The sequence below is a fragment of the Lichenostomus cassidix genome, chromosome 2 (assembly GCF_008360975.1).
Source record: "Lichenostomus cassidix isolate B80296 chromosome 2, HeHo_3.0, whole genome shotgun sequence".
NCBI classification, from domain to species: domain Eukaryota; kingdom Metazoa; phylum Chordata; class Aves; order Passeriformes; family Meliphagidae; genus Lichenostomus; species Lichenostomus cassidix.
This window is the reverse complement of record NC_139482.1, coordinates 2,015,863-2,084,611: the sequence shown is the minus strand read 5'-3', so window position 1 is coordinate 2,084,611 and position 68,749 is coordinate 2,015,863. Positions and strand designations below refer to the sequence as shown.

Genomic DNA, 68,749 nt, shown 5'->3' with positions numbered 1-68,749 from the left:
CTTCCAACCCAAATCATTCTGGGATTCTGTGACAAACACAGAAACAACCTTCACCAAAGAGCAAAACCACTGAGAACTTCCCTTCTCCAGAATCCACTGACTCCACACACTCTCCTGAAGGATGCTGGATGGAGATGGATGCTCCATCTGGGTCATAACATGCACTTAATTAAACACTTAATTTTTCAAGTGGTGGCCTTTATATGGTGTTAAAAACAATCTCTCTTCCCCAACATGGGGAATTGCCTCAAGCTTTTTAATAATTTATTATTATTCATTGATGAGGCTTAGGGAGCAGAAAGGATTAGTGAAAACTTCAACTATTCTGCTGAGCATGATGGACTCTCCATTTCATCCCACATCTGATCAGAAACATCCTCAGAGAATTGGAAACAGGCTCAGAGAGATTCTGTATTTATTTGCTTTGCAAACTGGTCTTCATTGCTGAGAATTTTGGGGTTTATTTCAGCCTCCCACACTGCATGGCCACCACCACAGGCAGTGTGAGTACACGGAGGGGATTCAAATACGGCACATCATTTAATCTGGGTAAAGCACCAAATCCCTGTCTATTTCAAGGAAATTGGCTGAGGAGAGATGTCTTCTCAGCACCCAGCCTAAGGAAAAGGCACCAAAATCAACTCCACCCACGCCCCAGGCATCAGGGAGCAGCCATCAACTGGATTAGGTAGAAGGATGCCTGGACTACCCAGGATGAAGGCAGGGATTAAGGAGCCTGGACTCCTTTTCTCCTTGGAGCTGGGTATGTGGGAGATGAGCTTGCAGCTTTCAGGTTGACTTTTCTTGCCAAACCTGTCACAGCCAGGGCCTGCAGCACATTCAGCCTTATGCTGGCAACTCCCACAAGGAAACTATCATGGAATTATGGAATGTTTTGGGTTGGAAGAAACCTTAAAGATCACCCATTTCCAAGCCCCTGCCACAGGCAGGGACACCTTCCACTATCCCAGGTTGCTCCAAGCCCTGTCCAACCTGGCCTTGGACACTTCCAGGGATCCAGGGGAAGCCACAGCTTCTCTGGGCAACCTGTGCCTCATCACCCTTACATTAAAGAATTTTTTATCTCAGAAGAAAACTTTGCCATCTCTAAAAATTCCTCAAAAAATTCTTCAAGAAACATCAAGCCTTCCTGAAAAGCAAGCAAATTTCTTTAATGCAAGTAATTAAATACATCAAGAAACATTTAACCTCCTTCCTCAGTAGGTCCTTTACTAAAGCACCATAATTTTCTCCCAATAATTATATAAGATACCTGACTCCTAATTAACATTCCAGCCTTATGTTTTATTGACCATCAGCTCCAACACCAGGGGCAAAGCTATTTTAGAACCCACCCAACTCTAACACCAGTTAGGGGTTCCATTAAATTTATCCACTCATAATCCAACACTTTTCAACAGTAGCACATAGCAGAGAGCACAGTTGTCACTTCTGATCCCAAATTCCTAGAATCCCAGGATAGTTTGGATTGGAAGGAACCTTCAAACCATCTAATTCCAGCCCCTCTGCCCTGGGCAGGGACCCCTGACCTACCTTGTCCCGTACATATTCCCAGAGAATTCCGCATGCTCGATGAATTCACCAGCATCAATTTCTTTCTGCATTTCCTCTCTAGTCACAAAGTGATAATCTGCAGAAGGGAAAATGGGAAAAAGAGACAGAAGTTAAGAGTCTTGGAGGTAAAGTTCACAGTCAAAATGACACCCATGGGTTTTTGGGAGAAAGGACATTTAAAATCTCCTTCAGACAATGCTGGCAGACTGCAGAGATTCACTTCCTACTTCCACAGCAGTTGTCCAAACACCTGCTCAAAAGATTTTAGAGTTTTCTGTGTGGCTAAAAATGCTCCTCTACCCCATTTTTCATATCCTTTCCCATTGCTGGTACAGTGGGAACCTCTCCTCCTTCCCTACAGGTGTGGGACACATGACAGCAGGGCTGGTAAGGCCTTTAATTGGAAGGCATTTATAATTAAAGACCAGAATGGGATGAGAGAGAAGGAGATAAAAGGGAACATCAAAACCAAATTAAGTAAAAAGGAATATTTCACTATCTTTTGTTGAAATTCCTCCCTTTATTTCAGAGGGGAAACTGCCATTGGAAATGAAGAACAAACCTCATTTGATTGTTTTCTAAATATGCAAATAAATGAGAAAACAGCTGGGCACAAGCTATCAATACAGCTAAAAAATCTCATTAAGCAGCTGCACTTCCCAAAGCAGTGGGCATTGCAGGTATGTCCCCAGAACTACCTGGAACTTTGGGAAATCAAATCACCAACACCCAAGTTCAGAGCAGGGTGCCTAAAGTGAGAGCTCAGCTTTGAAAACCTGAATTATTTGGAGAGTGAGACAGACCTGACTGTGTCAGGCTCACCTTTGCCATTCACTTCGCCAGGTCTGGGCTGCCTTGTAGTATCTGCAGGGAAAAAAAAAAAAATCAGCCTTGTAAATTCTGTGCATCACCAGAAGGGTGCTGTAGGATCAAAGAAATGCCAGGCTCTAAGTGGCACATGGATCTCTAGGAAAAAAATCTCTACCAAGAGAAAATAAGGTTTAGTTTGGAGTGAGATGAGAGATTCAGTTGAATCAACAGCATAGGATGACACACACAAAATTTGATAATTTAAAGATTTTTTCTTCTCCCACAACATTGAATTTTTCAACACCCAGTATTTGCTCTTTCATGGCAAGTGAATCCAGATCTCAAAGCACAAGTTTTACTTGCAGTATTGAAAGTGTTGAGACATTAAAACACATTTTAGTAATGGACTTAAGAACATCTTGCAGAGCTCCATTGAAAAATCAAATGGCTTTTGAAGCAGAAATGGGGGAATTTTGTTACTGTCAGAGTCAAGAATCACTCAGAAGAATCTTGTTTCCTCTCTGAGCTGTGTTTAGAGATGTGGGGAGCCACCAGGCCTGGAAAGATGCTACTCCAAACAAATCTTAGACTTGCCACTCAATACCAGGAGCAGAAGGTGTCCTGAATTATTTAAACATCCCCAAGAGCCCACAGACAGATTAGGACACAAGCAAGCCATGAAAACCATTATTTGGGGTATAAACAGAGCTCCAGAGTAGGCTCTGAGCTGGCACTCCTGAACTGCTCCACAGCCCATCCCTGGATACTCACGGGAGACGCTGAAGCCGAAGATGTTCTCATAATCTTTGAGCAATTTCTTTAACAAAGTGCTCTTCCCTGCACCTGATGGGCCACTCAGAACCACTGGCCTTGGTCCCTGCATGACTGGGGAGAGACAGAAAAATATGTGTCTGGTTAGAAACTGATATGGAGACACAGCTGTGGATTCCCAGGAATGCTCAGCCCCTCAAAACAGCACCAATCTTTTACCCTTGGCTACAGATTTCTGCAGGAAAATCTGAAATGATGTAAAATCACAAGTCTAGAGCTGATAAAAAGTACTGAGAGTGTAAAAACACTTTTCCTAAGAGAGTGAGGTTAAACTCTTTGATGTAACCCAACAGAAGAGGAAACTGGGCTCCAACTGCCACTAAACTGGGATAATTCAAGGCAGCTCTTTTCCATCACCATGGTTGGGTCTCACTGGGATCAAAATCCTAAGGAAAACTCTCTGTAACAGGAACAAAATGCTATTTGTGCCTGGTGGCATTTGGAATTGTGGGACAGAGGTACAGTTCCCTCTCACAGGGAAAAAGAGGCTCCAAGGAGAGTTTGCAGGATAAGATGTTGCAGCTCTCCATCACTAACCCCCAAAACCTTGCAACAGAATCTGAACTCTGATGTAATCACTGTCATGAACGCACTCTGGGCTTTATTCCCGTATTTCCTGGAGCACCAACTCCACCTGGAGGTGACTCAAGGCAAGAGAGAAATGTTCAGTTCCTGGTACAGTTGAAAAAAAAGGCAGCCTGGGGCCACACAGAACTTGCTGTAGTTGTTTCTTCAACCAGAAAGGAAAAGAACGTGTTTTCGTGTTCCTGCATCTCTGGGGAGGAAGAAAGGTTAATTATCCACATGGGAAAAAGAAGAAAATGCTGTGTAAGGGTGCAGGGGGTACCACTGGGCACCCTCATCCATCCAAATCAGAGGTGATGGTGAGAATAGGAAAAATCAAACAAGTTCTTCCTATTTAAAACAACTACTTTCAGCAAGCAGTAAAATCCTTAGAAAAGCATTTTTTTAACCCCACGGGTTGGGCGTGGCCTGGGGAGCCACCCGCCAAGAGGCAGATAACAGCTTTCCATTTTAAATTAGCTCATAGCAATGTCACCCCGACCTTAGACATCACTTTTCAAACAGCCTTAAGCCAAATGCTGTCTCACCAGAGAACCACGGGCTAATCCAGCCGGGCTCCCTGCCTGACCCCGCCTGCGTGAGCAGGACACCTCCTCAGCCCTAAATCCTTCCCTCGGGCTGCACGACAGCCGGGGAATTACACAACTTTTCCCTCTGCTCCCCGAGGATGCTTGTCTGAGCGGAGTTCATCCCAGGCTGTGCGAAAGGATGGGATATTAATACACAGAGGCTAAGGAGTGCCAACTGCAGCAATGTGGGTGGTGAAAACACCCACAGTCAATAGTCATCCATAAGGAAATTCCTTTATTCCTTCTTTTTTTTCTGTGCTAAGTGCCCTCCAGGTGCTGTAGACCCAGAGATCCAACATATCAGAAGTCCTCCAGGGATCTTGGAGGATCAGTCCCATTGTCACATTGGTGGATTAAGCTCCACCATCCCAAAAACAGATGGCTGGACAAACTCTAGGAAGTCCTTTGAGGACCTTCCTGCCGTTCCCTTACTCCTTAAACTTTCATAATTTCCAAATAACATAGGTTTTGCCTAAATATTTAATACCAGAAGAGGAAAACACCAACAAGATGCTACTCAGTGCTTGCAGCAAGGAAACAGAGCGGTGCCTGTGGAGTTATCCAAAGCATTTCTCTCCCTCCTGTCCTGCAGTTTTTCCTCTCCCACATAATTCAACAAGGTGAGCTCTAAGCATTCCCTGGAATGCTCCACACAAATTCATCACCCTTCAGACATCCCACTGTGCTTCACACCACATCTGCTCCCAAACACTGTTCCTTCATCACACACCAGCTTCCACAACCACCCAGAAAGCCCCACACATGACATTGGGATCCCAGCATGGATTTGTCCAGCTGTTTCAGATTCCTTTCCATGGAATGTTTCAGATTCCTTTCCATGACCCAGCTGTGCCAGCAAGAACTGTTCTGGATGCACAAATCCCACCCCTACATCCCAGCCAGCAGGAAAAGAGCTTTCCCCTCTCCTCCCTCAAAATCTGATTCACCCTTTAGCAAACACCGGTAGAAAAGCAGGAATTTACAGCTGCCCAAATCACTTACAATCATTTCCTCCAACCCCAGACAAACTGGGAAGGGAGGCAGAGGAATGGGCTGGGAGGAGACTCCAACACATCCTTACCTTTTCCTTGTCCTCCCTTCTAGCCAAGGAAAGCAGTCCAGCCCCTGGCAGCAGCACAGGCTCCTGGCGACTGAGCTGGGCTATTTGTGAGCTCCTAAAGCCTTAATTAATGAGCTACAATTTTCAGATGGCCAATGAGAACAAACAATCCTACTGGGCTTTAATCTCTCCTCCTGGTTCCTCCTCCGCTCCCTGCTCTCCTGGCTGGCAAAGCTGCAGCAAACACCCCAAAAAGGCTCAGGGGTGCTGGTCCTTGCTGCTCTGGGGTTATGGAAAACAGCAAAACTGTCATTGTCCCTGCAGGTGACCTCGCTGTCACCAAAGACACAAGGATTTTGTCTCTGTAGAATCCTGGAATGGTTTGTGTTGGAAGGGAACTTCCAGACCATCTAATTCCAATCCCCTGCCATGGGCAAGGACAATTTCCACTAGACCAGGCTGCTCCAAGCCCCATCCAACTTGGAACACTTCCAGGCACTTCCTTCTGCAGGCAATGCTCCTTTTCCTTTGGATTAAATCCACACAGCTGCTGCCTCCAGCCACTGCTTCACCTCCAGCCACAACCACAGAGGTGACAGGGAAACTCCTGCTGCTCACAGATCCAAACCATGTCTCACCACTTCCATCATGGGACCCTTTCCTTCACTTTACTCCCCTTTTGTCCCCTCCCAAATACTCATAACTGAGAGAAAAGACACCTGGGTTGTGATCACATCTCACTTCCTTCAAAACCAGGCTAAAAATAAACCTAACGACTAGCAGGTGCTTCCTCTTGTCTCCCTTGTGAATCCCTTCTCTTGCTGGAGATCTGCAGAGGAGAACAAGACTTAACTGAGAGGGAACAAAACCATTTCTACTCCCAGATGATGGGGCTGAGCCCTCAGAAAGACAGCAAACTGGGAATTTCATAGAATCCCAGAGAAGTTTGTTTGGAAGTGACCTTAAAGCCCATCCTGTGTCCCTCCCATGGGCAGGGTCACCTCCCACTGTCCCAGGCTGCTCCAAGCCCTGTCCAACCTGGCCTTGGATACTGCCAGGGATCTAGGGACAGCCACAGCTTCCCAGGGCAAACCCAGGATGTCCCTGCCCTCACTCCCTGCTCCCCCATCCTTGATAAACAGCTCCTCCCCCAACCCTCAGCTCTCAAAACCCACAGGTAAAGCAACAAAAGAGCCCCAAAATCCCAAATGTGGTGCATATGGGGCTTTTTCTCCCATTTCGTTCCCAGTTCAGGAATGTATCTGTGCATTCCATTTCCAAGCTGGCTGCAGCAGGAACATCACAAAGATGTATTTATGTTAGGCAGAAGCTCATTTTTCTTTCCCCTTCTGTCAGATTTTGGCATTTTCAGAGCAGCCAACCTGCAAGAATCCATCACAGTTTCAATCCAGCCTGACCCACCAAAACCACTGCAGAGTCAATCAGCAAGACAACAGCCCAACTAATTAATAACATTAATGATGTCATTAATATTTGGGGTGGTCCCACACTTGGGACTGAGGACAAACAGCCACATAAACCCCTCTGGGCTGCAGAATGATGAAGTGGTCACAGGAGGAGGCAGGAAATGTTTCTCAGTCTGCTTTTGCCTGCTAAATTCACCCTGGATTTTACCTCGTGGGTGGCAACTTAACCAGAGGAGCAAAGGACAGACATCACAAGATTTAAACAAATTAAAGCTGATTAGCAGAGAGGCTTTTCAGGGAAGGCAAAGCCCACTAATGAAGAAGAAAAGAAGATTAAAGCCCAGTTTCCCTGCAGCATTGAGAAAGGTCTCCTGGATTAGGATTATAATCTCACCCCCTATTTTTAGCAGGTTTGCTATAAAGGTGCCACCCCCACCTTTCTAAGATTTGGGACACGTTCCAAAAAAGGAGTTCCTGCCCTGACAGGGAATTATCTGCAGCACTGGAACAGGAGCAGGGAGGTTCCAACCTTCCAGCTTTACCCATCCTGTGATTCTGTGAGGAGCACAGCATCCCACAGCAGTATGGAGCTGGAACTCAGCCACATTTTTCCTGGAAATAATTACCTAAAAAGCACTAATTAACTCCTCCCCTGGCTGCACTCCTGGCTCGCAGGCAGCAGTGATCATGCAGAGGGAACATAAACCACTTCCTCAAGGTCACTGCAGCAATCACTGAGGTCCAAGCCAGTTATTCCAAGACCATGTCCTGCTGCAAACTGGACCCGTTTAACCCACCAGCAGGATGAAACCAGTCTACCCACCTGGGAAACCTCTACCGAGGTGAAGCTCACGCAGATGTGGTTTTACCATCCACTTCCCCACGTGTTTCACCACACGGGGCTTTCTTTCAGGATACCTGAGGGATGCTCATCCTTAAACCCCTCACCGTATCCCACAGTGCCCACAAACCCCACCTGTTCCACAAGCACAATCCTGTCACTTATCTAACCAGGGACAGGGAGATCTTGGAGCCACTCTGGGGCAGCTCGGTGATGGGAACCCGGTGTAGATGGAAGAAGGGTACACAGCCAGCCCGGGGACAGCCCTGCGGGGCTCAGCCCTGTCCCACCCTCCCCAGCCATCCCACACGGATAACAGCACACATGCAGGACATGATCAGGGGGGCTCAGCTTCCCTGGGGCTGGATGCCAGCCCCTCATCCAGGGGGTCCTGCGGGCGATCAGCACCCCCAGGTCGGCAGCTCAGTGTGCTGGGACCCCCCAGCCGAGGGGCTGAGACCCCCATGAGGCACTCAGCTCCCTGCAGCCAGTTGGGACTCCTCAGCTGAGGGCTCCATGAGGGGCTGAGGGCCCTCAGTCCAGGAGCCTGTGAGGGGCTGAGCATCCCGGGGCCTGCTGGACCCCTCAGCCCAAGGCTTTGTGAGGGGCTGAGCACGGCAGGGCCAGCCAGGAGCCCTCATCCCGAGACCCCCAGGAGAGCCTGAGTCCCTCAGGACCCTCACCAGAGGAACCCCGCGAAGAGCTCGGCACCCCAGGGCAGGCTGGGCCCCTCGGCCAAGAGCCCTTGTGAGAGGCTGAGACCCCACAGCCGGCAAGGACCCCTCACTGCAGGCCTCCCGTGAGGGGCTGAGCGCCCCAAGGCCCCTCAGCAGAGGAGCCCTGCGAGCGACCGAGCTCCTCGGGCTGGCCGGACCCCCGAGCCGGCGGTGCCCGTGCGGTGCCCGTGCGGTGCCCGTGCGGGGCGAGCCCCGAGCCGGCGGTGCCCGTGCGGGGCGAGCCCCGAGCCCATCCCCGCTCACCCGCCCGGGCGATCCCCGCCCCGCGCATCCGCCCGAGGATCATCCACGAGGGGGGGCGCTCCCGGCAGCCCCCGCGCGCCCGCCGCCACCGCCGCGCGCACTGACGTCACAGCGGGGGCGGGGCCGAGGGGGCGCGCCGTCACGTGAGCGCGGGGCGGCGGGACGGACCACGTGCAGCGCCGGGCGGGGGGGTGAGTGCGGCTGGGGCTGAACCATGAGGGTGGGGTGGGGAGCTGGGGGAGAACAGCGCTGGGGAAGAGCGGGAGGGACAACACGGGCTAAACCGTGGCGGGGGAGCGGAGTTGGGCCGGACCGGGACGGGTGGCGGGAGCCACGGTGGGGCTGAACCATGGCTGGACAGGGAGAGAGGAAGGAGGGCTGAACCATGGCGGCTGTGGGGGGAACAGTCATGGGACTGACCCATGAAGGGGCGGGGGGAACCCTCGTGGGGCTGAACCGTGGCGGGAATGGGGAGACATGGTTGAGCTGTACCATGGCGAGGGTGAGGGGGGACATCGGCCTGAACCATGGCGAGGGCGGGGGGGACATTGGGCTGAACCATTGCCGGCCAGGGGGAAGCAGGGCTGAACCATGGCACGAGTTGGAGGAACGTCATGGAGCCAGACTGTGGCAGGAGCTGTGACGGGGCTGATCCGCGATGGAGAGGGGATGTGCAATTTTCCTGTGACGGTGACGTGGGTCTGTCACTGCACAGCCACACCAGAGCCTCTCCTTGTCTCCAGGGTGTCCCCAGGCTGTGTCACTCGGAGCTGTCCCTGCCAGCTGGGCTGAGATGGCGGCGAGCCGGGCGTTGAGGTGAGCACGGGTGTCTGTGACCCTCCAGCACAGCGCTGGGCTCCCCATGGCCCTGCACGCCGTGGTGACACTGTCCCTGTGCCACCCTTCTCCCGCCAGAGCCCTGCGCCTCCAGGCCCTGCCCAGGCCGCCGCTCGCCGCCTCTGCCCGCAGCAACTCCAACCGCGCCGCCATCGGCCACCTGCACCGCCAGCTCTACGGCCGCCTCTACCCCGTGCTGCTGGTCAACACCGACGGCTCCACCGTCCGCCTGCGCTACAGCGAGCCCAAGAGGATCCTCATGGTACGGGGGGGAGGCTGGGAGCATTGAGGGGAGCCTGCTGCAGTGTCCCGAGGGCTCGTGGCATGTCCTGATGGGCTCACGCCGTGTCCTAGGGGTGTCACCCGGTGTCCCTGGGGTCTCACGCCCTTGTGTCCCCTGTGTCCCCAGCTGCCCCTGGACAGCAGCACGCTGCCCGAAGCCGAGCGCAAGGCTCGTCTGCGCCGTCAGTTCCCGAGCAAGCCCAGGGCCAAGGAGGAGGAAACCTTCGAGGGCATCGACCTGGACACCTACAAGAAGTTCTGGAAGAAGTGAAGCCCTGAAACGGGAAATTTATAAATACATAAATAAATGTATCTAAGGAAAGCCGCGTGTCGGCGGTGCGGTTCTGTGGGGCTCCCCCCGCGCTGGTTGGCGCGGTGGTTCCGCCCGGCTGGGCTCCCCCCGCGGTGCCGGCGGTGGTACCGGCGGGGCGGGCGCGCGCGCGGCGGCCGGAGGTGCGTGAGGGGAGCGGGGGTGGCTCTGGGGTTTGGGATTTTGGGGTTTGGGGGCTCCGGGGGTCACCCCGCGGGTCGGGCCCGCCTGGGCCTCGTACTCCCCAGCGCGGAGAGGGCGCGGGTGCAGGGAAACCCCCCGGGCTGCTCTCACACCCTTCGGGGACGGGCAGACTCGCCCCTCAGGCCCTGCAGCCTGCAGGTCCTGCAGCTTCCCCCGGCCCTGAACCCCTTCCGAGACCCCGAAACTCTCTCCAGGCACTGTCCCACCCCGGCCGTGCAGCCTCTTCTCGGGCTGTACAATCCCCTCCAGGGCTCCCCACCCAGCCTGCCCCCAGGCCATGACCCCTTCTTCTTCCAGCTCTCATCCATGCAGGCTGTGAACCTTTTCCTGGACCCTGAAACTCCCGAGGCCAAGAACCCTCCCCCTTGAAGCCCAGAACCCCCATGTGGGCTATAAACCACTCCATCAGCCCTCCTCGCAGACCCTGAACCTTCTCACTTCTAGTCCTGACCTATCCCCTCACAAGCTGTGAACTCCTACCTCACCCTGCAACCCCTTCCCAGACCCTGAAATCCCCAACCTGTGACTCTCCCACTTGTGTCCCTAAGCCCCACTCGGAGCTCAGCCCACCCAGATCATGAACCCCCACAAGGCCACCCTAAGCCCCCCTTCCTCACCCAGCAACTTTCCCCCAGCTGGAACCCTCCCCAAGCTGTGCATTCCCTTTCACCTCAGGGTTATAAACCTCCCAGCCTGCAACCCCCTTCCCCCAAAGGCTTTTGGTTACCCCACTGACCCCTGGGAGGCTAAATTTCCTTCCCTGCACCTTCAGAAGCCACCAGGGTTATCATGGAGGAGCCGAAGTGGGTAAACCCTGGTCTGATCCCTTTGCAGGTCACCAGATTCCCCCCAGATCTGCTGTGGGGTTCTGCACCATGTTCGGCTCCTCCCGGGGTGGGGTCCGGGGCGGCCAGGACCAGTTCAGCTGGGAGGATGTCAAGACGGACAAACAGCGTGAGAATTACCTGGGTAAGGGCTGATCTGCCCAAACTCCCCATCCCTCTCCTGTCCAGCACAGTTTGGGGTGTGATGATGCTGAGGGGAGGTCGTTGCTCCCCGCAGGGAACTCCCTGATGGCACCGGTGGGCAGGTGGCAGAAGGGGAAGGACCTGACGTGGTATGCCAAGGGCAAGAAGGACACAGCCCCGCCGTTATCCCGGGAGGAGGAGCTGGCTGCTGTCCGCCTGGCCGAGCAGGAGGCCATGATGGCAGCTCTGTGAGTCCACAGCCCTCCACACCCCGAAAAAGGGAGTGCAAAGCCTCCCCCACACACACAGCACCTGCTTTTGTTTCTGTAGGGGCTACAAGAACTTGAAGAGGCAACCCACGGGCCTCAGCAAGGAGGTAAGGGGGACACCATGTGTTCCCTCAGTGTCCCTGGGGATGTCCCCTCCCCTCAGCTCTAATTTTGGGGACACACACAGGACACTGTACCCCTTCTCCACAGGACCTGGCTGAGGTGTGCAAGAGGGATGGTGCTGAGCGGGACGAGAAGGACGTGGATCGGGTGGTGGGTTTGGGCAGCTCCAGGTAAGGGGAAGGGAGGATGCCACATCAATCTCAGGACAACTGGATTGTTTGATTTTAGTATTTTTACACGTTTTTGTGTGGTCTTTCTACAGTGGCAGTGCTGGCCGGGTGATGCTCTCCAAGGAGGACAAGGAGGCAGCCAAGATGGGGCTCTCTGTTTTCATGGTACATCATCCTTGGGAGGTTCAAAAATAGATGGAAAAAGGCAAAAAGCTGTGCCCCACACTGGGAATATTGTGTTTAAAAAACAATCTGGGTATCGTGGCACAGAGACTTGCAGGAGTTTGCTGTGTCCTGTTGGCATGGAGTTCAATTTATATGGGGCTTTTATATGGAAGCAGCTCTTGAGGGTATTTTAATTTTTTCTCAAACTTAATTTAAATTTTAATTAATTTTCCCCCTAAATTTAATTTTTAAAGGGAGAAAACTCCTTTTTCTTGTAATTACAAGCTATGGGCTCATGGATTCACTCCACATTTTTCTCCCTCTTCACCCCTAGCACCAGAAAGTCTCCAACAGCCCAGAGATATCTGGCTCCAAGAAGAAGCAGGAAAAGGAGGAGAAGGTGGAGGAGAAACGGTGAGGATTTTTCCCACTTTGCTGGGAAACCAGCAGAAATGGCCTGGTTTTTGTGGGTAATATTTTACAAAATGTTTCCATGGCTGTGTTTGGCCTTGGGCTTGTTCTGCATCTGTCTGAATCACCCCCAAAAGCCAATGTGGGCTTCTCCTTGGCAAAGGAGGGATGTGGTGGGATGTGCCTAGAAAAAGAGATGGGGATGAATTTTTGGAGCAAGAGGGATGCACAGTGCAGGGATTCTCATTGCTTGCTCTCTTTCCCACAGCCCAGAGAGCAGCAAAAAATCCAAAAAGGAGAAAAAGAAGGAGAAAAAGAACAAGAAAAAGAAGAAACATAAAAAGGAGAAGAAGAAGGACAAGGACAAGCATTCCAAGAAGGATGCTGTTCCATCATCCTCTGAGTCTTCCCCGGATCGGGATAAGAGGTACCTGGGTTGGGGTGGGACGCCATCAGTGGAAAACGGGATGAAGGATTCAGGAGAACCACGTGGTCATGGTTGGCATCAGGATGCCCCGTTGGCATCTCCTGGCTTTCCAAAATCCCTTTTTCACCCTCAGCTTCACCTTGTTGGCGTCCCTGCCGTCACTTCCCCCCTCTCCCCGCAGGCACCACCGCAGGAAAACGCAGCAGCACTCGGAGCCGGCGCGGCACGGCAGCCGGCGGCGGCACGACACGGAATCCTCGGGCAGCAGCGCGGGTTCCGGCCGGAGCTCCGCCCGCCGCCGCAGCCGCAGCAGGGACGGCCGGGGCCGCCACCCATCCCCGCGGCGCAGGGGCAGGAAGAGGAGCAGGAGCAGGTCACCCCCGGCCCGCGGGGTCCGGCAGCGCCACGACACCGACTCGGAGGACTGAGAGGGAACCTGGGGTTGTTTTCAGAGAGATCTTCCATAGAGTTTATATTTTTTAAGGTGGTTAAATTAAAAACGCCTCTGCTCCGCGGGCACTGGGGCAGATTGTGGCAAAGGGCATTAAGGTTGTGGTGCCAAGAACCCCTTCCCTGCCCACCCAGGGGCAGCAGCAGCAGCTGTGGGGACAGCAGGGGCCAGGCACCCTTCTCCTCACTCCCCAGGTCCATCCATCCAGGCAGGACTGAGCATGGGGTGGCAGCTGGTGCTGGGTTGGTTCTGGTTGTGGTGCTGAAAATGCTGTGGATACCTCGTGTTTATGTACAGAGACTTTGGAAGAGATTATTATTATTGTTATTATTACGTTTTTTTGTCTTCTTTCCTCGCCTTTGAGTGCTTGCCAGCACAGTGGCTGATGAATTTCTTTCCTTAAAAATTCACTAAGTTCATCAGCTGCATGGATGAGCTTAAAGCTCATCTAGTTCCAATCCCCCTGCCATGGGCAGGGATACCTTCCTGTGGCCCAGGTTGCTCCATGCCCTATCCAACCTGGCCTTGGACACTTAAATAATTCCTCAACTTATGGGGAGAAAGTGGATGGGACGAGGTGTCTTCCAGAGGCTTTTGCCCTGTCCCCGTCCTACTCCAGGGAGCAGCAAACTCCATTCCTATCCAGGACTGAAACCCTCAACATGGTTATTTATGTTCTTGGAATACTGAAAAAGGGGAATTTTACATCAGTAAATAGAAATATTGATCCAAATGGAAAGGGGTTATCCAGAGCATCGCTGGCTGTGGCGTGGCCGTGCCAAGCACCAGGGCCTCATTTGTGTAATTAATGATGCAATTGAAGACAGGGAGGGTTTGTGTGTCTTGGTGGACAAAAGCCCAGTGGGACTGTGCTCAGGAGCTGACAAAGCCCTTCTGTCCCAACGTGCTCAGCCTGGGCAGTGGGAGATGCTGCAGAGCCATCACAGCCTGCGGTGATCCCCACCCCAACACGATTTTGGGGCTTGACAACCTCTTGGCACGAGGACTGTTCCTCGTGGTCTGAGCAGCTGCAGCTGCAGCTCCATCCCAGGGATCCCCGTGGCACAGCTGGCGTGGCCCTGAGCCCATGCACTCCCTGGCCAGGGGCTCTGACCCTGCTGGTGCTCACCAGACTGAGCTCAGTGTCACCTCCAGGGGATTCTAGATCCAAACTGTGGCTGGAGCATCCCAGAGCAGGGCTGTGCATAATGGGAACTGGGAGCAACAGGCTGCAAAGGGAACCATGGGAGAGTGGAAACACCACAGCAAGCAGAGGAAAAATACCACAAATACCTGCATTGACTTCCCACCTTCACCTCCCCAGCTGTGGCAGGGCTGGGCTCTGCCAGGGTGATTTGCACCCAGAGCTCCACACGTGTCCCAGCAAAGGGAGAGGGTGCTGATCTGCCCAGCACCATGGCAGAAGCTGTGGCACTGCTGTCCCAGCTCAGTTCAGCTCTTCTGAGCTTTCTTCCTGCCCCCCATGTCACAACTTGGCCTCTCCTGCTCTCCTCACTTCGTGTTTCACACTCAAACGCAGGATCTGAGGGAATCCGTTTGAGACACATGGGAAGCCAAAACTGAGGGTGAAGGGGGGATCCCTTCTCCCAGGGCTGCTCACCCCAAACCCTCCCTGCCCAGCTGCTGCACCAGTTCCTGGGGGACAGGGCAGGATCCTTGAGCCACCTCCTGCCCAGCTGCTGGGTGGCCAAAATTCCTGGGGGCCTGGCTGAGCCTGGAACAGAGCAAAGCCTTGTGCTGCCCAGAGCAGAGGCCAGAGCAGGGCTCCCACAGCTCTGATAACACCACCACATCCCCTGATTGCCACAGCAAATTCTGTATGCAGAGCAGCAGAATCCTAACTCAGCTGGCCCTTCAAGTTCAATTCCCTCCCACAACAGGAATAAAGAGCTATCCTGCCCTTTTAGGGATGCAAATATCCCGACTCAGAACTTGAAATTCCAAGGTGAATTTCTGACTTGCAGGAGGTTTGTGATCCCAGTTTGCCCAGTGCTATCTACCCTTTACTGCAGCCTCAGCCACAGTTGGTGTTACCCACCCAGAGTCCCAGGTTTCCCCACAGGGAATTTGCTCTCTAATCTGCAGGACAGACCTTTCATCCTACAGCTTTCCAGCCTGTGCCATGGGGAATCTGCTGCAATTCCAGCCAGGAAAACAGCCAGGAGCTGGCAGGCAGCCCAAGCGTGACCGCTGGGGATAAGCTGCAGCTGATGGGGAAGGCAAGAGGATCACCCGGAGGAGGAGCTCTGTCCCGGATCCAGAGCGGACTGCAGAAAGGAAAAATACAAAACAAAGCATTTAGGAAGGTGGAATTCTATGTTTTCCCCCAAAACCCTGCTAATTCACAGATCCTGTAATCGAATGGGATCAGCAGGAAGAAGAATCCGTTGTGGGAAGTGATGGGGCTACTCAAGTAGTTCAAGCTTTGTTGCCCCAGTGCCTCCAGCAGAAACCAACAAGCATCACCCATCTTCTCCTGCAGGGTTCCAACCAGGAATGATACATTTATTGGAAAATACAGGAGATATCTTCAAATATTCATGCCAATTGTGATGTGGCAAAACGCTGCTAGGATTTGGACCCACTGCACAAAGATGATACAAACCGACACGATACCAGTGCAAGTTTCATGAAACTTTTTATTCAACAAGTATTTAATTATGATTCTGCCAAGATGATCGAATGAACAGCAAGGCATAAAAAACATGAAATAGTTAAGAGATTTTTATTCTAACAACTTTAATTACAGTGCTTGTTTGTCGAAATGAAAACTGAAAACAAGTATACAAAACAGTTGATTACTAGTTGTGTATTGAAAGCAATAAAGGTTTCCACAACACTAAATAAACCAGTTCTGATAGTTCCTCGAGTTAAAGTTTAACAGCTCCAGCTTCTTCAGTGTTTATCAAAATACAAAAGAAAAGTAAAGAGGTCTTTTTTTTATTTTTCTGATGGCAAATCTGAACCTTGCAGTATGAGGGATGCCAAGGGTTTTCACACATATACAGATATGGGATTGTTCCAAAATGGGATTGAATACTTGTAGAGTGGAATGACTCTCCAAACTCTCATGCTTTTTGTTTTTTTCCTAGACACTATACATAGATGTTTGGTGTTTTTCATGGCAATTCTTACGTTAAGTATAGTACTTTCTGCCTATAGAGCTTAGGACTAGGACAGGCTGTGCTTCCTGTGGAAAGGTTTTGCCTTCTGGAGTGGTTTACGCACAAGAAAAGTACAAAACACTTTTTGACAAATACGACAGGCTAAAAATGTCGACTTCTGGAAATGATTCAAGTTCAATGGAAACGAGAAATCTCACCTGAACCAAAAGTCAGATGTTTAGCATGAGTCTGCAAAGCTCATCTAAACCAGGCCCAGCAAATCTTTTAACGGTTGTGAACTAAGATGAGCACAGACTACGAGCTACAGAAAGAGCCAGAGATCTACTACTTATGATCTGTTCATTAAGCAGATGAAGCTAATTGGGTGTCAGTCATTGCTTCACCCTTTCAAAAGAATCAGGAGTCACCACGTCAGAGCTGGAGCAGCAGAAGCGATGTCAAACGTTTGTGTGTTTTAAGTGTTTTTACTTTTCCTTGTCTATTTAAAAAAATACAGAATTCAGGTTAAAAACCAACCACCAAAATGGATCTCACAGATCTCACAACCCAACCAAGATCGAATTCAGCTCTACTGCACAAGGACCACTGGCAACCCTTAAGTTATTAACCCACTTAAATCCCTTCCAGGTACTAAACAGTGACTCGATTCTTTACAATAGAAAAGCTGAGTAATATTGCATAGGAGTACCAGAAACTGCCTCATTGGAAACAAAAACTATTTACATTAAATAAGAAACCTAACTGTTTTCAGGCTTGTATTTGCCACATTTACAGCATGATGCAATATATACTGTGACAAAAAGAAATGAAAACAGCTTCCGGCACTCAATACCACAAAGTAGCACAGTTTGCCACATTAGAGTAAAGCGAAGGGCGAATAGGAGGAAATAAGAGGGAGGGGTGGAAAAAGAGGGAAGAGGAAGGTTTATGGTTTCATTTCTGGTTTCGGAGCTGATTGGACAACCAGTCCAGTCCTTCATAGAGACCGTCTCCACTAGTGGCACAGGTTGCCTGGATGTACCAGTTCCTGTGACGAAGAGAATGCAGTCCAAGTTTGTCTGTGATTTCTGCTGCATTCATGGCGTTCGGCAGGTCCTGAGGGAAGGAACAACAGTCATTCCCCACTCTTTTCATCATCAGCTTTAAAGGCATTACAAGGAAGTTAAGAGCTCTCAGAACTTCTCTTTCAGAAAACCCCAGTGGATTACTTTGATATTCAAGCCATTCCCCTGCACTGACAAAAGCCTCAAAGGTTTAACAACACAATCAAAAGCAACATTATGGAGTATTTCATAGGGAAGTGAGACAGCTGATGCCTGGATCCAGTCATTCCCCCAGTGCTCATAATTCCAAGTCTGTTTCATTCACTTTCCACTAAGGGCTTTTTTTCCTGTGACTGCAGTTATGATTTCAGATTAACTTTTATCACCAAGTCCTACTCTGCTGAGCACAGCTTCTTTAGAGCCCACCTTTCCTGCTCCTGGCCATGACTTATGGCATCTTCATCCTTCCCAACTGAGCCCATGCAATCAATGGAGCAGGATGTTATTCCCTCTTTACATTTCCTAGTCACATTTGAGGCCCTTGACATTTGGGTTTAGGCTGCCAAGACCTTTCCAAGCAATAAAAGGCAGAACTCTCAGCTAACTCTGAGGCCTGGAAGAGCCCAGCTCACAGGTCAACAAAAGCACATTACAAGTCAGCCCAGTGCTTCTACCAGCACCAGCAGTGCCCTCAAACACCCTAAATGAGGAATTCTGGGAGGTTCTGGCATTCTAGCATTCCTCTCCAGAGGCAGTTTGGGAAGGTGCTATAATTGAGCCACATCAACCTTAAAAATCAAACTGTTTTTTGCTAAAACTGAAAATCTTATAGCCAGGACTGTTCAGAAGGATGCTCCTTTCAGATGAGAATTTCCTCCATGGTTTCCTGCCTTCAACTTAACTGAATGGCCATTTACTATGAGTTTATTTATCATTACACTGCAAATATGAAAAATGAAGTCAAGATCTGGCACTCACAAAGATGTTGGAAGTTTTCAAGGGTTCTGACAGAAAGACACCTTTCTTGGGCATACCTGTTTGTTAGCAAACACTAATAAAACAGCATCTCTGAGCTCATCTTCTGCCAACATTCTCATAAGCTCTTCTCTGGCCTCATTCACACGTTCTCTGTCATTGCTGTCAACCACAAAAATCAGACCTAGAAATAAGCAAACAAGAATAAACATAAACTTGAAGTCTCATGTCTGAGGGAAAGTGTGTTCTTGCTGAAAGCTGGTGAAAACTGCTGTTAGTTTGCATCTGTGTTTTTGCAACTTGGGTACTCCCTCTACATATCTCCTTGGCATTTTCCAGGGAGCAGCAACTCCTGAAATGCTGTGACAGGACTCAAAGAAAAGCACATTATAAAAGCCCAGCAATGACAGAAGTGCCAAACTCTCAGTTCATGGGGCTGCAGAGCTTGCAGTAAAGACTCTGCTTTGAACTGAGGGCAGAGCTGTGATGCTGACAGAAGAAAAGCAAACTTCTGAACTCAGTCTGAGTCACAAGGACAAGGAAGACTGGTTTCTGGTATTCATCCCATCCCTCTTTGAACCTGTGGTGGCTTAAGAGAAGAGCCAGAGCAGCACACAAACACACCCTTTTATAATAATAAATATTTCCACTCCCCTCCGAGAAACTTGCAAAATTAACTTAGTGAAGACATTCAAAAAACCCTCTTAGATTGTGGAAAGCTGGGAATTAGGTGTGTGGACTCACCTTGTGTGTTCTGGAAGTAGTGGCGCCAGAGTGGTCTGATCTTGTCCTGACCGCCCACATCCCACACTGTGAAGCTGATGTTCTTGTATTCTACTGTTTCCACATTGAAACCTAAAACAGATCGTGGCACAAATCTCACTCAAACATAGCTGGCCTATTGTATTTAGCAAGTCACACTCAGAATGTCATCGCTAAAAAAAGTTCACTTAAAATTTGAATTAAACAAGCAGAATCGTGTGCTGAAGCTCTCAAAGCAGACAAACATGGCTTGTCCTGCTCCCACCACCACCCCCACTGCAACCACACTAATGAACACATCTAATTGCTACCTGAGCAGCTACAAAAAGTAAACTACTTTGCCTAAAAAAAAACCCCAAAACAAACAAACACAAAACCACACACCCCCCGGGTTTTAAGAACTGCAAATCAGGTCTCTCAGTACCCTCAAATAAAAAAAAAAGAGGGGAAAAAACCAAGATGGTGAACCCTCTGCTTCTCAGTCTGATTTACATGATGTCACAACAACCTGGGAGACAAATTGCCCTTCTGTGGCCCACAAAGGCTCATTCCACAAGAGACTGATGAGAGGGAGTGGAGTGAGAAAAGAGTCACCATCTCCTCCCACAGCAGAACATTTGGCTGTGCCACCTTCACACCACGGCTTTAGCAAGTGCTTGTTCTGACAGACAAGTCACTTAAATCAGCTGAGAAGCTCCTGCTGAGACCCAAATCTCAAAGCCATCAGTCATAGGAACGTAAAAATCTTACCTATAGTAGGAATAGTAGTTACTATTTCACCAAGTTTAAGTTTGTACAAAATAGTTGTCTTTCCTGCGGCATCCAGGCCAACCATTAGAATACGCATTTCTTTTTTGCCAAAAAGGCCTTTGAAGAGGTTAGCAAAAATATTTCCCATGGCTGAGATATGTTCTCACTGGCCAGTGAAATCTGGAGGAAAAAGATCAGAGTATCATTCATGAGTTACCGACAGTTGAATTCTGACCACGGCGCAAAAACCACAAAAAAACCAAAGTAAGAGATAATGTGAATCATTTATAGACACTCCAGCCACCACTGAACATTCTACCCTGCATTGAAGCAACACTGAGATGAACAGATGTGCCAAAATGTGGTGCTCACAAAATGACCCAGCTTTGAGTGCTTGAAATGCTTCAAATATTCTTTCAGAAATTTTAGCATTAAATGCTGTCCCCAAACTTTTGGTTGCAAAATTCACGCAGCTAACCACTTCAGGTACTTTGCCCCCCATTGTTATGGGATAATTTATCTGCAGCAACATGTCACCATTAAACAAACTTCTTTCAATTGACAGATAAGTTTTTGCTTAGCACAGCAATAGCTGGGCCTTCTTTTGGGAAGGAAACTCAGAATACAGCCTGGATTTTCTCCTCCTCAGAACAGTTTCCTTCCTCTCCAACCCAGAGGAAATGGTCTATGAACAGCACATAAACACAGAGCAGTTACCTTCATTAACTTCAGAGGGAGACCTTCTGTAGGAAGCAAATCCACATTTAATCAAACTTAACTATCGTGAATTAACAGCCCCATTGAAAGAGCAGGTTCAGAGATGAGCACTTCCTTCACAGCCAACACTCCTGCCTGGGTGATTAAAGTGATTAACGTCACCAGGAGCTTCCTGTTTAGGAACTGCAGAAGCTGCCTCTGCACTCCAGCCTCAGACACTTCCCTGTCCCCTTGGGACCTGGCCCATCCCATCACAAACCCCCCCTTTCCAAACTTACTGCTGCACAGTTTACAGCAGGATTGAAATCACCGTGAGAACTACTGCTGTGCTCACACAAGGCACGAAAAAGCAGCCTGGAAGCTTCACAGACACATTACTGGGTGACACGGACGATTCACACCCTCACTGCTGCTGGGTCTAGAAGCTCTCAGGTGTCAGTTTAAAAAGAAGAGACAGAGCCCAACTGAAAATTCAAGTTTCAAACACGAGACGCACAAACAGCCAATACATTCAAAGCACGAGTTTCCTGTAAACCAAATCACACCATTTAAAGCATTAACATGAAGTTTGAATCATCTCTGGAAATATTCTGTATTTCGCGATGAAGCTGTACTTGAAGCCGAACTCATTAGAAAGAGACTTCATAGAATACCTATTTAAGAACATTAAAGCAAAATTTGGATTGAAAAGCACACCACAACAAAAGCCTTGTCCCACTCTGATTAGTGCTGTCCTAGGGATGTCTGAAGCCTGGCTTCCCCACTCTGCGCTGGGAAAGGTTGGAGCAGTTCTGTCCTCTTCAGGAAGCTCTGCTGGGCACAATTTTAAACCCCGAAGTTAAACTGTAACATCAACCAAGTGACGTGTCTAAGCGCTGGCAGCTCCACGGGGAAGTTCAGAGTCCACTCCAGAGTTCCTGAAGGACGTCAATCCCCACATCAACTTGCTGAAGCAACTCGAATCAAAGATTCGCTTATTTTATGTGACTGAAGCTTTACAACTGAACTCTACAAACCAGACTGGGCAGCCTGTGAATTAAAACCAAATGGGAGGTTCAAACGTTTCATTATTCCACCATTTCCTTTCTAATTCTGCAGCATGACCATGGATATTCCACTCCCACTGGAATATATGAAGGCTGTATAAACAGGAAGGTTAATTAGGAAGCAGAGAAAACAGTTTTGCTGGAGTCCCCATTTCTCCACAGCAGGAAATCTCCCATCCCAGCCCACAGCAGCAGCTCTCGCTGGGCTGGAGGGCAGGGAGGCTGTAAAGCTTTCCTTTGTCTGGCTGCTCATGCCACCTCTATCTCCTGCTTCATCTGGAAAGCAGCAGTCAGGGCTGAACTGCGACCTTTTACCAGAGCTCACACAAAGTGACTGCAAGAACTTTTGCAGCAAGAGAACCTTAGAAGCCCTGACAAAGAATGCCTTCCTTTGGTTTGCACACATTTAGAAGCATAATAGGTTATAAAACGCTTGCACTGATCACAGTAATTAGGTAAAAGAGCAAAATCCTGTCATTTACATCCATGATATCTTTCCTCATCCCAAAGAAGTTGCAGGCTGCTGAACAAGTTGCTTGGACTTGGCACAAACAGCAGTGAATCCCGTTAGATCCTTGTTTTGCTGGCAGCTATTTCCAGGTCAAGCCGGCCCTTCGCCACTGAAGCTGCTTTTATACCACCCATCCTCTCTATTTTTACTTTTTGTAAAGAATAAGAAGTTGAGATCCATTTAAGCACTTGGTTTCCATTTGCCTCTTGTTCTCTTTCACATCCCTCCTATCCAAACCAATTCTGTAACTTATTTGGTACTTCAGGGTAGGTGGCATTACAAAAGTCACATTTATTTTTATAGGCAGCACAGTGTAGTTTACAGCCCACTCCTGCGAGAAAAGTGTGTTTACAAGTTGACTAAAAAGTAGTTGAATCCTTGCTGTCTAAAAGAAAAAAAAAAAACCAGAAGAAATCTATCTGCAGAACTCCCACAAACTGTTTTGGCTCCCATCAGGGTTTTGCTGGATGGGGCTGGGGCAGGGTCCCTGTCTCCCCCCTGAGTGGGGAGCAGCAGTTTCTCCTGTTCATCTACTCCCACAGGAAAGGAAATCCCCCTCCAAGGTTTGTACTCCACACTCCTCTCCTTGCACTGCCACAGAAACTGCCCTGATGGTCCTGAGCTGCTTCCCAGCCTTGGCTGCCTCTGTTAATACAGCTCAGCTGAGGGATCACGCGACTGCTCCCTCTGTATTCCAGGACTGAGCTTTAATTCCCATTTCAGCCCATTATTTGGACCATGAGAATGTACAGAGTTTCAAAAGTCTTAAATTTATTCATATCTTAAGGAAAACCCCCTGTTATTCCCAGGCATCATCACCCCTTGGAATGGATATCCTGACTCTCCAATATCTCACCTGAATTCCATACTGAAGCTTAACTTCCTCCTTCCCTCCACCCAAATGTTGTCAGTAATTGCTACACCGATCATTTTAGAAGCACAAGTTGGATAAAATTCCTGAAAACATAAAAGACTACGGCTTGTGAGCTGCTTGTAGTGCTTGAGCACATCTTCAAAAGAGGGATCCATCAGGCTAAGTGGGAAGATTTGAGTATGAAAGGGAATGATTTGAATAAACAGCGCAGACTATTTTTGCAGAGATTAGTGTGTATTTTCCCCTCAGCACAACTTCAGCGTCTAGAAACGGCAGCTCAGCACCCCTCACCAAAACATCACCCCGTACCGAAGTGTCTGACTGTTTCTCCCTGCCCATCGAAGCCCTAAAGCACTTTAACACAATCCCTTCCACCTCAGCAGCACTAAAAACCCGTCAGGCAGGTTGGGATAAGATACCATGTGCCATTGCTAAACAGCAGGGCTGACGTTCAATGGGTCAGTTGCAGTTTCGTTTCATGAAACAGAAGTATTTTCAGCAGCCCGTTTTCTAGTAAGTGATACATTCAGATAAGCAATTAGGAGAACAGGCAGCCTTTTGCAGAGAGGCTCAGAGAAAGAAGTTAAAAATGAATGAGTGCAATAGCAGCAGCCTGGTGGTTGTTAAAGTGATATGGCCCATGAGGAAGCAGCAGAATCTGCTTTTATTAATTGTAGGTGGTTAGAGTAAGAGCTCTGAGGAATCTCTCAAGGCCAAAGATCACTAAACACTTAATAATCTACAGCACTTCATATTTAAACATACATTAATGCGTTTGAATGTTATTTCATTCAGGCTGCTTATCATGAGAAGTCCAATCTGCTGCTGGACCTCCAAACTCCTTAGGTGAGCTGGTGGTTAACAAACCCCACAGATGTATATGACCAGAAGGGTGTGCAGGCCACCAAAGAGAGCACAACACACCTTGAAATCCCCACAGAACCTCAGTTTTACACCCCGAAAAAGTTCTTTTTGACCACATAAACTTCCCTGAGACAAGAATTGCAGCAAATGCCAATGTTTCATTTAGGTTACACTATTTCTTTGAACATACCAGAGCAGACAAAATCGGGGGCTAAGGCAGAGGCTGCCACTTGTATTATTTAGTCAAACTATACTGCAGTACAGAAGCACATTTATTTCACTTCTGTGTACCAGCACTTACCACACAGGGCTCCCACAGTGAAAAAAAAATGCTCAAAACCTTGCAAGGGTTAAACCCAAACTTGCTGGGCCTGCCATTTTGGCAATTTGAAAATCCCAGCAGCCATGAATGTGGCAGGGGGTTGGAACCAGATGAGCTTTAAGGTCCCTTCCAACACAAATCACTCGAGGATTTTATGGTTCTGTGGTAAGATCAGCCGAGGAAAGTTCAACCCCTCTGTCCCTGCTCAGCACAGCAGGCTGAGATGGAGGTACAGAAGGCATTTGTTGTCTCTGGGAGCTTCTATGACTCGCTGGGATGTTCATATCAAGTGTTAAATGCCTGTTTCAAGGAGAGATAAACACGGTGCCACTATCAATGACACACTGTGCCACATAGTTAGAACCAACAAAATACTAAAGCACGAGTTAAAATCCCTACAGTCACAGGTTTACCTAAAAGCTGCTTCCTGGTAGCTTCCTGCACTTTGTTCCATTTGCTTAGGCACCTGTGGCATGTAAAACTGGCCTGTTTACAAAGACAACGGATTCACTACCAAAATTCCATCTCCACTTAAAGGAAAATCTACTTGACATTGGCCTAAGAATTAGCTCCATGTCTAAAACAATAAGAAAAACCCCAAATCTATAATTTCTAACCTGGTATTAACATACTAGTTCTATCAGTCACAGGGGAACAAAAATGGATCAATTTGTTATTTACCAGAAATATTGATTTGAAATTCAGCCAGTTATCACTAGTTGGCCTGGACCATTCTTTCTAATTTACAGCATTCTAGAACGTTTTAAATTAAATTATCAAGAGAAGCAAAATATTCATACAAGAGATCACCAAACCAATGTGCAAGTAAGAGGTGAGGAAGCATTTTTTAAAAAACCCATCCAACTTCAACAGCTGTTACTGGTGTGACATACAAGAACAACTGGCAAATAATTTAAAGTGCAAATCTAACCCGACAGTTTGTTCTTAACAATATAGTGTGATTTAAAGGAGAATGTGAGAAGAGATCCAACAAGAATAGAACACTGCTAAAATTCAGGATTAATGTACAACTCCAGTGTTTCACACCCCCACTCAGCAGGGAACAGTACTGATGTGTTCTCTTGAACTTGAAATAATTTCTTTACAGATTAAAGTGTTCTGTTACAGCAAATTTTGGAAACACCTCTTTATATATAGCCAGGATGGCCCAATACACTGTTTCAGTGGAGTTACATTCAACTATTTTTAGAACCTGTTTACTGGCCTTCCACATCTCATAACCTGAGAGATGACAACTTAAATCCTTTAATTTTGGGGCCTTGACACAGAAATTTAGCTCAGATAATTCTGAGTTACTTTAGACCACATCTGTATCAGCAGGCATGGATTACATGTAAAATGTAAGAGTAGCCAACAAATAGGTCAGGCCTTTTGTTCACCAGGTGATTCATTATGCTGCACAAACACCACTGTAATAAAGGCCATGGCAACAACATCTTCCCAGAGCTCTTCATTAATATTAAGTCCTAACTCCTTTATAATTTTAACCACTAGAACCAGAGGAGTGTTAACTGTGTGGAGATCAACACTGAGCACTGCAGCCATTTCCCTTAGTTCACACCTGCCAAGCCTGGGATGGAAAAGGTGTCCTGAACAATCATAACCTGATTATTTGTCTATGAGGAAAAAGGCACCAGCATTGAAATAAAAGATACATAATTGTGCTTACATCTAAAGAGGAACAGTTGGATTTGGCCACCAAAGGCTTGCAGGGGTCAAGTAAAAAGCATCCAAGAGCACTGTGCACATTCGAGGCAGATGGAGGACAAGCCAACTAGAGGTGAGAAGCCAAGTGAAAGGAAATCTTCTGCAGCATCTTTGTTTAACCCAAGGATGTTGAACACCTTGCCATCTACACACCTTACCCAGACAGGACATTTCCCACATGCTGGAACATTCTTCTGAGAGCACTGGGCTTGGAGTGGCAGAGAACAGAAAATAGTTCCACTTACAAGATCAAAACAAGGACAAAAGAGGGACAATTTCCTTTGGGGTCATGCCTATTTCTCAGACATGAGAACAACTCACTCCTAAAATAACAACCAGAATAAAAAGAGTCACTATTAAAGAGAGAGGGTTTGCTTGACTTGATACTTAAATCCCAAATCAGAATTATTCCCTTATTCTTACCTTCAAGCAGGGAAAGCAAACTGCTGCTGTTTCACAACAAAACCTCAGACTATTTTAAGGATTTATACTCTACCATAACTCAAGAGCACACATTTTTTTCCTGTGGGTTGGTTTGTATCTGGTCTGAAAAATATTTAATTTAAAGGATAGGCTGACAGGTGAAAAGCACAGAGGGAGTTGCATCCATGTCCTCCCTGCCTCTAACTGCTCAGGAAACAACGTGGTGCCAACAATGCAGTTGTGACACTCAAGAATGACCTGTGACTTCATGCTCACCTGTTCAGCACTGGGTATGCTGGTGTGACAACTGCTCACTAGAAAGAATTTCTGTTCTGATAAGCAGTGCACAGTTGGGGTGTTTTGCTGGTTTTGGTTGTTTTTGGGTTTTTTTTTTTGTTTTGGTTTTTTTTTTTTTTTTTGTTTTTGAGACTGAATTGTTCCCGAGTTCAAAATCTTCAATTTTAAGCCAAATATCCTGTTATTCATTCCCAGGAACTGGGCACTAAGTCAACATTTACACTCCTAGTAGAAATGGCAAGAACTCACATGAGAGCTCCATCCAGCAATGAAATTGGCTTTTGGTTTGGGGGAAATGTCAAGGAAGAGCCTCTGAGTTGAGAGGTACCAGAGCAGTGTGTGAGCATGAACTGTGCTAGACATGAGTTTTATTAGAATTGAAACATCAGCAGAAGCCCCACCACAGCCCTCCAACATTTGTGCGTGTTAAAAAAACGGAATAAAATTGGATACTCTCAAGCAGAGAGGAAAAAATGCTGAATTACACAGAAAAACAGCTGCTGTAGTAGGAAGCTGATTCTGAACTTCTTTAATCATCAGTTAAAGAAAGGGAATAATGGCTGAGGATGGCGCCAGCTCCAACACAAGCTCTGTAACATTCCAGGAGCAGAACTTCCAAGAGATTTCTAAAAAAAGAATCAGAAGTATTCCTTTTCAGATAAAGTTAGCTCACGTTCACCAAATTTATCCACTGTAAAGCAAGCTGGATGTTTGGGAAGGCTGTTGAAATCCATGAGAATTCTTGCTTGAAAGCCCATCTTTGAAAATAAAAGGTTGTTTTGGAAATAAGAGCCTCTTCAACTTCACCACTGCCAGCTCAGCTGGGATCTCAGGTTGTGAGCTTTTCCTCCTTCCATCAATCCATGTCACCAATGGCTTAGCTAATAATTATCTGTACAAATGCTCCTGCTTCAAGCAGCTGGAGCACAGCACAGTTTGGTGAATTCCCAGGAGCAGAATCCAGCCCCTACTCCCACACACGCTTGGTTTGCCTTGAAAAGCTGTGACTGGTCCTCCCCCGACTTGGTCAGCATGACTAACACTCACAGGGAACTCGGTGCTCTGAGCACAGCTCCTGCCAGGCCCTTCCACATTCCAACTATTTCACAACCTAGGAAATGTTCAGAGAAACCGATCGGAGATCCTCAGACCACTTACACCGAGGTGTTTGACTTTTAACAGGATTTACATCACAAACACAGAGCTGTTTGAGGGGAGGAGAGCTCTGCTCCAGCCATTTTCATTCCTGATGCTCCACCACGGGGAAACACCAACAAACTTGGCAAAGCTGTGGAGTTTGAACTGCAGAGGTTCAATCGAGGTGAGTTTCCTCACCCTTTCACCCACTGTAATTATTCCAACAGGGAAAGCAGCCCAACAGGGCTCTCCAGCACTGCTGACATGTTTGTAGCACAAGAAGTCAGTAGCATCAAACCAACCCCAAAAACCTTCCTTTCAGAGAATTCCTTTATCTGTAACACTGTGCTTCTGTTTTATTCCAATATAAATCCCATGAATAAAAGTAAAATAGCAATCCTCCACTTCAGCTACACTTCCCTTTTTTTCCCCACACAAGTGCTCCAAATCAGCAGCAAAAATAGCAATAAAGATATTGCTGAATGACCTTGGAAAAATCCACTTTGCCTCCGTTTCTCCGCCTGCAAAATAAGGTTAATGGAATACCCTGCAAAGGGGTGCTGCGAGCCTCGCAAGACAAAGCTCACAGTATTAAATAAATACTCGGATTTTTCGTTATTGACAAAGCTACAATTTCAACACCAGACCTCTGGTCGCGACTCTAATCAACCTGTGGAATTTGCTTTGGCACAAGCAGAGCGGCAAAGCCACAAGGTCAATGTCAAGCACAACATTTGGGCAGCTTTATGCCCCGGCAGAGTTTTGGTCTCGCTCTGCTGGGGCAGAGCCGGGCTATCACCTCATCACACACAGCTTTATCAGCCCCCAAGTATCACGTTCACCGCTCACGGAGACAGGATGGAGTATTTTCAGACAGAATATAATATCCTCCCACCGGGAGCTGCTCCGCCGAGGAAAGCTGATCTCCCACACCATCAAGCCCAAGCCGATGGATGGCAAACAAGAGTTGTTTGCTCCAGGATAAAGCTCAACTCCTCAGCCCAGCAAAAAAAAAAAAAATACCAACTCAGCAGCCAAGGGCTTACAGAGAAACAACCTCTGCCCCACGAGCTTCACCCAAGCCTCGTTCCCCCCAGCAGATGAAGGTTTTCGGGGGGAGAGCAGAAGGAGGAAATGGCTCTCCTTCCTCGGAGCCGTCCACGGGCGGGGCACAGGCCGGAATGAGCGAGTTTGGGGAAGGGAGGACAAGCCTATCCCGTCTAATCCCATCGCTAGAGGGAGCGGAGCGGGGCCTTGTGCAGCTGCTGGCGAGCTGGAGCGATTCCCCCTTTCCCAGCCCTGCCTATCCCACCCCTTCCCAGCCCATCCCGCCCGCAAGCAGGCAAGGAAAGGCCCGACTCCAACCCCCCCCACCAAAGGCGCGGAGCGGGGACAAACGGGGCAGCGCCACTCCCGCAGGCCTCCGCCGCTGCGGGGGAAAACGAATGAGCAGGGATGAGACGGAGTGAGAAGGAATCAAAAGGAATGCGAAGGAGAGAGAAGGAAAGAACCGCCCGGCCGCGCTCCTCCAGCGCCCGCCGCCGCCTCCCCTCAGCGCCAAGGCCGCGGGGTGCGGGCGGGGGCGCGCCGCAGCGGGCGGGAGGGAGGGAAGACTAGAGAAGAAGGAAGAGGAAGGTGTCCGCAAACCCACCGGCGTCGTCGGGGGCCGCGGGCCGTGTGTGTGGCTGCGCTCGGAGGGTCCCGCTCGGAGCCCGCTCGCCCCGGCCGCGATCCGCCCTGGAGCACAAGATGGCGGCGCGATGCGGCCACGTCAGTGCCCGCCCCGCGCGAGGCACCACGGGCAGGCGAGGAGGGCGCCGGGGGCGGGGCCTCAGCCGGGGGGCGTGGCCTAGGCGGGCTGCCGCAGAGCGGGGATAGCGCGGGGGGCGTGGCGTAGAGACGCAGTGGGCGTGGCTAAGCGGGACTGACAGCTCTATGGGCGGGGCGGGGCTTGCGCTGAGTGGGCGTGGCCTATGCGGGGAACAGCCGCGCTGGGGGCGGGGCCTGCTGTTTGGCCACGCCCACTCCGTTCGGCGCGTGAGCGGGTCTGGGATCCCCCGGGATTGCGGGAATGGGGATCGTGAGGATCGTGGGGACCATGGGGACCGTGGGGACCATGGGGACCGTGGGGACCATGGGGAGCCTGCCTGCCCCTGCCTGCAGCGCTGCCCCTTCACTGCACCCTGACCTCCCCTCCACTGCACTGTTTCATCCCCTTGCCTTCCACCTCTCCCTCGTTCCCTGCCCTGTTCTCCTTCCCCTGCACCATTCCCCTTTTTCTACATCGTTCCCCTTTCCCTTCACCATTCCCCTTTCCCTGCACCATTCACTTCTTCCTTCATCGTACCCCTTTTCCTGCACCATTCACCTTTTCCTGCACTATTTCCCTTTCCCTGCATCATTCCCCTTTTCCTGCGCCATTCACCTTTTCCTGCAACATTCACCTTTCCCTGCACCGTTCACTTTTTCCTTCATCATTCTCCTTTTCTTGCACCATTCACTTTTCCCTGCATCATTCCCCTTTCCCTGCATCATTCACTTTTTCCTTCATCTCTCCCCTTTTCTTGCACCATTCACTTTTCCCTGCACCATTCACTTTTCCCTGCACTATTCACCTTTCCCTGCACCATTCCTCCTTCCCAGAGCTGCTGGGGATCTGCTCTGGGCTCTGCACATGTTTGCTGGAGGTTTTGCATGTGCCAGGCTGCGTTGGGATGGGTGTGTGTGTGCACCTCAGGGCCATGGGACAGGCACTGCTTTTGGGGGTGTTCTGTGTGTCAGGGGGTTTGGGGATGTGTGTGACATCCGTGCCAGGCAGCATCCACTCCATGCAGCATCCCTGCCCTGTGTGTGCTCAGGGATGTGCTCCTGAATTAAATACAAAACATGAAAAGCTGTCTGTGCACCCTGCCTGAGGGTTCCTGCATGTCCAACAGTCCCGGTGTGCTCCCACCTTCAGCAGCTGCTGGTTATCCACAGATTAAAAAAAAAATAAAAAAAAAAAAAAATATATATATATATACACACATATATATATATATATATATCCGTCAGGCTTTTTTATCCAGAATAAAGCAGGACTGCAGGGAGGGCCCCCTTTGCTGCTCTGCTGCTTCTTCTGTTCACTTCTTCTGTTCACAAAAAAAAAAAGTTTATTTTTCCTGATGCTAGAAAAGGCTGAAAGGAGAGGACCCACCCTAGGTGCTACTCCAGCCTCTCTGTGCCTCAGTTTCCCCATGCAGGGAAAACTCCTTTTGATTTCTTTCCCTCAGCAATTAATTTTCATTATTAAAATTAATTCATTTTGCTTTATACAGGATAGAGGGAACAGGTCAGCACAGCAGTATGTTAATTCCACGTGGAAAGAAAATAATTCACATGGTTCCAAAGCTCAAGAGATCCATGAAGAAACAACTGTGTCCAATAAATTTAGGCTTATCTCCTTTCTGGTTTGGGTTAACTATGAGATAAATCGAGGTCATGTGCTGTCCCAGGCTAAATACTAAATACTTCCTTTGTTAAAGACAGGAAGAGAAGTTTTGAAACACAGCAGGAAGCCACCAAAACTGCTCATTTCCAGATTTCCCCCTGATGCTCCTAGCAAATGAATACCTCTAAGGCCTCCATCCCCTGTCAGATGGGGTTGAAATCGCCCAGCAGCTGAAAACATTACCCAGAGAAGGCAGACAGGCAGATGGGCGTGAGCCCAAAAGCTTCTTTTCCTAAAAAAAAATTGGATCACACGCAAGAGAGATGGCAGCACCAGGGCTGAGAAGTGCCAGGAGGGAGCCTGGGCGGGAGGCAAGATCATCCCTGAGCTTCTTCCAGAGAGGCACCACCCCCATGCAGAGCAGGTATGAATTAGTATTGTTATTTTGCTTAAGAAAGCTCCTAAATGGCATTAAATCTCCCCAGACAGCCACTCAGCAGCAGCAGCACTGACGGTCTAAGAAAGTGATGGCAAAGGCATGCTGAGAAATCGAATTAATCCTGTTTTCCTGCGCTGTGGAGGCTGACCTGGCTGAAATGGGGGTTTCAGGAGGAGGAAAACTGTGCCAGGGGACAGATTACTGCCCTCCTCGATGTCCAGGCACGGACAGCTACCACTGGGATCACAGATGTCCCTGTCCCTTCGGTGGAGCCCTGGGTTGTGACCTGTTTGGGACACAGCATCCCCCAGGACCTGCTTGAAGAGAGACTGAGTTGAACTTCAAATTCAAAGGGGGATTTAAGGAGAATGAGGAGGATTTGTACTTGCTGAGGGCTCCTGGGGAATATGTGCCTCTGTCCCTGCTGGTCATTTTGGGTGAGCCCTGGGGCAGGAGCTGAGCTGGGAGGCTCTCTGTGCCCCTGAGAGGAGGAAGCTTCTTCCAAGTCAACAGCAAAACCTCATTAATGAATTTTTCCCCAACCCCAAACCCCCTCCAGGCCACAGCTGAGCTGAGCAGCCCTTGTTTCACAGCCCTGTCTCCATGCCCGGGCGGTGAACCAGATCAGGGCTGCTCTGAGTTAAAAATAACCCTCCCCTCCTTTTCTTTTTTCTGCTTTATTTTTAACCCAGAGCAACTCCTCGATTTAGCTCGCTCAGGGGAGAAGACACTCATCCCACCACCCCGGCAGGGTGAAAATCCAGCCGCTGGAGGTGCAGAGCAAATAATTTAATTATTTCCATCTACGCTACATCCCCGGTGATATCTGATTTTATTAGTGTCATCGGATGGAGACCCGAGAGGACACTGAGCTGGAGGTCTGTCTGATTCATCCCCGAGGCTGCTGTGATGCAACTGGAACACTTTGCCCAGTGACTCATGATATTCATGGAAAGAAGAAAGAGGCCTCAGTTTCTTTTTCAGCTGAGGGAGCAGATGAGTCCCCTGCTTTCTCTATCCTAAGAAAAACCCATGTGGGAGAAGGACAAAATGGGGAGAGATCCCTCAGGGCAGCTCAGCTTATTTTCTGGGTGCTCCCAAGGTTCCAGAAAGCCTGAGGGCTTTTTCTTCATGGCCTCTTTGGAGCTGGAGAGTTTTCCTCCCATCTGAGAGCCTCTGATGACAAATCTGCAGCTGAACTACACCCTGTTCTCACTGCCCTTTCAAAGGAAAAAAAAACAAAAAAAAAAAGTGTTTGTGCAAGGCGATTTCTGAGGTTATAAAAATATCACCCGCAGTGGCAAAGCTCTTCCCAAGCTGTGCTTCTCCTTCTGCATCTGCCCCGAGGGAAAAATACCACAGGCTGGATTTGCTCTTACTTCAGGCCCCCCTCAAAATAAGCTTTTCTCCCAAATGTGGGCAGGTTGTCTTTACTGAGAAGATTCTTGATGATCATGTTTGGTATGACGGGGTGGTGGAGACCTCTGAGCAGGTGGCAGCGATGTCCAACCATTGAATCCCTCCTGGTAGTGATGGAACAGTAATTTTGGGGTGTTTTGGGGTGGACAGCCACGTGGAAAGGGCTGAAGGACACCAGGGACCATCCCTGCTCTGTTTTCTGCTGCCCTGAAGCTCCTGGTTGCTGTCAGGTTGAGGATTTCTCACCTCTGAGTCTCTCGCCCTGAGGTGAGAATTGCAATTACTCACAGGAGCTGAGAAATTACACCACCCTGCACCCCTCCAGCAATTTGCTGTGTTGCCTAACCAAAAATAGCCATGATTCCTGGGATTTGTGGTCCTGGGGTCACCTCTAGATGGGCCTGGGCTGCTGAAATGATGACAGATCTAATCTTGCTGCTCACGAAGGAAAAGGAAGGTGGAAAGAGGAGAAAAGCAAGAAAAACTCTGCATGGTTCCCTGGATAGGCAGAAAAAAATCAAAATATTTGCAGGCAGAGCTTTTATTCTGCCATGGTTTCTCCTCTCAGAGCTGATTTAGGTGGCAGAAGGATCCACTCAGCTGGAGCACTTTGGAGATCTCCTCAGTGATGCTGAGGGCCGTAGAGCAAAGGGAGCAGATCAGCTCCTCACCCCTGACAATGACAATGACAAAATCCCAGGGATGTTGGGAAAGTTGCCACAGCTCTCCCTGCTTCCCTTTTTTCCCTTTCTTCATTTGGAAGCAGCTGCACTTGGTGGCTCAGTGACGTGCAGGGTAACCTGGCAGTGAGGAGATGTTTAACATCAGCATTGCTGGTTGCTGACACCTCTGGGTAAAGCTGCAGCTGCCCTGGGGTGATGCCTGGCTGGGCAGCCTTGGAGATGCCTTTTGGGAAGATGGATTGGGCAAGAAAAGCTGATTTTTCTGCTGTTCTAGAGTCACAGAATGGTTTGGGTGATTAAAGATCATCCATTCCCACCTCCCTGCCATGGCAGGGACACCTTCCACTATCCCAGGTTGCTCCAAGCCCTGTCCAGCCTGGCCTTGGACACTGCCAGGGATCCAGGGGCAGCTGGATTTTCCCTTGGAAATCTCTTCCAGGCTCTCCTAACCCTCAGGTGTTGATGAAGAGGAATGATCTACCCATCCTGTTCCAGATATCACCTCTGTCAGGCTCCATCCCCAAGGAAAATGACCTCACTCAGCCAGTGGGATTCCCCCTGGGAGGACAGGCATGGATTTGCCGTGCCTCTCACATCCTTTTGACACCAAACACTTAATTTACTCAGCGTTTAGCTCGGCAAACGCAGGATGTTTTGCCTGAAAAACCCTGTGAGCTCTTCAGCCTCCCCCATAACTCAAACATCTGTGGTCAAGCAGCACTTGCTGGCCACATCTTCTCCACAGAGCCCTTCAGATGTGGAGCTGTTACCGTTCTCCAGAACCACATCTGGTGGCATTTTGGGCATCTGCAGCTGTAGAAACACATCCCTGAGCACCCATCTCCTTTTTGGACATGATGGGATTCCCCATGTAACTGTTTGATGGGATCAGGTCCTTAGGGAGTTCCTGGGATCCCCAAGGCTCATGCACAAGGATATTTGCTCTGGAATCCTTGAGCTGCTGTGGGAATAAGAAATACCCTCAACTGGGGAGTCCCCTGAAGGTCCCACAGCCTCTTCTATTTGGTGGCTGTGGCTGGAGGCTGCTGTTTCCTTGATTTATGAGCTCGTGGCTTCTGCTGAGTTTTGTCTGGTCTCTGGGACTGTCTGGTCTGTGGGATGAGCAGTGCAGCAATTCCAGATGAAATTCCCTCATCTGCTCCTACTCCCAGCCCATCAGACACTGCTGGAGTTGTCTCCTGGAGGTGAGGGAAGGGGAGGAGAGGAATCTCACCTGGAGGGGAGATTCTCTCTGAGTGTGAAGACAAAAGGTGGGAGTGTTAAAACAAAAGGCAGGAGCACTAAAACATCCCATTTGGAGAGCTCTGGGCAGTTTCACAGAACTCCATCAGGGAAAGCTGTCTGACCCTGACCAGGGTACCACACTGCCATGTGGGATTCCTTGGGGCTGGAATCCTGCTGCTTTTAATGACCACTGACAGAAAATGTGGATTTTTAAAGCTCAGCTGAAATATTTCCCCACCATCAGCAGAGTGCTCTGAAACCCCAGCAAAGCTGCCACCTCAGAAACACTTCATATCATGTCCTGTCACTCAGGGCATTATTCCAGCCAGAATTCCTGGTAAAAAAAGGAGAAAAGCTCCTCCTTTCCCTATGAAGTCACTTGGCTACAGAGCTCTAGCAGAAAACATCACACCAGAGGCAGCGAAGTTATTGCCACAGCGTTTGCCTGGGTGGGAATGAAATCCCTGCCCTCCATCATCAAAACCTCATTAAGCTGTGCAGCCACTAATTGATAAGCCCCAACCTGACAAGGAGGAGACTGCAGCCGCCCTGGGACCTGCCAATCAATGTCACAGCCGTGCCAGGCCCTGGGTGAACTCTGACCGGCGGCAAGAATGACGGCGATTGTTCCGTTCGGGAGGGGAGAGATGGAGAGCAGCCTAATTATAACATCAATGTCAGGTCACAGCCCCCCACTGGACACCTGCCTGATGGAGGGGAAAAAAAAACCAAACCCAGACGGTGGTGAGCAGGGTCCTACTTCTGTTTCCAGGCTGGAAAAATGTCACCTTGAAGGGCTTTGTTTGGCCAGTGACATTTTTTTGGAAGTCTGATGTTGCAGGAGTGAGAAATGCCAGTGTGGAAGGGTTGGTTTGCAGCAAGGTTTGTGAGGCACAAGGAGTTGGATTCAGGAGACTGCTGGAGGAAGGGCTGAGGAGAAGGGCTTGGGGGTAGGAGAAAGGTGTGGTGCAGACTGGAGGTAAAAAGGTGATGAATGCCTAATTCACAGCAGGACAGGATCGTTTAATCTCGTTTTAGCAATCCCCTGCCAAGTTCATTCCCTGTGAATCACGGAAAAATGGAATGGTTTGGGATGTAAGGGACCTTTAAAAAATGTTTAGTCCAACTCTGCAGTGAGCAGGGGAACCTTCAACCAGGTCAGGCTGCTCAGATCCCCATCCAGCCTGGCCTCGAGTGTTTCCAGGGATGGAGCATCTCCAACCTCCTTGTACAGATCTCTGTGCCAGGAGAAGAAAGAGAATGACCAGAGGGATGGCAGAGGCCCTGGACAGGCTGGGAGAAGTGGGAGATCTGCCCTGGGCTGGTCATAACCTTTGTCAATATCTCCAAGTGACACCTCCAGACATCACCAATGAGGACCTTGAGAGGGCTCTGCAGTTAAGGAATCATTTTCCAGGACTTCTCCTTGCCTAAAACCACAGTGCAGAGGGGAAGAACTTGATCTATCAGCAAGGAGTGGCCAAGGGACAACCTTGTGGCCAAGATCCTGGAATGTCTTTTTTATCCATGGAAAAACCTCTGCCCATCCCGTGCTAAAATCTGCCCCCTGGGTTTCTGCCATCCTTTGGAAAAACACCCATTTTCTTTACGTTTTTAAGGCTTGTGCCACACTCATCTCTAGGGAAACAGCTGGGATTTTTCCTCGAGAAATTGATTGCAATTAACATTTAAGCCTGTGCCCGTGACGAAGCTACAAAGGCAATATAATGAATCAGGTTTTTAATAATGAGCTCTGCAAACTCACCCTGGTGGGAGCTGGGCACCCAACAGGAAATGCCATCACCCATTCCAGAGCTGCCAAAACAGCTCCACCTTTCCCTGATTGGAAAGCAATCCAAATTCAGGATTGGATCCAAATCTCGCTGGGCTCTGAGGAGCATGTGCTGGTCGCTAATTAAAATTGTTTTGAAAATGAACTTGTCTCTGCAGCCAAAAGAGAGTTGGGTTCTCTGTGTTATCCTGCAGGGATGGATGTGAGCTGAGTAGGTCCTGGTGATGTGGGATGGAGAGGCTGGAGGAGAACAACCAACTCTTCCCAGCAGAGTGGGAGAAATGGGAAAATGGGGGAAAAAATGGAGATTTGAGGCCCTGAATTGAGGAGCAGCTCTCCTCATCCAGTTACAACCAGCATGCAGCACCCCAAGCCATGGATTTCTGGAGCTGTGAAACCTGTAATTACAGAGCAGCTAAGGAAAACACATATTCCACGTGGATTTTGTGCATCCTGGGCATGGCATGAGCGTGGTGGGGACGTGTCTTTGGGATGGATCCCTTGGCTGCTGCATGGAGGTGAAGCTCAGGTGGGAACAGCTTTTCTTTTGGGGATGTTTTCCTCCTGGTTTGGTGCCTTCAGCAGCAGGGATGACATCAGTTTGGGATGTGCCACCTGGAATTTCTTTAGCTGCAAAATGCACTATCCCAACCTCTATCTCCCTGAAAGACCTTTTCACCTCGAGTGTAGACTTTTGGTGAGGAAAAGTCCCTGCTGATCATCCCAGGAGCAGCTGTTGATCCCTGAAGTCCTGAGTCAGTCACTCTGGAAGCTCCTCCACCCCTCTGGCTGCTGCTCCAGCTCAGACTCACTCCAGTTCAACACCTCCCTGGAGCAGTTTGGGCCCAAATCCTCATTTTCCGAGGAACAAACTACAGCAGTGACTTTCCTTGGCTTGAAATCCCTCCAGCAGCTGCTCCAAGAGGTGCTGGATTAAAGAGCTTTCCAGAGCTTTTGTGCTCACAGCAGCTCATAAACCAGGAATCTTCACCCTGATTTCTCCCCTGGTACCCAAAGAAGATCCCAAATCCAGCTTGGAGCTCCCAGCAGGTCCAATCGATTCGAGGAGATCCCAAATATTTTTTGCATCTTTGATTCAGTCCCAGCTGCTCTTTCCATTAGAGCAGAGCAAGGGCAGGACTTGCTCTTCTCTGAGAAGCTTTTCATGGTTTCATTTGTTTTTTTTTTATTTCTTTCATACCCTTTCCAAGCTGAAATGAAAGCAAAAGCAAAACTCCTGAAAAAAAATTTCAAGATTTAAATTTGGAGCCAAATAGTAACGACTGGCAGCTCTTTGCAATGCCAGAGGGCACAATCTGGCCCCAGCTGGCTTGAGATCAAGTAGGAAACCATGGAAAATTGGGGAGAAAAGGGGGAAAAGTAAAACAAACAGGCAGTGAAAAAAAAAAAGCCAGGTTGGGATGTTTTGACCACTTTTCTCTGGGGAGAAACAGCATCAAATGTGGCCTTTTTCTGCTCTTTTTGCTCTCCATGAGTTACATCCTCACAGGGAAGGATTTGTGCCGTTGGAAAGTCTGTATTTATTCCTGGAGGGGGAATGGATGACATTGGAATGCATCAAAAAGAATAAACACACAATACTGTAAAGTCTGATGGCCAATTCAAGACACAGCCGATGCTGAAATCATCTGTCTGGATCCATGGTTTTCCCTGCGGGTAAACTGAGGCACGGACAGCTGGCCAGCTGTGCCAGCAGTAGGACTGGCTCGGGAAAGGTTCTCCAGCCCCGTTTTTGTGTCCCTCTGGCTCCCGGGAGATCTCTCGCAGCAGATGGCAGCAGTGCGTTGGCGAAGCCACCGCAGCCAAATCCCGGCAGCTCCCGCATCCAACCGCGGAATTCCTGCAGGGATTGCAGGAGAGAAATGCCCCATCCGTGATCCAACAGCCTCTGCATCCCTCAAAAACTCCAACCCCGGTTAATGGGTGGATTCTCCTTGGGCAGCCTCCTCTCTCCCGAAATTCCCGGTGCTAGACAAACACAGCCCGGCTGCTTTATCTTTATTTCTCTACAGCGGAGATTCCTCCTGGAATCTCAGTGTCTTCATATTTTCTGCTTCCTAATGAACGTGTTTTTCCACTTTTTTCAGTTTTTTTTTTTAGCTAACTTTCTGAAGTCAAGGAGGGGTCTGGTGATTGGGGTGTCCCTTCCACGGAATTACTGTTCTGTGGGGCTCATTTCAGTGCAATTAAGGAAAATGCACTCCCAAAAATCTGAACAAAATCTGTGTGGGATCAGCCATCCAGCCCTGCCTGCCCCTTCAGACCAGACGTATGCCTGGTGCAAGTGTGGGAGGGTGACAGGGACAAGTGATGTGCCCAAGACCACACCCAACAGTGGCAGAGGTGTCTCTGGACCCCAAGACAGCGAAAATTAAGATTTTCTCTCCATTAAGATGTGGGAATGTTGGTGTACTCCTACCGAGCATCCCTTGGGGACTGGGAACAACGAGGGGCAGGGGATGTGGCTCTGGGATGTGGCTCTGGGATGTGGCTCAGGGATGTGGCTCTGGGATGTGGCTCTGGGATTGTGGCTCAGGGGATGTGGCTCAGCCCTTCTCCAGGATTGTTTCTGCCAGAATTAATTTAGATTTCTGGACAGTTGCTATCTGTAGGGTCAAGGAGCTGATGGCTGAGCATGACCAGCTCCAGGGGATGAGAGGATGGGGGAAGGAGACACTGTCCAGTCCCATTCCAAGTGAGTAGAAACCAGAAAATGGCTGTAAAAAAAGGTTGATTTTTCCTTCCTTGCAGTACATTTCTATGGATTTACACGCATAGATTTGCATGCCTTAGCTGGCAAACGCCTCTGCAGCTGATGCACCAGCACAGCAGTGGGGAAGAGGTGGCGAGGAGGGGGTGGCTGCCTCTGTGCACCCCCCAAAAAATGCATCCCTTTCCCACACTGCGGCCAGCAAAGCCCCCAGCGAGATCACTTCTCCTCCTTTCTCCACGTGCCTCATCCGTGTGGGATGCTCTGGGGCTCCGACCTGCATCCCTGCCCCAAAATCGGGGGGGACCAGAGCAGGACCGTCCCTCCGCTCGGCCCCAGGTCGGCTCTGCCCCGCTCAGCAGGCGCTGGGGTGGCTTTGTCGCTTTGTCCTGCCGGCTCCTGGGTGGTCCCCCCCGGCATCGGCGAGTGAAAAGGGCTCTCTGAATCGCTGCGTTGCTTTATGGCAATAACTGCGGGGAGTTATTCTGCCCAGAATTAAGTCCATGACTGGTGGAAGAGCGCGAAGGTAGCGCTCCGCAGCTCCAATTATCTTGGCCCCCCTTGGAACAAAAAAGCAGATTGTGCTGGCAGACAAAAGGCGTTCTCTGTGTAACTTCTTGTCTCGGAGCATTCAGAGTGTGTAATGCCGGGAGAAATACCCGAGGGCTGGGCGAGCTCATGTCCTGGGCAAACCTCCCATTCAAAATAACCATTTGCTGGGAAATTGCATTCAAGGGGGGAAGCCAAAAGCGCATTCAGCTCCTCCTGGGACATCGCTGTCTGTAAGGTGTGATCTGATTAGAGCCCTTGGTGGCGCTGGGGGAGATGTGACAGGAGGTGTGCGAGGTGGACAGGGATATGGGATGCACGGAAGGGATTGTGCACCCTGCCAGCTCCTGTTCCTGCAGCTTTCCTCCGTTTCTCCCTATTTCTGGAGTGAGGAGTGATAGTGTTTCGTGTGCTGCTGAACACCTGGGCCCCAAAAATCCCTGCCTGGCTGCTGACCCTGAGGGTGGCTGAGGATCTCCTGCCATGTGAGGGTGATGCCTCCATCCACATTCCCTTCACTGGCATCAGGAATAAAGCAAAGAGCAGAGTGGGACTTCAAGGCCCAGCTGGGTGATGTCCTGCACCACTTGTGTTTTGGGCCCTTCCCTTCCCTTCCCTTCCCTTCCCTTCCCTTCCCTTCCCTTCCCTTCCCTTCCCTTCCCTCCGGAGTTACCCCATAACCCTTGGACATGAGGGATCTCTGCTCCAGTCCTGTCTGTCTGTGGGTTTGGAGTCTCTTCTTGTTCCCATGATAGCTGGAGGGTTTCATCAAAGCAAAGAGTTGTCACTCCTGGGTCTGTCCTGGGGGTTGGGACACCGCTGGGGGTTTTGAAGGAGGTCACAGAGTCCCAGAATGGTTTGGGTTGGAGGGATTTTCAAGATCATTTATTTCCACCCCTGCCATGGGCAGGGACATCTCCCACTGTCCCAGGCTGCTCCAAGCCCTGTCCAGCCTGGCCTTGGACACTTCCAGGGATCCAGGGACAGCCACAGCTTCCCTGGGCACCCTGTGCCAGGGCCTCCCCACCCTCAGAGTCAAAAATTTCTTCCAAACATCAAATCTAAATCTCCTCTTTTGGTTTAAAATGATTCCACCTTGTACTTTCACTACCTGCCTGTGTAAAAAGTCACTGTGTCTCTTTTTTAAAGGCCTCCTTTCAGTACTGGAAGGTTCTGTTAATGTTCTGAAGGTCCTGTTCTGGCATCAACCCAGACCCATATGTGGCACTTCCTAAAGAACTAAAATTTCACTCCCACTCTGGCATTTCAAGAAAATTTCTGCGAAATGTTCAATTTGCTCTTGTAGGCATTTTATCAAAACAATGTGGAAGCATTTTGTGTTAGTTGCAAGCTGGACAAAAAAAAATTTCCATTTTATTTTGGTCGCATGACTGTTTCAGATAATTATTTTGGAGGATTTAAATTTTTTTTTTTTAATTTTTCAGAAATGCACCAATAGTATCATATTTCTGCAGGGATTTCAAGCCAGAGCTGTGTCCAGAGCTGTCCCAACACAGCCCATCTCACTCTGCTGACTGTAGAAGACACTTTTGGTTCCTGACATCAACTCTGCAGTTTGGGTTGCCATTTCCCCTGAAGCAGGATCAAAATCCTCTAGCTCTCTGAAAATGCTGAAATGAAATGATGGTAACCCAGGGATGGTAGACCCAGCTGAGCCAAAAATGGTCTTTTTGGGATATTTCTGAAAAAGAAGCCAATTTCCTCTCTTTTACTCCCAAAATCTGACTAAGTCCTGATCCTAGGCTGCTCTGAGATAGCTGCAAGGTGTACAGAGAGGCTGCAAATCATAATTCCTGCTCAAACACCTCAGAGAGAGGCAAAGCTTCCTTCCTAAAAGGAGAAAATATTAATTCCAAACCCTACTGATGGCATTTCTTCGTGTCACCATGAAATCTTCCCCTTTTCCAAAGGGTTTTCCTGATTTCCCATGAATTTCTCCATTAGGGTGTCGAGGTGTCACATTTGAGGTCTGGGAATGAAGTCACTTCCCACACTTGAGTGCTTGGATATGATTTGACTCTCCAGCTCCTTGCAGAGCATCTTTGCAAATCTCCCGGCAAAGCTTTTGGGATGGGGAAGAGAAAAGAGACAGGTTTTCCTGCCAATTAAAAAAAAAAACCCAAACCCAAAAACCACCAACAACAAAAGATCAGGAAACCAAACAGAATAAAGTCACCAGGGCTCTGTGCTCCTCCAAAAAGCTCTCAGCGTCCCGCTGCCCAGGCTGCCGCTGTGTCCCCTCCCGGCGGTGGCTGCTGGAGGGACATTTCCAACACTAGATGGAGCAGTGACCCTAGGCATGAAGGAGCAAAACCAACCTGCTTGGATTTCATTCGCTCCTTCCCAGCCTCCCATCTCGGCCCCGAAGGGAATTTGGGGCAGAACAGCTCTTTTTCCAGCATTCCGGCAGGTCGCCACCCCTCGGTGGATGCTCCGTGTCCTGCTCTGGGGACATCCCTGGGTGACCTGTCCGGCCCGAGGGATTAGGGTCTGTCTGGCGGGGGACATCGCCCATCCCGGGAGGTGAAGCAGGGATCAGGGGGATCAGGCTCGGGGTCATTTCCTTGTTGCCTTAACGCTGCCGTTCTTCTCTCGGCTGCACAAAGGCGGAGGGTCAGAGGTTGGGGATTAAAAGGTGATGGACAGACGTTTGGGGCCAGAGTACAGAGCGGTCAGCCAGAGTGTCTGGTGGCTGCTGTCCTGGTTTAGGACACGCTGGGGTTTTTCCAGGGATGAGGGGGATCCTTGGATCTCTCATCCAAGCCCACCGTGGTGGCACAGGGCTGTTCTGGATTGTCCCCACCTGTCCCCTCCAGAGCAATCAGAAAATAGCTTTGCTTGCTCCTCCTTCCCTGGCAGATTCTCCATCCCTCATCCATGTGGGATATCTGTGTTTGGGATTAGTGGGGTAGATTTAGCCAGCAAAGTGCTTTTCCCCAGTGATTCAAGGGACATCCATGCTGTGGTTCCTCAGCCCTGGCTGTGTCTGTAGGAAATACCTTCTTTGGCAGGTGAGCAGGACAGAACTCCCTGCAAATTGCTGCCTCAGTTTACCTCATAACAGAATGGTTTCAGCTGGAAGAGACCTTAAAGTTCATCCCATTCCACCCCCCCTGCCATGGGCAGGGACACCTTCAACCATCCCAGGTTGCTCCAAGCCCTGTCCAGCCTGGCCTTGGACACTGCCAGGGATGCAGGGGCAGCCACAGCTTCTCTGGGCACTTTGTACCAGGGCTGTCACAGCTGCTGTGCCACACATGGGCTGTCCCTCACCTGGGTGGTGTCTCTGTGACACGATGTGCTGGTGGGAATTAGAGGAGAGCCTTTACTTCAGGCTCAGTTTTGGATCTGCACTCCTGGATTTCAGGCCCTTGGCAGTTGTGCTTGTGTCCAGCTCCTGTTTGTCTGTGATATTCCATGGAATTCTGCACCTCAGATGGACTGTTTGGAGTCTAAAGGCACCTGGGATCTGCAAAATATCCAAGTTCCAACTGGGGCAGCTCAGCCAAACTCCTGCTCTTTAATGGGTGGATCTGGGCATTGGTGTGGCTTTTGTCTTCACAGGGGGTGATTTTGGGAGCACATCAAGGAGCAATGAGTCCAGCGCAGGACCTCCTGTCCATGTCCTACACCATCCCTGTGCCAGGACAAACCCAGACTGAGCCCCAAGACCTCACACCTTCCACCCCCAGCTAAGTCAGCATCAGACTGACCCTACAGGAGATGCTGTTGCTGCTGCTTTTTCAAGCTGGACCTCAAAGATGTGGGTCTGGTTTCTCTGTCCTGGCCCCAGCACCAAAAAACTCCCACTGGGGTCAAGGCACAGCCCTTGCAGGTTTCTCCATCACTCTGGAATGCTTGGGACAGGGGAAACCATGCCATAGCCAGGGGTGGTGGCACCTTGGGTGCTCCAGTGAGGATTTCCAAAGTCCCACCCAATGCTGGGAAGGTGACTTAGCTCAGGAATGACCAAATTCTCAAATACCTGAGGCCTGAGTCACTGCTCAGGGAGGAAAACAAGCTGCAAGCCAGGAAAGTCCATGGCTGGGATGGACAGGGGCAGTCAGGGGTTTGGGATTTTGGGGCCATAGCAGCACAACCCAGGGCATCAGGTTTGGGCCGATAATTGCAGCACCTTGTTGTGCCAAGAGCAGAGCCCAGTGCAGATTTAGGCTGAGTTGCTGAGGAACACCCAGGCAGCCAGAGCTCCACTGGCCCTGGATGAAATCACAGCCTCCCCTTGGATTTCTGCTGGGATGTGGAGGATCGAAGCAGAGTTCATCCCATGGGAGGTGGAGAAACTGAGGCAGAGAGCATACAGGAGTTGGTAGCTAGTGTTTTGGATGTGTCTGGGTCCTCATTGTGATCCTTGTTTCTCTGGGGATCAGAAAATAAACAGCCCCAAATCTCAGCTGTCAGGGCTGGATCCCAGCAGGGCTTTTTACATCCAACCCTTCTGAATTTCCCTTCCAGCTTGAGATGGAAGGTGAAGAAATTTCTCCCAGGGAAGGTTGTGCCTCACCCCAGGGGTTTCCAGCCCATTTTCAGGCCTGGTCACTCGTCCTGACAATGGAGGTCACCCTGTCTCTTTTGTGCCTCAGTTTCCTCTGCAGAATAAGATCCCTCAAACTGTCATCCCACAGGGATGATCATTAAACTGACAGAGGAGCTTTTTGATTAGATATTAGGAAGAAATTCCTGAACATGAGAGTGATGAGGCACTGGCACAGGTTGCTCAGAAAAGCTGTGGCTGCCCCTGGATCCCTGGAAGTGTCCAAGGCCAGGTTGGACAGGGCTTGGAGCAGCCTGGGATGCTGGAAGGTGTCCCTGCCATGGCAGGGGTGGGAATTAATGGTCCCTAAAGTTCCTTCCAGCCCAAACCATTCTGAGATATGTGCTGAGCATAATTACAATATTCCGATATTTTCTCTGCCAAGTATCCAGCAAAAAGAGGGAAAATCAGTTTGGTGTTGGGAGATGGATGGATGAGACCTGGTAATGATGGAGAACTGTGGAAATCAATCATTGCTGGTGCAAGGCAGGGACAACTCTGTGACATGGGCTGAGGCTGAGCTGCTTTTCCCCTCGTTAATTCTGAGTTCCCTATCTCTGCAAGCCCTGAGCCAGCAGGATAATTCACCCAGGGTGCCCAGGTGGCTGATAAAGAGCCGAGGAGTGATGGACAAGCTCCGAGTTTGCCTTCCTGGCTGGAGCAGCGCTTATCGCTCTCCCGGCGTTTCCCATTTTCTCAGCACTTCACACACAGGAGGGACATTGTCACTGCTCCTCGAGCTGCCAGGCGGGGGACAGGGGGGTGGGAAAACACCCTCCTCAGGCTCGCTCTGCCCGTGCCTAGGCTCCATAAATCAAGTGGATTTGCGCAGCTCCTCGGTCAAGTATGGGCATTAGCGCTGTGACGCGCAGTCATTCCAGTAATGTGCACCCAGGAATGTGCCTTATCTGATTTCCCTCTTGGATTTTCTCTTCCCCAGTCCTGCAAACCAAGGCTGGGTCTCCCCTCTGGGCTCCCAGACCGAGATATCCCGAGGGAGCATCAGTAGGGTGCTGGTGGGATTCACTGGAATCTTCCTGGTGAGCATGGATACAGGAATGTTCCCAACAGAGGGTGCAGCCTGTGTTTCTTGGACAGTAAAAATTCCCCAGCCTGGGCAGGAGCCATGCCATGCTGCCCAGGGAAGGGACTGAGATGTGATGACAGCCCTCCTAAAGAACTGCTATATGGGGATGGAAAATCCAATCCCTTCCCTTCATGTTTCGAAACAAGGCAAGGATGGAAAAATTACCTTGAGAGCTCAGATATGACCAGGTCACATCACAAAGACATCCCCCTCTGGATTTTTATACATGGGGAGCTTTCCATGCTGGATTTCTTTTGAAAAAGACTTTTTCCTCCACGGGAGCAGGAGGGGGTTGGCGGCCGAGGGAAACACGCCTGGAATGTGACAAGCCTGTTCTCCTGCTTGTTTGTGTAAACGAGTTGGGTCTATTCCCTTCCTCCTCAAGTGCACGTTTTTCAGCCTCCTTGCAAAGCAAATTTACTTTCGGAGCACATGGATGCCAGCACGGGGGGAGGCGTGGTGGCTGCTGGTGATAATCGTTAATAATATTAATTATTGTGAAGAATAAAGGGAAGGGTGAATATTAAAGTGATGGGTGGTGAGCAACATCCAACATCCAACAGCAGCCATCACCTTCATGCCTTTATCACTTCTCACCTGTCTCCTGTGAGAGCAGCTGGCCATCCCCAGCTGGGAATTCCTTCAGGAGGTGGTTTTCCATTAGGGAAAGCCCAGGTGTCTATGACTGACCCAATTTTGGACATTCACATTGCAACAAAGAGCTCCTCAGCTCCTGAGTCGCAGCTGCAGCCAAGAGCTGCAGAGCAGAACACAGAGAAATTGATAATTCACTGCAAAATTCACCTCAAAGGCTGGGGGGTGGCAACATCCCTGGTGGGAGAAGGAATTGCTCAGGTCCAGGAGGACACTCAGCCTGGCCTTGCTGCTCTCCCAGGAAGAGCATCTTTGATTTCTCCCGCTGATGTAAGGCTTTGAGATGTCCCCGTGAGGCAGATCAAGGGACAAAACTCACTGGTTTTGTCCTGAGGAAGTTCCTGGTTTTGTCCTGTCCACCCCTTCCACTGCTATCTTCAGTTATAACTTGGAGCAGTTATTGGTAGCAATATTTTGATAATAATTATTGTTATTATTATTAGTATTAATAATAATATTATTATGATGGTGGTGATCTCTGCTCAGCTACAACATCAGAGTGCAAATGTCACTGTCCCAGGAGATGCCAGGAAGTGCCTGGGAAATGAACCCCACTCAAGTGGCGTGCAAAACCCCCAAAATGTCCCCTCTCACTCACCACCACGGCCATCGGAGGGAGGAGGCAAGTTTTGGCAGTTTTATCCACTGAAACAGCCCCTGGGGCAGGGAATTGGGTTTTGCAGAGTGATGCTGGCCATGGCAAGGAGCTGTGGACCACCCGTGCTCCTTGCTCACCTCCCAGAGGTGACTGGACATTTCAGATAAAATCCATGGACATCCCCAGTGTCTTCCCTGCTCCCAGGGCAGCCAGCCAGCGATATTTCTCCTCTTTCCCTGTCATTGCTGGCTGTCAAACCGGCTCCTTGCTGCTGGGCAGGCTGGCAAATTGCCTTGGCACTACCTTATCACGTCCTCCCGAGCAGTGTTTTAGCTGAAGCTGTGCAGGTGAGGACAGACATGAGAAAAGACACCTCCAGCTTCTCCAAACAGTGCAAGGAGGGGGAAACTGAGGCTGTCAGAGGCAGCCTGGATGTGGCAATTTGGAGTAGAAGACTCATCCTTTGTGTCCAGACCCCATGGACCACCTGTGTGTATTTTCCATGGCCAGGTTAACCCTGACTTCCCCCTGGGCATGGACTGAGCAGGGAGGTCACCTTCTCCTCCTCTCCCTGTGGATCCTGCAGGTTTTCCTGGCTCCAGACTCTGCTTGCAGGATCACCAGCTTGGCTCCAGGTGCAGTGTTTGCTTTTCCCACTCCTTGAATTGGTCTTTTGATGACATTTGGAAAAATCCTCTCCATAACCACCATGCTGGTGGGATTTGTCAGCACCACAATCCCTCTGGGTGCCAACCCTCCATGTCCTGGGATGGACCCAGGGTGGTCCCTGGTGGTCATCAGGGCTGCAAGGCCAAGGGGGCATGTTGTGTTCTCCTCTGCAAAGCCAGCTGGGACCATTCCGTGAAAAATGACCTTTTCTCCATGAAAAAAGATGGCTCATGGCCCTTAATTCTCCCTGAGGAAATTTGGGCACAAGGAGACTGAGTGCTGGGTATTTGGGAATATTGCTGATTTTGTGAGGAAATGTTAAACTTCAGTGGCGCAAATGCCAAAATTTCCTGCCAGCTCTTTTTTGAGTCCCATTTTGTCTTGAGTTGTGCCTCATTTTGGTCCCTGTGGGATGTGCTTGGTGTGACCTTGGCCAGCAAGATCCTAACAAACTTCCTTCAGTGCAATTCCCTGGCTTGAATCCACTGGGCTTGGAGAAAGGACCATCCTGTTGGTTCTTCTGGTTTTGCATCCCCAGCTCTCTCCCTTCTCCATGCTGATGCTTTCCCAAGGCAGCCTGTTCCACCAAATCTCCAACTTCACCCTGTTCCAGCAAATCTCCAACTTCCCCCTGGAGATGTTCCCATTGGAGCAGCTGTCCTGATCAGCAGAGTCACCTTCTCAATCCAACCCATCCCACCAAATCTCCCTCCTGGAGATGTTCCCATCTTGGGCAGCAATGCTCCAACATGGTCCTCCAAGCCCTTGAACTGTGTGGGATTGCCTAATTCTGGGTTGGGTCCTTTCCTCGTGCAAGATTTGGTTTCTCCACCACAATTCCCCAGGTTTGAATGGACTCCTGTCTACTCCAGGCCTCTCCATCTCCCAAACAATGCTGTGGAGAGTGTCAGGCGTCGAGTTCTGTGTCGGGACACGTCCCAGGCATTGAGCTCCGAATGCCACGTGAAGATTGGGAACATTTTCGTGGCAAGCTGCCATCTTCCCCCAGATCATTTTCCTCTTGAGTGACAAAGCTGGCTCTGAAATGCTTCTAATGCTTCGCAGTGCTGTGGCTTTTCTCTCGTGTGATCGTCTCCAACATTATCTAATTACCACCCTCCCTGGAGCAAAATGGGGCAATTCCTGGCATTTTTAGCATGCTTGTGTTTGTGTCATGTGGGGCCAATCCAAGCTGATGGATAATCCCAAACGCTGGTGAGGCTTCAGTCTGCCTCTTTGCAGGCTGCTGCCTCCTCGGGTGATGGTCAGGAGGGAAATTTGAAGGTGGGGCAGAGGTTTTCAGCAGGTCTTTGCTCAGGAGCTCAAGTCATTATGGAATTGGGGTCATCATGGCTCCTCAGATGGAATTCTCTGAGTTTTAAACACTGGACAAAGCCAGCTTCTCCACTCTTCCCACTGGGAGCTGCACACCAGGTGCCTGAGAAGACATCTTCTGTGGACACCTCAGTTTGGGTTGTCTCAATTTGTCTGCTGACTTTCATCCCCAACATTAGGTGGGATGAATCCCACCTCAGCTGCAGTCAGTAGTGGTGGGACAACACTCCAGGTCCTCACTGGAGCATCTGTCCTCGTTTTCTTCTCACACAAACCCAGCCTGGCCCTATGGGCTCCACATGGGGTGGGAAATGTCACCCCAGCTGTGTGGTCTGGGGTTATTTTTATTCATGTCCCACTCAGGATTTCAACCTCACTCCTGAAGCTCTCACCCAACAGTTATTCAGACTCAAAACCAGTTGTTGATTTTTTTTCCCCTCTTTTTTTCCCTTCCCCACCCCTTTTGGCCAATACACTCGGATGATTTACTGGTGCAGATCTGCTGGATTAAGCCATTGATTCGATGCCTCTCGAGTGCCAAGAAACAAATGCTCTGCATTAAAATAAATAAAAAATGTGCCAGGAAATCCAGCCCTAAGTACGATTTAAGGGCTTCTGAAAAAGTTGCTTAGACGCTGGCAGGGCCACCCAGGCTCCAGTGCCTTGGGAAGATATTGCACAGGGATGATAATGGGATTTTATTCCCATCCATTTTATGGCCCTGTGGAGGCCAATAGATTCCTTCCAGCTTTAACAGGGTGGGAATTACTTATAATAATTATTTAATTATTTATAATATTTGGAATTTTCTCGTTTCTAAACCAGGTGAGCCCCAGACCACCAAGAAAAGAGCGAAGAGCAGCTCTGTGGGAGGATCACTGATGGATCAGCCCTTCCTAAGGTCAGAGATCCATGTTCAAGCTTCCCCCTACCCTCTGCCTTGCCTTTATCATAAAGTCCTTGAGGAAGGGAGTAATTTGATGGTGCAGCTGTTTAATTACTCATTAGAGTGGATATGAACTGCTCTGGTGATGGACATTTCTCCTTTGGTTTTAATTTGAAATTTTGGGACAAAAGAATGTTTCCTGGCAAGTTTGGTGGGAAATGGGATGTGCCTAAGAAAGTTTTATTAATTTATGAAATAAAAACACTCCAAAAATTGTTCAAAACACCAACTCACACTGAGCGGCTCTGAATAGCATATTTGGTGGCCTCAACTGGGTGATAATTTTGCCTGGTAAGCCCAACTGGAGCAAACTAGCAAAGGATGGTACAAAAATATTGCAAAAAGCCTTTTTTCTTTCTGGATTTCTGCAAATAAAGGTTTGGTTTAGCCCATGGCAGAAATATTTCAGCTGTGACCTTTGCTGGAGACTTCAAGGGAATAATTGAGGACAAAGAGTGAAATGGGGATAGGAACCTCTTCAAAAGAGACTTTAAAATATGAGAGAAGATGGAGTGAAGTATCTGTGGAAAATTTGGTTGCCCTCTCTGAAATATGGTCAAGACAAGGGTGAGAAATTCAGGATGTTTTAATCATTACTGCTAAATTACTTTATTTTGAACTCAATTCTGCTATTGAAAAATAGATGCTGGTTTTGGGTGCATCACCAAAGCCAAGTTTAGTGACCTCTCCCAAGGCAAGTCCAATTGGGAGCAGCCAGAGGGCCCCAAAGAGGGGTAAAAAAATCCATGTCTATGCTCAGAAACACAATTTGATCATTCTGAGCGCAGTTTCCCACTCACTAAAAATGCCAGGAGCAGTTTCAAAGCTTCTCAGCTATTCTGAACTGCAAAATAAATACCACTGGTTTAGGGAAAACCTCAGGAGGGTTGTCTTCCTATTAATTATTTCCAGTGTTTTTTCCACATTTTTTTCCCTGGGGAATATGATTTCCACATTATCAGCACTGTGTGATCTGTGGGGTTCCTGACGCTTCTCCCTTTTGCTTTTCCAACTTCTGGGCTCCTGAAATTTCGGAGAAATCGTGACTTTCCTCTTGAGGAACCAGCAGCTTTAACTCATGGAGAAACACCACAGATTCTGGAAAACCTACATATTCAAAGCTGACCAAAAGAAAAGGGGTTTTGTCCAAAGTTTAGATGGCTAAAAAGATTACAAGCGTTTGGAATCCTCACTGATCCCAACCTGCTCATCCCTCTCAGACCTCCACAGCTCGACAGCTGATGGACATTTGACTTTCCAGCCCCGTGCTGCTGAGATGGCAAAAGATGGCACAAGCTGGTAATTACTAAAAAATTATCACACAGCCAGGAACAGAAAAAAAACCCCCAGGGAATAAAATGGTGTGACTGAAGCTCCCAGCTTGCGCCTGGCACGTTTTCCCTTTGGCAGAGCATCTTGGGGCTCGGGGAGAAGCTGCTGAGTGCCCTTCATGGCCAGGACTCTAATTAGCCACTTGTCAGTCCCTGCAGGCAGCTGGATGGGCTTCCCCAGAGCTGTGCATCCCTCGGAGGGCACGGAGGGGAGGCTGGCAGCCTCCTGCACGATTTGCTCCGGCTGAATCGCAGGGAGCGGAGCTGGCCTGTCCTGTTCTCCTCCTTTCCCCCCCTCCTGCCTTTGTTTTGCTTCGTGACGAGCTGCTGAGTGTGTGAAGCGATGTGAATCGGGTTGATTTAATTAATCCCTTTAAGAAATATAGATCTGGTGTTGGTACATTTCCCCCGCGCCTCCCTCGACAGATTGTTGGCCGCGCGCTCCGGCGGGATTGGGAGCCGCTGGCACTGCTGCCTCCTGCTTTCCCCCAGCCAGAAATTTGTGATATAATCCACCTTTCCCCACTCGTTGTCTTCATGGGGACAGCACTGATTTCCTGGCTTTACACACCAGTTGTGTATCAGCATGCTGGGCGTGCTGCAAGCTGCCATCCCAATCCGCCAGGAGAGGATGGACAAGCCAACGTGGATATTCCCGAGGGAGAAGAGCTCTGTCCAACAGCCAGAGTGGTTCCTGATCTCTGGTCTGAATTTTCCAGCCAGGACACAGGTCAAGCATGAGGGATTTGGGTGTTCTTACTCACAAAGCAAATTATTACCTGGATTGAGCAACTGGCAGCTGCCCAAGAGGGGAAAAATTAGAGGAACTTTCTGCGGAGATTCTGCCTGTCTAGGGCTGGGATCTTATCAGGGCTGGACGATGTTGAGGAAGGATGTTTATCCAGTCAGACACTTTGTTGAAGAGATTTCTCCTCCACCAACCAGAAAAGCCCACACTCATGTGGAGAGCTTCCTCCTTGGCCGTGGCAAATGTACTTGAGGCCGTGTAGCTGAGCCCAGCCCTGAAAGCAGCCACTGTGCTAAAGTGTTTGCTTGGCCTCACGAGTGTGCAGAGAGGGAATTTCTCTTTAGGAAGCTCGAAGATGTTGGTTTTGAGTTCATTCTGTGCCTGGTCCAAAGCTTCTGGAAGGCGATGCAGAGTTATCGTTCATTTTATTTTATTTATTGTGCACTCAGATCAGGCTCTGAGCCTGCAAACTCATCCCTGAGCAGGGGAAAAAAATATAGCAGATGTGTCCAAGTGAAGAAAGATCTTGTTTGCAAAATGCCACCCTGAAATGCCAAGAGATCTCTCCCTGCTGGGAGGTCACCCTTCTGAATTTCCATCTGCTTCAGCCTTCAGTTTGCTTTGGAAACCTGCTGGAATCTTGTTCTCTGCTCCTCAGGGCAACCACACACCTCAGGCAAAGCCTGATTTTTAAAAAAAATATTCCTTTATTGTCTTTTCCATGGGTACATAGGTGTTTTACCTGTCCCTATAAAGGTAAAATAACCTTTGTAATGTTGTGTCTGAAGTAACTAATGTGTCTTTCTTCTTCAGCCCTGTGGGGTGTGAAGCTGGTGCAGTGAAGGTTGGTGCCCAGCAAGGATGGAGGAGAAATGATCTGCTGAAGGGCTTTGAAGTCCTTTTTAAGGGGATTTTCCTCTCTTACAACAGCCCTAGACTCACAGAATCACAATTTGGGCAGGAAGAGACCTCCAGAGGTCACCTGCTCCAGCAATGTGCTCCTGTGCCTCCTGGGCTCTGTCCAGCTCTGATGCAATTTGATCTGACACTTCCCATTACAAGTTGGTCTCTGAACTTTGCCAGATTTTCAGTGCTTGGGATGAAATTTCCAGGCCCACATCTGCCTGGACCTCAACATTTGCTGCTGTTGAGAGCTGAGGCCTCAATGGTTTGTTCCTCTCAGCAGCAGCTGCTGGTTTTGCTGGTGTGAACTCACTCATTTTGAGGCCAAGAACTTCTACCCCAGCTCACAGTGGTGTTGCCTTGAGGATTTTTTCCTCCTCCAGGGAGGAAAACTCCTGTTTGCACATGACCAGGAGAAACTAGTTAAAAGGCAGAAGCCAAATCCTGCCACATCCCATCTTCATGGATAATCCTCCAAGCACAGAGCCATTGCCACAGCCAGTCTTGGTCCTGGGATGTTGCTGGTCAGAGTTTGAAGCTTTTAATTGCAGTGACTTTCCCTTTCAGTAATTATCACTGGTGGCTCAAGGAAGCCACTGAGGTTAGCAAGGCTGGACAAACCCCATGGAGATATGAACTTTCATAAAAAGATAACTCAGACCCTGCAAAGTATCACAGAATCATAGAATAGTTTGGGTTAGAAGGGACCTTAAAGATCATCTCATTCCAACCCTGCCATGGCAGGGACACCTTCCACTATCACAGGCTGCTCCAAGCCCCATCCAGCCTGGCCTTGGACACTGCCTGGGGAGTGACATGTTTGGGATGGGATTTCTCAAGCTCAGAATATCAGTTTCTATAGAAAATATCATTCAGTTCTGCCATTTTTGGACAGGAAATGTTTTTTTTTTTTTTGGCTGAACAGAGCCAGCTGCAATGACCTGCTTTGTTGTTCACCAATGGAAAACCATCCAGGACCACATTGCTGCTGCTTTTCTGAGCTCTCATGCTCTTTGCTTCCCTCTTTCAGGCTGGCTGGGATGTCACAGCCATTCTCTGGGCTGTTCATCTCCTTGGAGCTCCCTCACCCATGGTATCCAACCCCACATTCCTGCAGGCCAGCCTGGCACCTTGGGCTCTCACAGGCCAGCAGTGGAAAAGCAAATTTTCCTTCTAGGTGTGTTTGAAAGAAGGCATCAGTGAAGAGTTTCCAATGGAAAAATACCAAACTCTTGCACTTGACTGAGAAACAAAATAGATTGCAACAGTGCTTTCCTCTGGGAGGAACTTTCCTACCTGGGGGCGATGAAGGGGGAAAAAAGGCTTGAATTGACAGGTATGAGGTTAAAATTTGTTGTGTCCCATTGGATTTTGTCTGTCCCCAAGGATGGAGGCTCCACAGCCTCTCTGGGCAACCCCATCCTCACAGTGAACAAGCTTCTTCTTACATTTAAATGGCATTTCTTATTTATCTCTCTCCATTGATGTGCTATTAATTATTTTATTTCCAAGGCCCACCAGGGTCTTTGAAATGAGCTCCCTTTCCAGTGCTCCCTCCTATCCATGGGTTTTCCAGCCTAAAGCCCAAATTCAGGTCCAAATTCAGGCTCCAGCTCTCTGGGGGCGATGTGCAGACCTGACCTTGCCCTAAAGATGGTCCCACCCTGTGTGATGGGGAGCAGGGAATAAGCTGGACCACCTTTCCAACACCTCCACCCACACCTCCCACTGCCTAGACATCCCACCAGCCATCCTTGTGTCCAAAGCCTGCTGGGACATGGCCTGAAATCACCTCCCCAGTGCTCAGAAGGGGATGGGGGCTCATCTGGTGGCTTCCCAAGGTCCCCTGAGCAGCAGGATCTGTCCCTGGGGCTGACAATGGGCTGCTTGTTGGGCTGAAGCACTCAGCAGGACCCCGAGGTAAAGGGGAGACTCCCTTTTACTGCTTCTTGCTTAATAACAGGCTTGAGGATATTAATTACCTTAATTAAGGCTGGCCAAACCTGTTTGGCTTGGAGCTGGGAGTCAGTGGGACCAGCTCTCTCAGCTTTTTTCTGCTCTCAGGTCTCGTGATGTTCCCCAAAGAGCGAGACCTGTCCTATTTCAAAGGTAATTAAAAGGCTTTGGAGAGGCTCTGAATATCCTGAAGCTTTCCAGTCCTGGAGCCCTCCTTCAGTATGGGGCTGTGCTGCATAAACAGCAAGAGAAGTGGCTTTTCCTCCCCAAAACAGAACCAGATGTTTTTAGCAATTCAGGGGAGCACTGGGCTCCTTCCCAACCATGAGGGTAAGACAGCAGCAATGCAAAAAAAGTAATTCTTAGGATCATAAATGCTCTCTGGAGATGTGGAGGGTGGGTTTGCAGGTGAAGAGGCTGGGCCAGCTGTGAGGTTGGAGGTGACTGGCAGTGCAGGCAAAGCCTCCTGACTCAGTTTCCCAGGTGGAAAATGCACTGTGTGTCACCAAGTTGTCACTCTTCCTGGCATGTGGGCAATATTTATCTGGGTATAATATTTATCTGGGGTATCACAAGTAAAGTCTGGGGACTCATTCACTCTGATTTCACCCACAGAAGTGACTTGGTGGTGAATTCCACATCAGTGGCATTGTGTTCCCAGAGCCATGTGGTTCTCCTGGGTTTCCCTGCTTGTTGTCACTCCCCAGAGAGGATGGTGTTTGCTGGTGACCTCTTGTCATGATTCAACCTCTGTTTTCCCTTGGGCTGCAGCTCACCTGGGGCTGACCTGCAAACCCTGGTTTATGCATTTGTGGGTCACACTCTGCCCGTGGCTGAGGGAGGACACTGCTGTGGTCAGTCTGAAATTCACCCTGCAGCAGAGCAGGGCTGTCTGGGAGCACAATCCAGGAGATATTTGCACATCTGGTGGCAAATCACAGCAGGCCTGCTGGTCCATGATGTCCTTTGTAGCCTCAAAAGGTGACAGAGATACCAGATATCCACACCAGTAACAACTTTGTCTCTCTCTCTTTATCCTGTTCTGTCCCATCTGTGCTCATTGGCTCCAAATCTCCCATTTCCTGCTGAAAAAATGAAGATGTGTCATGGGCCAACCCCTTTAGAGGTGTCACAGGTGTCACTGGCCACATGAAGGCATCTCAGCGAGGTGATTGACCTCCCACCTCATCTGCCTCTGGCTTCAGGGAAGAACTTCCTCCAGAAGGACATTTGGAGCTCCTGAGCTGGAGTTTTGCCCTGACTCACCTCCCAGAGGCATTTTTCCTGATTTTTTTCAATCCTTCTGAAGGCTTTTAGGGATATTTCTTCTGTGGTGATGGCAGCTGTGATCCTTCATGTGATCAACACAGAGTGAGACTTAACCTAAAAAATGTGCCACTTCCCTCCAGTGACTGTGAAAGGACCCTGGAGTTGCTCAGGAAGCATCTCATGATGGTTCAAACCCTGACAGGAGTTGCTTTGGGTGATCCCACAGCCCTGGGGTTGGTCACATGAAGTGCTCAGGGTCTGTTTTCTCTGTTTTCTGGCCTTCTTTCCCTTCCAGATCTCCAGCTGGAGAGGATCCAGGAGTTTGGGGTGCCCAGGCCACCAGCTGAGGTCCCCATGCTCCAGACCAGGCTGGACGGAGTGTCCCTGAGCCTGATATTCCTCCCCTCTGCACAGCAAGGACAGCGATCCCTGCTTTGGTGGAACAGTGTTTTTCCTTTTCCTTTTCCTTTTCCTTTTCCTTTTCCTTTTCCTTTTCCTTTTCCTTTTCCTTGTCCTTGTCCTTGTCCTTGTCCTTTTACTTTCCTCCCTTTTTTCTCTTTGCCTTTTATCTTTTTCTTTTTCCTTGTCCTTTTCAGTTTCCTTTTCCTTCTTCTTTTCCCTCTCTTTTTTTTTCTTTTTCCTTCTTTATTTTAACTTTTTAAATCTTTATTTTTCTTCCTTTTTTTTTTTTTTCCTCACCAGGGCTGCTCTCCTTTGTGCTTTTGAAACCCCTGCAGGTTGATTTCTTGTCCATCTGTGTGCGAGAGACCGAAATCCTGTGTCCAGTAGTGCAAAGATAAAACATCCCACGGAGGTTAGGAACCAGAAAGAGTGATTTTCACACAAAAAGCTGGGAGCTCAGGTACTGAGAGCGCAGTTCTGTGGTGTTCAGGGTGGAGTTGACATCTTGCAGGCTCTCAGAAGATGATCCCAGCTGGAGATCATGGTCACACACATGAGTTTTGCCTCCTCCATGACTGACCCTGATCCACTGCCCTGCTGCTCCCTCCCTCCTGTCCCTCCCCTTCCCTCCTTGGCCTCTGCTGGATCCCAGCTCCAGACACAACCCCAGGCTGTCCAGCACTGTCCAGCAGAGCCTGCAGTGGGTTTTGGGGGATCTCCCTCCTGCTGGACCTCATCCAGGCTGGGTTCCAACTCCTCTCTCACTTTTAATCCTTAACATTGAATCAAAGGCTCTTCTCCACACTTGATTGTAGATTTTTTTCAACCACTTCTTCATTTCCAACAAACTCCCTGAGCCTCTGAGTTGGGATGAAGCTTCCCAAATCTTAAACAACTCAATTCAGCTTCTTCCCCCAGTCCTGGTGCTTTAACAAGATCTCCAGCCTCTTCCAGGAAATGTGTCCTGTGTTTTGCCTTACCTTAGGAGCAAAAAATTGTTGCTTAAGCAGGTTTCAGGCATCCCAGCCTGTGACCTTTCTGTAACTGTTTGAATGAATGTATTGACTTGTTCTGTGAATTATAAACTCATTTAACTCTTTAGTGACTCCCCGGTGCTTGGTGAGAAGGGCTCAGATCCAGGGAATAAATAATGTGCCAAAGTCTCTTTTAGCTTATGGGAATGAGGATGAATAATCCTTGTTTCAGATCTGGTTCAAAATGCCCTTTCCAGGGGCAAACCCTAACCTCTCTTTTATAAAATGCTTTCCTGACTCTCAGTCTATGAGAAATAAACGTGCTGTGCCTTTAATCTTAACCCTACTAAGGTTTTCTTCTTTAAAAAAACACACACAACCCAAACCAACTGCACTCCAGCAAACACCTGTATTGCCACTGAAAGGCCTTTTGCTAATATATTTTTCCCCCCTGTTCTTCTTGATCACACCTGTCTAGCTTTGGGCAAAATAAAATATTCACATAGCTGCCAGAAGTAAAGTTCTTTCCTGGCTTGAGCTACTGTGTGTAAAGATCTCCAAAGAAATGTCAGATCACTTTATTGAATCCTACTGAAAACTTGTTTGACAGTAACATGCAGAAAGGATCAGGACCTCTCCATAATTGCCAGTGGCTTGAAAAGAGCGTTTGTTTTGAGGGCTTAAAAAATGTGGGGCTTTTTTCTTTCTCTCTCTCTCTCTCTCTTTTTTTTTTCTTCTTTCTTTTTTTTTTTGTTTTTAAATGTGATTTGTGATGAAATTTGAATGCGTTGCAAACACGCTGCTGGTGTATTTGCATAGATGCATGAACACACGCTGCCTGCACACGAACACATGGGGAGGGCTGCAGCTGGAGTGCAGCCACTTCCATTGCTGCCAGAGCCCAGCCAGCAGCATCCACGGGCCCAGCAGGTTAAAATATGCAATTTTTCAGCTGCCCTGAGCTTCACACGGGGGTAAAAAGCACCTTTATGCGAAGGACTTTTGCCCTCGTGAAGCCCTGAGTGTGAGCAGGTCAGAGGTACTTCAGAGGGGTGAATTCCACCCTCTGCACACTCTGTCTCACGGCCCTGTCCTCCCCTGAGTGGGAACAAATAGCTATTGTAGTGGGGAAAATAATTAGGAGCAGGTGAAAGCCTATTTTTAATGATGCCCTGACCAAACTGATATTTAATTTACAATAGGAGAAGTTGCTCCCAGATGTTGATTATGGTTTGTCATTCCTGTGTCTGCTGTGTGAAATTCGTGCTCCTCTGGGTGAGACTCAGTGCTAAGCTCTGCCTTGGCTTTCTTCTTGAATTAGTCTCTGATTTTGAAAGGACTAACCTGGGATTACTAATGGGATTAAATTCTGGGACTCCCAATTTTATCTGAGCTTCCACATGGCTTAAATCTGAGCTAGCCTGTGTCATGTAGCCTACCAGACCTCAAACTCTGGTTAATAGGAGCACTCAAACCTCAACTCTGGCTTTCTTTTCCCCAAAGGTTGTTCCTGTCAGCCCAGGATGAAGCTCCATCCTCAGGGAGGGATTCTTGCTTTCAGGTGTGATTTTGCTCAGCAACCCTCAGTTCCTCAGCCTTCCCCAAGTCCTCAGGTGATGCCACACCCAGGTTTTTTCAGATTCAAACCCTGGCCCCTGACTTTCTGTTGTCCCCACTCTTCTCTGGTCATTTCCCTGCTGAAAGGCACCCTGGATACCACAGGTTTTTGGGAAACCTGAAGCCACAGGTGGTGTTCACGTGGTGATGGTGTTCACCTCCCCTGCCTTCAGATGTCCACAAGGCTGGTTTGGCAGTCTGGGACAGGCATCTGCTCTTTGCTGCCCACAAAAACAAACAGGAAAAGCTTGAGGAAAGCTTCAGCCTGAAGAAACATCACAGAAATTGCCACCTTCTCTGTATGTTCAAAGCTAAGAGGGTTGGACCATTCCCAAGCTCTTTATCTCCAAAAGAACTTGGTTTTGACAGTGGAGACAGCGGCTGGGCTATATTTGTGTTCTTAGAATCATGGAATATCCTGAGTTGGAAGAGATCCTGAGGGTCATTGAGTCCAACCCTTGGTGGAGCCATAGGGACTGAGTGGCTGAACGTGGTTTGCATTGTACACCTTGACATTTATCACACTCATTTTTCAATTGTCATTTTTCAAATTTGACCTTTGGGGCTCAAATAAACCTTTCTGTGCTGCAGAACAGAGCAGCCCAAGGCAAAGGGCTTTCCCAAGGCCACGGGCTTTCCCAAGGCCACAGAAGGACAGAATTGAAGGAGAAGAGCTGGTGAGGGCAATATTTCCAGCTCAGAGGCATTGGCAGCAGGATGTGTGGTGGCTGATGGGGTGATGTTTGCTGTCCAGCTCCTCTTTCCCAGCTGAGGGAATGACCTTGGCTTCCTTGGCTCTATCAACAGGAGCCCCACAATTAGTCAATATCCCAAACAAAGTCCCCTCATGAAACCAGCATGGGATCATCCAGGGATTCACCCTAGGAGGGATTCCTCACCATGGAGGTGATTTTGAACACATCCTATGTTCACAAGGACTCATGGAGCATCCTGCTGCAGGGATTGAATGGGAAGACCAGCATGGTCCTCACCTCCCACCCTGTGCTAGTGGCAGAAGGCTGGTTTGGCACTGAAATCCCTCATCTATTTAATTTGTGTTTTTCACAGCTGTGGAAGGGGAGGTGAAGGATAGCTCAGCAAGCTTCTCCTGGTGGTCAGGAGCCTGGAGTTTGCAGTGTCCCATGGTTAGGGAGATCTTTCCCTGTGGGTTTGGGAGCACTGGATGAGGGGAAGCTGCATGGATCAGGAGCAGATCCTCCTGCATGGCTGAACCAAGTGAGAAGAAAAACTCCAGACCAGCTCTACCCACATAAAGCTTGCCTAAAATGACCCATTTTAACAGCCTTGGCAGGGCTGTAAAACCTTTTTTGCGCCACTGTTGCAAGAGAGAGCTTTAAAAAGTCCTATTTGAGGACATCCAGTGACCCTGGAGGAGCTGGGATCACCTGGCACACCCAAAGTTTGCTCTTTGGTGGAACCTCCCTTGGTTTGAGAAATCAGGAGACTGAGTTGTATTTATTTTTGTGCCACACCAGGGTAAGAGTTATGCCCCGATGTCTCCCACCTTCCTGAAACCTGGAATCACCATCCTCTTGGAGAGGGACAGGGCCAAACCTGATCTGGTGTGGCCCAAGTTGCCCATTGGGATAAGATTTTCTCAGAAACTTTGTCCTGCAGATGAATCCTGGGATAAAATCAGTCTGCTCATGTGTATCCAGAGTATCTGCTCCTCTTCAGAGGGACAAACCCAGGGGATATCCAAGCTGGATCTACAGGTTGCTCTGCAAAGGTGGAGAAAAAAAAATCAAGCAGGATTTAAAATCTCCAGTCTGCTCTGACACTGGGGATCCAACACGTGTGGAATTTTAAATCAGCACCTCCAGCAGGTCCCTGAATGCTGAAAGCATGACTTGCACCAGCTGCTTGTGTCTGCCAAACACTTCCCATGCAGCTCTTCATCCCTGCCTGTTAGTTCCCCACGGATAAACCATCCCTGTCTCACTCTTGGGGTTGAAAACTGTTTTGGTGATGGAGTCACAGCCAATTTTGATAGTATCATCTCCCAGTGCCACGCGGTTTCATCCCATGACAGCAAACTGCGAGGCTTTGCAGCTTCGCCACTCACTAATCACTGCTAAATAAGCCAAGGGGCAGGAAGGCCACTGAACTCATAACAGGCGTGTTTAAATCAAGGAAAGAAAAATCAGAGGCCAAAAATTAAGGCGCTTTGATCCTTGATTTTATGTCGACAGAGACGAAAGAAGAACACTGAGGCTTTTTACTTCTTACCAGCTGCTGCTTGAACCAAAATAATTGGATAATTAAAAGGCCTTGCCTTATGTCAATTTTATTTAGGTGCCTTGATCCACTGATGGAATGTGTCATTGATAGAAGGTTTTAGAGCTCATTAGAGAAATCCTGGAGATAAAGCCAGGGCTCAGTGCCTTCAAAGGGCTGTCAGCTGCCAGGGGAGCAGGGATGCTGGCCTGGGGTGTCCCCATGGAATGGTGCCACCAGGGAGACACTGCTGGAAAACAGCTGGAGGAAAACAGGTTGTGCCTGTGGCTGATTGGGGTCTGAAGGGACACACTTGCTTTCTGTGATGGTGTGGTGTTTTTCCTTGGCAAGATAGTGGAGATTTTGGTGTGGTGAGACTGTGAAGGTCCAGCCCAATTCAGTGATGTTTGCAACGTCCTGACAAGTGCGGTGTTTCCCTAAGGAAAGCCACCTTCCCACCCTGCTGCTCACCAGCCATCACCAGCCTCCTCTGGCACTGAGCTCTTGGAGTGAAGACCTTGCCCTTGGCTCAACAAGCCCCAAAATTTTATCACAAGACTCAGTTGGCAGCTATAAATAACTCAAAACCCTGCTGTCCCTTTTGAGAACACCCCCACATTTAACACACACATTTTATGTCTTGGGAGGGGTTTGACTTGTATAGAAACTCTTCCTTGTGTAAATGCATCCTTTTAGACCAAAGGCTGAGGATAACATACAATTCCTGCCTGAGAAAATGATTAAAACATTTGGGACAAAGAACAATTTATTGTGAAGTAATTCTTCCCCCTACAGATTTTGGGGGAATGCTTCCAAAGGCTCCTGAGCAGGAACAGATGGTTCATGAGAGGCACATCCCTGACTCTGTGACTCGTGTGAACCTTTGGAAATAGAGTTCCAGGTGCTGATGGCTGGATGCTTCTGAAAAATGAACCTTTATCTTAAATACCTGCATCAATCTGCTAACATTGGTTCCACAGTTAGAAGTCCTTGACTGATTCCATTTCCCTGTTTATTCCTTTATGTGACCACAGAAAACTGCAGTTCACAGCCAGAGAGGATGAGGTGGTGTCACCTGTGTTTTATATATATATATATCTATATATATCTATATATATATAAAAATATATGTAATATATATTAATATATATATGAATGTATATATGTGTATATATATGTGTATGTATGTGGTATATGTGTGTCTGTCTAAGGTCTGTGTGTATCGATGTCTTTAAATAGTAAGAAGAGCAAAGAAATATATATAAATAAAGAATATATTAAAAATATATAGATATATAAAGATATATATAATATATATTATATATTATACATACCATATATATTTCTATATATTAGATAATTATTATGTATTATATTATATCATAATTAGTAGATATATTGTATATAAATATATAATATAGATATATTATATAATAGACAAGATATAAGATATAAGACATAAGATATATATTTATATTTTATATCTAATATAAATATATATATATATAATATATATATAAAGCTATATATATGTACACACATATATATACTTCAGCGACAAATTCAGTCTGCATGCAAACCCAATTAAATGATGTGCAGCCAGCATGGAGGGAAGCACAGGGGGAGAAATGTCCTCAATGATTCCTGACTCCAGAGGGGCAGTGGCAGCTGCCTGATCCCTAACAGTGCCATTAGCACAGCTAACGAGCAGAATCCATCCCTGGGGTGGCAGCAGGACTGGGGCACTGCGTGAATCCGAGCAGGCTGTGATCCTCACAGCAGTGGGTGGCGCAAACCGCAGCGTGTGAGCTCTGCTTTCGGCTTTATTTGATTTGTGCCTGAGCTGCAGGCTCTTCTGGGGTGTAATTGGCTGTGCTGCGTGGCCCAGAGCTGGGCTGGGCTCTCATCTGTTCCCCGACCTCTCCCTGGAACAGCCTGTGCACTGCTCTGACATGTGCAGGGATTGCGGTGTTGGCTTAGCATCTAATTAGCCCGAGTGATACCTGCGAGATGAATATCTCTACAAAAAGCTTTTCTGGGCACATTTCATTAGGCATCCCTCAAAGAGCAGCCTGGCCTGAGGAAGGAGCAGCGTCTTGTCCTGGGACAGCTGCCCTGGGGGCTCCCCATCAGCCCCTGGACCGGTTGGATGTGGTGTGTGGGGTCGTGGGGTGAGGGATGGCCGTGGGGTGATGCTGTTCCCTGACACTGTGCCACCCTGGCTGTGGCTGAAGGGTGTGATGCCTCTGGTGTTCCCAGTGTCCAGCACAAAGCAGCCTGAGCTCGTCACAGCCAGCTCTCCTTCCCTCTGCTCTGCCTGGCTGGTGGGGATGACATCCTGCAGATCCTGTGGAAAAGGGCTATCTGTGGTGGGTACTCAACCAGCAAACCCCAAGGAAGACATGCACAGGAGATGGGCAGAGGGTAATTTGGTACATGGCAGTGTGGGGAACATTCTCTGATCCACAGGCCTCCCCTCTTGTAGGCTGACCTGATTTTGGAGAGTTTACCCCTCTGATAGATTTGGACCCAGTGCTGAATTCCTGTGGAATTCCAGGCATTACCTCTGGACATTTATTTATAAAGTATAAATATAAGGTGATTCTTAAACAACACAGTGATAAAATGAAATATTCCTTAATCCAATTGCCATTGAGGGGTTTGGATTGGGGCTGCTTTAACCAATATCAGAGTCCAAAAGTCAGGCTGAGAAAGTCAGGCTATCCCAGGTTGCTCCAAACCCTGTCCAGCCTGCCCTTGGACACTTCCAGGGATCCAGGGGCAGCCACAGCTTCTCTGGTCACCCTGTGCCAGGGCCTCCCCACCCTCACAGGGAACAATTTCTTCCTAATATCTAATGTAAATCTAACATTTTTCAGTTTAAAACCATTTTCCCCAGCCCTGTCCCTCCAGGTACTTTTCCAAAGCTCCTCTCCCGTTCTCCTGGAGTCCCTTAAGGCACTGGAAGGGACTCTAAGTTCTCCCTGGATCAGCCATCCCAAATCTCCCAGCCTTCCCTCATGGGAGGGGTTCAATGGAATGAGTTTATGTGCACATATGGAAAGGAGGGGGAAAGAAAGTGGGAGCAATGCAAAGAAAGCCCTCCCTTGACAAAAAGGATGAGAGGACTTCTGAGAATCCTGCTCTTCACAGGTGTAATTCTTTCTCCAGGCAACTCATGACAAACTCCCATCTGATGGTGCCTGAGTGGAAGCCTGATTGGACTGGGAGTGACTTGTGTGATGATGATTCCATGGTTCTCAGAGGACTGCATTCCTCCTCATCCTCTGCCTCAGAAAGAGATTAAATGGCCAGAGAAGGGCTGGGATTCCCCTTCCTGTCTTCTTGTGTAAAAGAAAGCCAGACAAGGATAAATTCCTGCTGGAATTAGAAAACACATTTAGATAAAACATTTGTCTCTTCTAAAACCCTTGTCATGTGAATTGGCATCCTCTCTGCTAAATTTTTCCATCAGTGTTAAAACAGGTGCCATGTTTTGTGTTTAATTACAGCTAACTTTGGGTTTTTGCATTGAAATCTCCTCATACCTTTGTGTGACAGACTGAAGAGCTCTTTACTACTGAACATCCACTCAATGGACTATTCATGGGCTCACAAACTGCCATGTTCTGTCCACAGAGTTGGTGGATTCCTCTAATGGTTTCCAACCCTGCATCAATTGCCAGGACTCTCCTCCAACTCCTCTTTGATTTAACAGCACCTTTCATGACTGAGCCTCCTGGTATTCCACTTTGCAGCCTGGGAGGACTGGCTTGGGCACTGGGAGGACTTACCAGGACCATTCAGCATCTCCTTCCCCATCCCTGATAACCTGCTTTGGGTCCTGCCCAGCAGGAGCTTCTCCCTCCACTGCCTGCTGGAGCAGCCCAGGGGAATCTGGGAGTGTGGGGTCATGAGCACATCCCAAAAATTCAACTTTTCCTCCTTTCCATCATCCAAGAGCACTGGAGATTTCACCAGTAAACCCCAATTGCAGGCAGATTTGGGCTGAATCATAGAATCATGGAATAGCCTGAGTGTGAAGGCATCCACAATGATCATCCAGTCCAACTCCAGGCACCCAAATAATCCCACCTTGTCCTGAGAGCGTTGTCCAAACACTCCTGGAGCTGTGGCAGCCTTGAGGACTTGACCATTCCCTGGGGAGCCTGGGCACTGCCTGACACCATCTGGGGGAAGAACCTCTTCCTAAAATCCAACCCAAACCTTCCCTGGCTCAGCTCCAGCCGTTCCCTGGCTCCTGTCCTTGTCCCAGGGAGCAGAGATCAGAGCTGTCCCTTGGGAAGCTCTGCCCTCACTCTGCTCCAGCTGAACAATCCCAGTGCCCTCGGCCTCTCCTCCTATGGCTGCCTGCTGGGATGCCCAAATCTCCTCCTGCATTCCTGCTCCCAGGAGGAGGAATACAGCCATACAACCACCTTCTTCTCTTCAGCCCATCTGCTTTTACCTTTGGGCCTCACCTGCCTTCACCCACCTGAACAAGGCAGTCCTTTTCCTCCACCCCGTTGACCTCAGCCTCTTCCTTACCTGCTGATCCAGTAGACCTCGTGTTGTGTTGTCATCAGCAATTTTTAACTCATTTTTTTTTTTTTCCAGGACATGGAGAAAACGTTACCATGCTTGTTGAGGAACGGTTCCCTGTGGGACCTGCCTCGGAACACACCCATCTGGCAGAGATCCCTTGTTTAGAGGAACGCTCCGAGACCTACGTTAGCTGGTTTTTAATCCCTTTAATGTGTGCCATGTTTGGGACTCCAGCTTCTTAATCAAAATATCATGCAGTACCCAGGCAGTTGCCTTGAGGAAAATCCAAGTAAAATTACATCAGCACTCTTCCCCTTATTAACCACGCTTGTGCTGTTATCACAAAATGCATCAAATTAATTTGACAAGATCTATTTTTCATAAACCCAAGTTGATTGGCAGCAATTATATTACCTTCCTTTGATTCCATAATAAACAAATCTCATATGAGCTATTCCATTATTGTTTTTTGCTGGGATTAATGGCAGGCTGGCACTCTAGAACCCGTGTTGTCCTCTTTTAAAACACTGACAGAACATTCATTTTCTCCTGGTCCTCTAGAACTTCCCTGGGGTTCAAAGACTTTTGAACAGGCTCCAATGCCTTCCTGGCCAGCTCTTTAAAAACCTGCTGGATGTAAATGATCTGAATCTGCAGATTTATTAATGGCTAGCTGTGGGAGATGCTGATTACCATCTCCTTGCTTATGGTTAGAGCCCTAAGTGTGATCATCAGCAGTGTGTGGTAGAAGTAGCTTGTGCAGCTTTTTCTCAAAATGCAGAACTGAGGTCTTTATTGAACACCCAGGGCTTTTCTTGGTTATTATCCATGGTTCCACCATTCCCCTGGAGTAACAAATTAATGCTCTCGTCAGGGTTTCTTTTGTTGCTTGCACAAGAAAAGTGCTTCTCTTCAACCTTGACTCTGCTGACTATAAATATTTCTTCAAGTCCTTTATTTCCCTTATTGATTTCCCCCACTCCTGAGCTCTAGCTAGGACAAAAATGTCTTTTTAACTCCATAAATTACACCGGTTTTATATTAATACAACAACTCGCTTGTTTTATTCCTTATCTTAAATACCTACTTTTACTTTCCTTCTTAATCTGCCTTAAAGAAAAGCCACTATGGTCTCTCTCCTTGTTGATAACGACTGTGGATTTTAAATCAGCAAGCAGAAACACTCTTGAATAGTTCACATATTGACTCATGTAAAGTCTCTCCTGTTGAAGCTGCTGCTATTTGACCACTTGGATCTGTTCCTCCTTTGTTGTAAGACGAGGGTTGTAGGGAATTCCTCTCCCTGGGACTCAACCTGTGATGGATGAATCCTTGCCATCCTTGATTTTCTGAGATGTTAAAGGTCTTTCTCTGGTGTGTGGTGCAATTTTCACCTCTCAGCTTCCACATGAGTGTATCCAGTGTCCCTCATGGAGCACAAAGCTGCTGGAGGACATGGTTGTCTCACTCGTCACTGAAACCTGGTTGTCATTAATTCACATTAGCCCCTGGCCTGCTCTACCTTCTTCATGTGGTTATGAAGATTTGCTGATCCTTGCCGTGCCTCACCTCTGGACCATTGTCATTGTGGTTGTGGACAGTTAACTGGTGGTGTTGCATGTTCACCCAGAGCTTTCCCTCACATCTGGATGAAATACTTCCCAGGGACCTTGGCAATCAAGCCATGCTTCAAAACCATGTTGCTCCTTAGCTCAGGACCTTGTTTTGGCATTTTCTAGTTCCAGATTCCATGATTTGTTGACTAAACCAGCCTGGTCTGACCTCACAGCTGGCCTTGCTTGGAGCAGGTGGTTCAGGGAGAGATGAAGTCACCCAGCATGAGGGGTCTGGGAATGACTCTCCTGGTTCACTGGACATGGAGGTATTTGGTCAGTTGGAATTGATGACCTCCGAGGTCTTTTCCAACCTTAATGATTCTACAAATTTTAATTCTTAAGCACAAAAATACAATTAGTGAACTCCCAGAATCTGCTGCTACAGAAGGTTGTTGAGGGACATAATATTATCAGGGTCAAAAATTCATGGATGAGAGGCTCAGCCATGGGTGGAGAAATAGCAGAGGGGAACTCTCCAGTATTCCTGAATGAGGGATTTGGCTGCTGGGACAAGAGCCCAATGACTGCAGAAAGTTGCCATCTCTTGTTTCTGTGGTCCCAGACAGGTTACTGAGCTACACTCACTGCTGCTCTGACCCAGTGAAGCCTCTCCTGCACTTCCATTCTCTTACAACATTTCTTGATATAAAAATGCATTTTTTCACTTGAGATCTCTTAGAAGTTTGCCTTTCCCTCCTCCAACTATTGAATTCTCCACAAGATTTTAAAGAATTGCTCTCTGCATGTCTCTGAACAGCTCTGCAGGTGTCTGTAGGACCCTGAGCCCATTGAGGACATGTCCCACACTCTTGGCCTTGCTGAGTTCCAGCCCAGGCACCCAGTCCTTTTGGGGACAAAGCTGTGAGAGGCTTGGATGGTCCTTTCCTCTCCGTGGGAGGTTCTGGGCTCTGCAGAGGGGATGCCTTACCAGGACTCTGATCTTGCTCCCGAGCCAACACATTTTATAACCCGTTTTTCTTAGTGTAAACTGACATTGGCAGGAGTTTATGTCAATATGTTGGGCCAATCCCCCAAGACTCCAGATAAGAGGCAAACACTCCACTCTTCTGCTGCCTACAGCGTTGAGAGAGAGGCCAGACTCGATCTAAT

The 68,749-nt window shown here is 48.8% G+C and overlaps 4 protein-coding genes and 1 long non-coding RNA gene across 9 annotated transcripts in view; 3 read left to right on the top strand and 2 right to left on the bottom strand.

Annotated features, from left to right (window-relative positions):
* GUK1 (guanylate kinase 1) overlaps positions 1-8,794 on the bottom strand; it is a 10,960-nt gene extending 2,166 nt beyond the window's left edge. For 2 of the 3 annotated variants that reach the window (XR_014849640.1, XM_085050109.1), the window contains exons 1-4: positions 8,679-8,794; positions 3,157-3,270; positions 2,398-2,439; positions 1,555-1,651 (exon numbers count right to left, since the gene is read on the bottom strand). Coding sequence is in view for 2 of the 3 variants with exons in the window: in XM_085050109.1 (XP_084906235.1) it covers positions 1,555-1,651; positions 2,398-2,439; positions 3,157-3,270; positions 8,679-8,721 (296 nt within the window). In the remaining variant the exon portion in view is untranslated. Of the gene's footprint in view, positions 1-1,554; positions 1,652-2,397; positions 2,440-3,156; positions 3,271-6,149; positions 6,260-8,678 lie in introns of those variants that run through there. The other variant, XM_085050110.1, reaches the window with a different exon arrangement.
* An 8-nt stretch (positions 8,795-8,802) lies between these two features.
* On the top strand, positions 8,803-10,119 carry MRPL55 (mitochondrial ribosomal protein L55). 2 transcript variants are annotated; one of them, XM_085050115.1, is made up of 4 exons: positions 8,803-8,872; positions 9,426-9,494; positions 9,594-9,777; positions 9,925-10,119. In XM_085050115.1, the coding sequence occupies exons 2-4, from the start codon at positions 9,472-9,474 to the stop codon at positions 10,066-10,068; spliced, it is 351 nt and encodes a 116-aa protein (XP_084906241.1). In that variant the 5' UTR covers positions 8,803-8,872; positions 9,426-9,471; the 3' UTR covers positions 10,069-10,119. The 2 variants fall into 2 exon arrangements, with proteins under 2 accessions (XP_084906241.1, XP_084906240.1); XM_085050114.1 differs by having other exon boundaries at positions 8,805-8,870; positions 9,422-9,494.
* A 2-nt stretch (positions 10,120-10,121) lies between these two features.
* On the top strand, positions 10,122-13,628 carry C2H1orf35 (chromosome 2 C1orf35 homolog). Of its 2 annotated transcripts, none has more exons than XM_085050106.1 (9): positions 10,122-10,250; positions 11,146-11,280; positions 11,374-11,527; positions 11,610-11,655; positions 11,759-11,841; positions 11,934-12,006; positions 12,341-12,420; positions 12,686-12,844; positions 13,026-13,628. In XM_085050106.1, the coding sequence occupies exons 2-9, from the start codon at positions 11,187-11,189 to the stop codon at positions 13,270-13,272; spliced, it is 936 nt and encodes a 311-aa protein (XP_084906232.1). In that variant the 5' UTR covers positions 10,122-10,250; positions 11,146-11,186; the 3' UTR covers positions 13,273-13,628. The 2 variants fall into 2 exon arrangements, with proteins under 2 accessions (XP_084906232.1, XP_084906233.1); XM_085050107.1 differs by lacking the exon at positions 10,122-10,250 and adding an exon at positions 10,307-10,449.
* A 2,307-nt stretch (positions 13,629-15,935) lies between these two features.
* Positions 15,936-29,700, bottom strand: ARF1 (ARF GTPase 1). Its single transcript, XM_085050111.1, has 5 exons — positions 29,542-29,700; positions 19,972-20,151; positions 19,204-19,314; positions 18,519-18,643; positions 15,936-17,536 (listed from the first exon to the last, which is right to left on the bottom strand). Exons 2-5 carry the CDS (start codon positions 20,117-20,119, stop codon positions 17,375-17,377), a joined length of 546 nt encoding a protein of 181 aa, XP_084906237.1. The 5' UTR covers positions 20,120-20,151; positions 29,542-29,700; the 3' UTR covers positions 15,936-17,374.
* A 20,216-nt stretch (positions 29,701-49,916) lies between these two features.
* LOC146440693 (uncharacterized) lies at positions 49,917-66,473 on the top strand. Its single transcript, XR_014849641.1, has 2 exons — positions 49,917-49,995; positions 66,096-66,473. It is a non-coding gene; the product is annotated as an uncharacterized LOC146440693 (long non-coding RNA).
* Positions 66,474-68,749: the final 2,276 nt, after the last annotated feature.

Coding starts and splice junctions, on each gene's coding strand:
- MRPL55 (XM_085050115.1), top strand. CDS start 9,472: ATGGCGGCGAGCCGGGCGTTGAG. Junction 9,495..9,593: donor GCGGCGAGCCGGGCGTTGAG/GTGAGCACGGGT, acceptor TTCTCCCGCCAG/AGCCCTGCGCCTCCAGGCCC. Junction 9,778..9,924: donor AGCCCAAGAGGATCCTCATG/GTACGGGGGGGA, acceptor CTGTGTCCCCAG/CTGCCCCTGGACAGCAGCAC.
- C2H1orf35 (XM_085050106.1), top strand. CDS start 11,187: ATGTTCGGCTCCTCCCGGGGTGGGGTCCGGGGCGGCCAGGACCAGTTC. Junction 11,281..11,373: donor ACAGCGTGAGAATTACCTGG/GTAAGGGCTGAT, acceptor TGCTCCCCGCAG/GGAACTCCCTGATGGCACCG. Junction 11,528..11,609: donor GAGGCCATGATGGCAGCTCT/GTGAGTCCACAG, acceptor TTGTTTCTGTAG/GGGCTACAAGAACTTGAAGA.
- ARF1 (XM_085050111.1), bottom strand. CDS start 20,119: ATGGGAAATATTTTTGCTAACCTCTTCAAAGGCCTTTTTGGCAAAAAA. Junction 18,644..19,203: donor CTACTTCCAGAACACACAAG/GTGAGTCCACAC, acceptor GCTTATTTCTAG/GTCTGATTTTTGTGGTTGAC. Junction 17,537..18,518: donor TAGTGTTTGCTAACAAACAG/GTATGCCCAAGA, acceptor TCCTTCCCTCAG/GACCTGCCGAACGCCATGAA.